General features: G+C 31.3%; 5 protein-coding genes across 7 annotated transcripts; 3 read left to right on the top strand and 2 right to left on the bottom strand.

Moving 5' to 3' along the window:
* Positions 1-1083: 1083 nt before the first annotated feature.
* Positions 1084-11343, top strand: LOC137835721 (protein ENHANCED DISEASE RESISTANCE 2-like). Of its 2 annotated transcripts, none has more exons than XM_068644350.1 (21): positions 1084-1747; positions 1923-1997; positions 2096-2149; positions 2233-2298; positions 2378-2439; positions 2591-2697; positions 2824-2870; positions 2951-3051; positions 3940-4035; positions 4141-4205; positions 4284-4355; positions 4713-4859; positions 5010-5317; positions 8865-8928; positions 9015-9193; positions 9449-9550; positions 9689-9739; positions 9815-9958; positions 10329-10424; positions 10702-10803; positions 10970-11343. In XM_068644350.1, exons 1-21 carry the CDS (start codon positions 1574-1576, stop codon positions 11060-11062), a joined length of 2205 nt encoding a protein of 734 aa, XP_068500451.1. In that variant the 5' UTR covers positions 1084-1573; the 3' UTR covers positions 11063-11343. The 2 variants fall into 2 exon arrangements, with proteins under 2 accessions (XP_068500451.1, XP_068500452.1); XM_068644351.1 differs by having other exon boundaries at positions 9449-9544; positions 9683-9739.
* A 9247-nt stretch (positions 11344-20590) lies between these two features.
* Positions 20591-24795, top strand: LOC137835722 (GATA transcription factor 11-like). Its single transcript, XM_068644352.1, has 3 exons — positions 20591-20846; positions 21242-21496; positions 23974-24795. The coding sequence occupies exons 1-3, from the start codon at positions 20838-20840 to the stop codon at positions 24679-24681; spliced, it is 972 nt and encodes a 323-aa protein (XP_068500453.1). The 5' UTR covers positions 20591-20837; the 3' UTR covers positions 24682-24795.
* Positions 24796-32953: 8158 nt separating this feature from the next.
* Positions 32954-36765, top strand: LOC137835723 (auxin response factor 18-like). The gene is made up of 4 exons (XM_068644353.1): positions 32954-34843; positions 35401-36278; positions 36355-36420; positions 36505-36765. Exons 1-4 carry the CDS (start codon positions 33776-33778, stop codon positions 36587-36589), a joined length of 2097 nt encoding a protein of 698 aa, XP_068500454.1. The 5' UTR covers positions 32954-33775; the 3' UTR covers positions 36590-36765.
* Positions 36766-48719: 11954 nt separating this feature from the next.
* Positions 48720-58566, bottom strand: LOC137835724 (uncharacterized). 2 transcript variants are annotated; one of them, XM_068644354.1, is made up of 19 exons: positions 58310-58566; positions 57328-57431; positions 57042-57128; positions 56881-56956; positions 56717-56791; positions 56570-56623; positions 56146-56205; positions 55939-56055; positions 55480-55574; positions 55147-55355; positions 54664-54761; positions 54205-54308; positions 53761-53926; positions 53486-53608; positions 50983-51065; positions 50486-50627; positions 50361-50390; positions 50156-50226; positions 48720-49786 (listed from the first exon to the last, which is right to left on the bottom strand). In XM_068644354.1, exons 1-19 carry the CDS (start codon positions 58346-58348, stop codon positions 48961-48963), a joined length of 2559 nt encoding a protein of 852 aa, XP_068500455.1. In that variant the 5' UTR covers positions 58349-58566; the 3' UTR covers positions 48720-48960. The 2 variants fall into 2 exon arrangements, with proteins under 2 accessions (XP_068500455.1, XP_068500456.1); XM_068644355.1 differs by having other exon boundaries at positions 48720-49783; positions 58310-58528.
* A 9728-nt stretch (positions 58567-68294) lies between these two features.
* Positions 68295-69090, bottom strand: LOC137834413 (uncharacterized). The gene is made up of 2 exons (XM_068642469.1): positions 68856-69090; positions 68295-68812 (listed from the first exon to the last, which is right to left on the bottom strand). Exons 1-2 carry the CDS (start codon positions 69088-69090, stop codon positions 68295-68297), a joined length of 753 nt encoding a protein of 250 aa, XP_068498570.1.
* Positions 69091-72089: the final 2999 nt, after the last annotated feature.

The following is a 72089-nucleotide window of genomic DNA, read 5'->3' on the forward strand; positions in this document are numbered from 1 at the left end:
TATATATTTTCAAGATACTTTCAACATTGCTAAAGAGGAAGACATGTTGTTTATAGTACTTTACCGTTATTTGTAAAATTTGAACACACGTGACAAATAGGTTATGACAAAGATTAAAAATGAACCATTGAAAATAGATTTTTTTTTATCATGACCCAACGTCAGGGAAGACGAATTGAGGAGATAAGTTGTTTATAAATAGAACCAAAAATCACAAGGTAAAACAATTAAGTTTGAATATTTTAACTAAAGTATACATGTGTAATTTAAAAGCTTTGACTAAAATATACAATCATACTACATCATATACTGTACTAATACTAAATATAAATATTCTATTATATATTGTAGATTAAAATAATGTACTAAATATATCAATATAAATTAAATATCGCTATAAATATAATTAAAAAAATTATAGTAAATATTTTTTATTTAATATATTTAAAATAAATATAAAATATTAAATTCAAAATTATTAAAATAAAATAGTATCATAAAAAAAGTTAACCCTTGCTGGATAGGTATATCGTGTACGTGAGTTATTACTATAACCAATCATACGATACGATACAGGCTACAGCTGTAAAAGAAAGCGTTGAAGGTAATAATAATCCGTCCCATTAACGTTCCCAAATGAAGAAGGAAGAAACTTCCGTATTAACGAAATCAATTACTTATTTAAACATGTCTTGCATTTGATAGTTTAACTTTTCATTTCTTTTATTATTTCTTTTATTAAAGTTATCTAACTTTAAAATAATCTTTCGTCAGTAGATTAACCTTGTTACTATTTTCCTTGGTTTTAAATTAAATATCTTTTTCGTTTAAAGTACAAAAACAGATTATACTCCGTATTAGAGTCAAGAATTGAAGCTTGAAAAGGACTATTTGTAGAGAACATTGCTCAGTTTCCTTTCTCCCCTCTGAAAATAGTAACATTTATCTTGTTCTGAATAAATTAGTAGCATTTGTAAAACATTGTCTAAATCCAATGAAAAGTGATAAAGTACTAAAAGTAGATTAAAAGGGTTGAGAAATATAAAAATGAATTAAAAGAGGTTAGTGTTTGTTTATTATCCCAAGGAAAGCATTGTTGTTGTGGTGGAAAGAAAAGAATAAGTTAAGAGAAGAGTAAGAGAGAAGGAATGAGCAATGAGAGGGAGGAGGGCAGTAGCGTGATTTAAGTGGTTATGAAATTAACTTGACAGGCAATCTTTGTCTCATATGCAACCCAACAGAGTTACACCCAAGGCAAACACAGCACAGCGCACACACACCACACGGCAGAGCCATCCCCAAGAGAGAGAAACACACTCAGACATTTACATTACAATTTCAATTGCATTTAGTGGTTGCAACTACATTCTGCCACTCGCCACACTTCTTCTTCCCTTACACCGTTCTTATTCTCTCTGCTTCTCGGATCGCACTCGCACTCGCACCTTCACTTCAAAACCTCCTCCATCGATTCTCTCATTTTCATACCTCTAACCGCACTTCCGTGTACTGTGGTGCAATCACTACTTAGATGAATGGTGAACGGTGACAACTGAATTGGAGAGGGAAGATAATGGGAAGTAGTGCTGCATCGGCGTCGCAAACCGATGCAACTAGCAGAATGGAAGGCTGGTTGTACCTCATACGCTTCAACCGTATTGGACTTCAGTTCTCACGGAAGCGATACTTCGTTCTTGACGATAACCATCTCCGCAGCTTCAAATCCGTTCCTCTTTCAAATAACCAGGTTCTTCTTTATTTTTTTTTTATTTTTTTTTATTTCGCAGATTCTTTTTTTTTTTTTATGAATTCAAGTTGCGTCGATTCGATTGCGAATGTAGAGAAGCTTCTGGATTAATCGTTTTCGTTTTGCTTGATCGAGTGTGACATGTGAAACTCTTTCTCTGGAATTTTCCTCGCAGGATCCTGTTAGAAGCGCGATTGTAGATTCCTGCATTCGAGTCATGGATAACGGGAGGGAAAGTGTTAACAGAAAAGTATTGCACTCTTTCCGTTTTTTAATGCCTTTGATTGTGTGTTGTAACCGATGCTGCTGCTGCTGGTGCATGATGCTCGTTCTTTGTGCTGATTGCAGGTGTTTTTCATTTTCACTCTCTATAACACTTCAAATCACAATGATCAGTTAAAGGTAAGGTCGCTGTTATGTTTAGGATACCGAGTTTTTCTATTTGAAATTGTGCCGTTGAATTGCTAAGTGCGAGTGTTGTGCAGTTAGGAGCAAGCCGTCCTGAAGAAGCGGCGAGGTGGATTCAGTCTTTTCATGAAGCATCGTTAAAGGTATGCGATCTGAAATGTTTTAAGCGTGAGGTGGAACTGTTTCGAATGAAGGATTAGGTTATTAATGTGAACGTTATAGGGTGCGCCTGATGGAGGAGATGATGCTGTAGGTTGTTCTAAGAGGAGATGGCAATCTTTTAGGTAGAGTGATCTAATTATTTTTATCTGATCTATGAATAACTTATACTGCAATAAAAAATTCAAGTTGTTTAAATTCTCAATTGTTTGAGCTGGTTTGTTGATGTATCTCCTGTGTGATCTTGTGGTTATTTTTACGGTACTATGCTTTCAGACTCAGTGGGTGTTCCAGTAGAAGTCACCCAAATTCTGTCGACTGGACTCTATCTTCTGCTGATGTTATTGCCCCTTCACCGTGGACAATCTTTGGCTGCCAAAACGGTAAATGTTCATTTCTCTTTCTGCTGTTTGAGTTGTCATTGTTTTGTAAAATCTATTTTAAAATTTCACATAAGTACTAGAGCTGGCTAAAAGTGGTATGAATGATTTTATGGTCGCATAATGAAGGTTTACGACTATTCAAGGAAGCGAAAGACAGGGATTCTGGTGGGAAGGTTGGCAGAATTTGATTTCAGTAACTATTTTTATATTTGGAATAGAAATATGATTTTTTTTAATATGGTCCTTTCTCCAGAAATGGGATGATCACCCTGCAATAATGGCTGTCGGTGTGGTTGATGGAACTTCAGAAGCCATTTTCCAAACTCTTATGTCTCTTGGTCCTTCAAGATCAGAGTAAGTTCATTAGTTGCATTGTGATCTTCCAGCAGTGCCATTGTTTTATTAAGCAAGACATTTCTTATTTTTTGTCAGTTGTCTTGGTATGTTTTTTTTTTCTCATTGCCTTTGTTTTAAATAATGTTAAGTAGCATTTCATCATCACAGCATCATTGGCATGTTACTTCTATTAAATTTTACTATATCATCATTGTTATTCTTAAGATTCAGTGATTGGATGAAGAAGGAATTATAATGTTACAAGACTACAAGAGAATGAAAAGTGTATAAGAGCCAAACAAATAAAAACCAGAGCATAAAGAAAAGAGTATAATCCAAATAAAGCTTACTACACTCCCTTGTGCCCCATCTAGGATACACAAGCATTAACCAATCGTCATAACTATATTAAAAGACTACTTTATCCCACATAGGTGAAACAAAAATTCATCAAACTCATGACACCAGTCATAAGTACCAAATAAAATAACAGCAGAGTTGCATATTATCGGATTGCCTTCCCCACTTTACTCTCCCACAAAACCTGTGAATGACGTGAGGAAGGGCTCCAAATTCCATCAAGATCACGTAGAATTTTTAACTGGACATTGAGCACAGATCGTATCATTTTAAGTCTAATGATCATGGCAACAGGCCAAGGTGAAATGGGGTGTTTCCATTGAAAAAAATCTTTTGTTATCTGGGCCATGTATAATCAAGTTTAAAAATTAAATGAACTGCAAATAAAAAGAAGTTTAATAGTAGATGTTAGGTTATAGCAGTGCAGTAGTGAGCAGTTTAATAATGATACAATTTTATAAACCAACCGTGGTTTTGCTTTAGTAATTTATTTAGTATGGAAGTTGTTACTATTCTCATTAAAACACATTAATTGTTGGCATGCAGGTGGGATTTCTGTTTCTACAAGGGGATTGTGGTGGAGCACTTGGATGGTCACACAGACATTATTCACAAACAGCTATTTAGTGATTGGTTGCCTTGGTAAAGACCCAAGCCTTTAGTGCTGATCATTGTATCACTGCTCGTTTTAAGGTCCTTCCAGTCTATTTAGAATAAAAGTTTCAATTTTTCATACATGTTTTACAGGGGAATGCAACGAAGAGATCTCTTGTTGCGGCGGTATTGGAGGAGAGAAGATGATGGAACATATGGTAGTAGTGAATTGTGGAAGAAAATTCACACTCACACATTTTGAATGAAATTAACTTCTTTGGTTTTCTTTGTCACAGTTATTCTTTATCATTCCGTGTTTCACAAAAAGTGCCCTCCCCAGAAAGGCTATGTGCGTGCTTGCCTCAAAAGTAATGTATGCTTAAACTGTAGAAATCTTTCGTTTCCATTATTCTATTGTACTTTACCTCAAAATAAATTATACTGTGAAACTTAAAGATGGTAATTTGGAATCATATTGTTCTTTGCTTTTAATCATCTTTATTCTGATCTGAAATTAAAGTAGTAGTTCAACTGTCACTGATTCTTAAGTCCTCCTCCTTCACTTTATCACCCATTGTCATTGTAATATCCAATTTATGTGTACTAGGAAGATTTCTGATATTGTTTTTTCGGAATTTTAATGCCTATGAAAATTGCTAGGTAGACAGTTTAGTAGATGTGTAGGTTAGAGTAGTTGAAGGGTGACAACTCATATTCTTTTGTAGGTGGAGGGTATGTTATATCACCGGTGAACAAAGGAAAACAATCAGTTGTAAAGCATATGCTTGCTATTGATTGGAAATGCTGGAGATCTTATCTTAAATCTTCATCAGCACATTCCATAACCATTCAAATGCTTGGGAGAGTTGCTGGTAGTCTTATTTTGTTCAGAAGTTTACATTATTGGACATAATTATTTGCCTGCTCGCCCATATTTACTTTACATTGCTAGTTATTAACATGTTTAAAAAGATTTAATATTTAGTTTGTATTTTATTTACTACTTTCTTTTGCATTTGCAGCATTACGGGAGTTATTTAAAGCTAAACTAGGGAATTGTTCTTCTTCTGATTATTCATCTGGGGAGTTGACTACAAAGAGTGAGCTTCATGGAAAGGAAGAGGGCATCACCAATTCTGATACCGAAATTCAGGCAGATGAGAACAATCATGATAATTCAGTTGAAGAAGTAGATCAAACGCAATCAGAGCATGCAAGTCTTGTTACTCTAAATGATGCTGATGATGAGTTCTATGATGTTCCAGAGCCATCAGACTATGACGAGTCAGAAAATGGATGGATGACTGAATGTAGTCACCAAAAGTCTCAGGTAAAAATGACATTTGAAATATTGTTTTCATTGCACAGAAATGAAGTGTACAATTGAAGTTTTAAGGTAGTTTGTGTCTTGAAGTTAATATTTAGGGATTGCTCTTAAGATATTTCTTTCAATATATACTTTTTAACGATCAATCACTGCATGGGCTTTCAAATGTCATTTATTGTTCTCGGTTTACTATATCTGTTTTTCATTAGGGATAAATTACTGTTCCCATTAGTTAATAGACACTGCTTAGTACATATGTCTTTGCTCCAGAATCCATAAGTCTTAAGACACCCGACTATATGTTTAAGAGTCTTTTAAGAATGACATGAATTAAACTCTCCTCCTTCATTAAACTTTTTAAGCAATCAATCATCTGAGTGTCATTGTATATTTGATTTCATTTCTAGCCTTGCCCATCCTTTTAAAAAACTCCTACACGTGCCTTAGCCATCATATTAATTTACTAAGAAGTTATTCACAATAGTTGGTCTTCTAATCAAATATGTACCTTTTAAAGTTGTTCAACTGTGCAATTCTTTCCCTTCCCTTTTATTGTATGCTCCAATTTTGTGTGCTTCTGCCTAGATACTTGAAATTAAATATCCTAAGTTTTTTCTAAATTTTGCAATATAGAGCACAACTTAGGTTGATTCTTATAGGACACATTGATTGTATTCAATCTTTAATATTCTTCCCATACAAATTAAATTGATTCTACAACTTAACTTTTGGAGGCTTAGGGATTGAAAAACGTGAAACAAAAATTGAATCAAATTGAAAACACAAAGATGAAAAACAAGGAGAAAGTTCAATTCACAGATGTAAGAACCAAACAATTCCTCTTATCATAGTTCTCTAAAGAGTCAGATCCAAGTTTGAACAATTAACCGATTCAACTAATCAATTAAACCAGTTTATGAATCAAATCAAAATATCATTCAATCTAATCCATATCTAATTGTCAAGTCAAGATTCAATTGATTCCTAATTTGATTCTTAAAATCAGAAACACTATTTACAATCACAAAATGTAAATCTGAAATTAGGGAGAAGAACAAACTCAAAGCTTTCAACTATAGGTAGAAAACTCAATTTGGATTGTTTGATTTTGATTTCGTGAATTAATCCTCAAGAATTAGTTCTCCATTTAGTTTTCCATTGATGAAGAACAGAAAACACAAATGGAAGGAGAAGAGGAAGAGGCAATTTCGGAAAGTGAGAGAAAAGGAAATGAAGAGACAATTTCTAAAATTGCAAACCAAACAAATTATTTTGTGTCATGTTTAGAGCACATTTAGGTTATTTATTGTAAAATCTGAAGTAAATATGGGCCTAAATGTGGGCTCTAGTTTGGTCCATAGCCCAATTTACAAAAGCTCAAGCAAAAACAAGGAAAAGCAAATTTGTATGGGTTTCTTTACAAAAATTCAACAAATCTACCCCACCTACTACAAATTGTAGAAACTAGCAGAGAACTCCAAATCTAGTAAACCATATGTCCGTTTTGAAACCCTGGAAATGTAGAATCCAATGCAACTGAATCATACATCCAAAGTGTTAAAGAAACAAGACACTCAAAATTCTATTTCAAAACATAAGATTAAACAAGAATTATCCTAAAAGGAAAATGAATCATACATCCAAAGTGTTAAACAAGACATTCAAAATCTATTTCAAAATATGAAAGTAAACAAGAATTACAATCAAATTAAATCATGGATTAAGAATGGTAAAATTCTGACAAGTATGTCTATCACTCTTTCTCTCCAAGTGTTTAAGAATTTGTTTACACTCAAAGGTACATCATGAAAGTAAGCATTACCATAGGTTTGACAAGCCCCTCATTTATACTATTTGAAACACATGTAACTAAAGATCAAAAAGACTTTTATTTAGCTTGTAATGTGGCAAAGGTAAAGGTGCTAAAAGAAGGGATACAAAGATATAAACCAAAGAGAAAAGAGAAGCAATGGGGAATGGGTTAAAATATAAGTAGAAAGCTACCTATCATTGAGCTAAAATCCAACATTAATTCTTTATTTCTCTTCTTTTCTTTTTCATCCAATTTTCTTTGCTATTTCATCAAACCACAAATACTTGTTTTCTTTTCTTTTTTTTCCATGCTTTTGTTTCATACTACTTTCAATCAACTTACAATGCATCAAAACCTAAGTATTCGTCAAATCAACTAAAAGCTCAAGCTAATACCTCCACACTTATTTTTAACCAATTCTCAAAACAATTCTAAAGCTCCTTTAATCCCTAAGGTTGGGCATGCCATGGTTTTTCACTTTCAAGGCTTGTAATGAACTACGAAAATCATGAAGAAAAAATTTAATAAGACTCAAAGGGGTATACAAGTGGAATTAATGCAAGGTATGTCAATTTGGCTAAGTAGCTGAAAATCAAAGAAGTCCTAAATCATATCAATAGTGCATGTGAGCAAGTAGTATAAAAAAGAGTCAAGTTCTAGAATACTTACAGACATGAGTGAATCACACAAGAAAGAAAGTAGGCTCAAAGAGTGAATCACACAAGAAAGAAAGTAGGCTCAAATCTCACCAAAGTATAGTCTACCAAAATTGATCCACAACCTAATTATCAAGCAAAACTTATTACACTAAAATGTAAGAAACAAATTGTTGGTTTTTTTTTCTGCCAAGGTAATTCGGCACCAATAAGACATGAGCATTTCATATAAGAAAGCCAAGACACCACTCCCAACCCAAAACCTCAAGGCAATGGGTATGTGGGTCTTCTTTCTTTTATATTGCTCTTTAGGCACATTCCTTCTCAATGTGGGACAAACGCACAAGTTAGGTTTTTTTTCTATGGGAAAACGCCGGGGTGATTCGGCACCAATAAGCCATGAGTTTTTCATATAAGAAAGTCAAGATACCACTTCCAACCCAAAACCTTAAGACAATGAATATGTGGGTTTTCTTTCGTATATATTGCTCTTGAGGTACATTCCTACTCAATGTGGGACAAACTCACTCTTAGAATCCTAACACAAATCTGTCATGCTTGAAACTTCTAACTAAGAATGATGAAACTAAGATTGCTCACAGAAGTTTTAAAACATAGGTATCCAATGACAAGTATGCAAAACCTAAACTAGCAATGGCATTTACATATAGTCTAGAAAATTTCCCTCTTTATCTTGTTTAAAAAAAATTTGGATGCTCACTGTAAGCATGTTCACCCACTGCTGGTGAAATTCCAACTTCCAAGAGCTTCAATTGAAGGCAAGCTGTACTTAGGTGTATTTTGGCATACTTGAATTTTGTACAGTTTTCATATAGCCCTACAACTTAGCATTTTATCCTGTCAAGTCCATCATTGGGTGCTCAGTGCAGTCACTACCCATGGCATTCCCAGATGGTACATGCAAAGGTGGGGCTGCATCTGGGCGTATTTACTTATCAGCATTTTTATGATGCTGGACTGCTCATCTCATATTATGCTTTTATTATTTTGCACTGGAAATTCGGTCAAACTTCATTACTTGACTTGGGCCTTCCATGTCCTGCTGTGATGGGAATTTCAGGACATTCGTCATCAGAAGTTATCTACTGCTGCTAATTTTGTAAAAAGATTGCATGATCTTGCAGGTGATTTGTATCCTCTTTGATTGCAGATTATGATTAACCATGATTTTTTTTAAGTTGATTTACAATGTCTTGAGATTCTGTTACAGTTCAGAAGAGGGGCTATGTTGACTTGCAAGAGATGGTCAGGGAAGACAGTAGTATCACATGCTCATACGGATCCACCCTTCCACAAGATCCTACTTGTACATTACCTTGCAGCTTGACTGAAGCAGATCCTTCTACTTTCCTGATTCGTGGAGAAAATTATCTCGATGACCGCCTGAAGGTATGATAGCTGCAACACATTACCAATGCTCTTGGTTGTTCCCACCTGTGCGTGCAATTATTTCTCCATTTTACATCAGATATCTTTTAATGTTCAAACACTAAATTAGTATTCTCTTTGTATATTACATAGTTTCTATGCTTTGAGGAAAGATACTAACTGCAGATTAAGTGCGTTAAATGCAGTTATCCTTTTGTTATTTTGTTCAAGCATGCACATCATCACTAATCTCAAATGTCTGGTAATAATTACTAGATTAAAGCGAAGGGAACCTTGATGCAAATGGTTGCTGCAGATTGGGTGAGATCTGACAAAAGAGAAGATGACCTTGGTGGCCGTCCTGGGAGCATTGTGCAGGTTGCTCATTGCCTATGATTATGTTATCTTGACTTCAATTATATTATTCCTGACTTTAATTATATTCAGCCATCGTGGAGCAACTAATGATTTCTATTATAAAGAAAAATCGATTTGCTGAAGTTTTGTTAGTTGCAGAAATATGCAGCACAAGGAGGGCCCGAGTTCTTTTTCATTGTAAACATTCAGGTAATTGATAGTCCTTTTGTGCTTAGATTGTTACATAATTCAGCACAGCGCTAATTATGTGTTTCTATGAACCAGGTTCCAGGTTCTACTACATATAGCCTAGCACTATACTATATGATGAATACTCCCGTGGAAGATGCTCCTTTGCTAGAGAGTTTTATTAAGGGTGATGATACCTTCAGAAATTCAAGATTTAAGCTTATACCATACATATCTAAGGTGAGTAAATGTGCGATAAATTGCAGCCTAATAGCGCACTTATATATGACCCTTTTTCCCAGTTGTAGGAATGCATGAGATTGAATCTCATCAAGTGATCCAGTTAATTACATTTTCCTCTACTTTCCTTGTATTTACCTCTTACCAATTCCTTGAACTCATTTTGATTTCCTACTAAGTTATTTGAGAACATGTTTTTCCTCCTGGATCAGTGATCGACACGATTTCACTTAAATCACTGAATTCTAAGGAACTCTATTCTAGAATTGTGTATCCTCGATAACTATGCATAGTCAATGTTAAGAAGCCAAAATGTCTACTATTTGTCATTTGTGCCTTTGCATTGTAAGTCTTGACATTCCTGTTTCAGGGTTCATGGATAGTAAAGCAGAGTGTCGGAAAGAAGGCGTGCCTAGTTGGGCAAGCATTGGAAATCAATTATTTCCAGGGAAAGAACTATTTGGAGGTAATTTTTGCATGGCAATCAGTAGAATAGCAACTAGTTAGGAAAATTAAGATTACTAGAGTAAATATATTGTGTTTGCCAGTTTGAGTTTATGCGTATGAAGTATGAATATATTTTGGTCTGCGGAAAATATATACACACGCAGGAGAACTGATCATGAGAGTTAAGAATTGGGCTCAATAGATGTGCATGTGCATGATGCATGATGCATAAAATAATTTAGCTGCCAACCATCTTTCATGTAATTCTTATCTGGAAATCCTGGCATTGATTTCAGCTTGGGGTTGGCATTGGATCATCTACTGTTGCAAGAGGTGTTGTGAGTCTTGTTCTTGGGTACCTCAACCATCTGGTTATTGAGATGGCTTTTTTAATACAGGTAAAGTAATGTTTTTCTTTTTTATTTCCTTTTAATTAGTTGTCAGGCTAAAATATTATCAATGACCCCTTGTGGAAGAGTCTCCGATTAAAACAATTCTCATTTTTTCTTATGAACGATTTTACTATTCTATACACAAATAATTTATGCCTATCATCTTGTTTAGGGAAACACGCGTGAAGAGCTCCCTGAATTTCTTCTTGGAACTTGCCGCCTTAACCATCTGGATGCCACTAAAGCGGTTTGTCTGAAACCGTGATTTTCATGAAACTTCCTGACAATGACAAGTACGTTGTGGAGTAGAGAATTCCCAAGTTGCAAATGTAGATAATTGAAATTTTAGATTCTTGACTCCACAAACTCACTTTCAGAAGTAATTTTTGTTCTATCAATTTGAATGTTGCACCACTTTATGGTGCTGTGAGCGTTGTGAGGGTGCATGGTGTTGGGGGAATTTGTATAATGAAAGTTGAATTTTATTTCCATTACACCTGATTTTATATTTTTTTATTCCTTTTATTTAAATACGTCATTCATTCCTTTTGCCTGTGTCCAGTTTTGGTGTCTCGAATTCAGGCTATGAAATATTGGTATTTATTTCCTTGGAAATGGCGTGCGTTTTGAATGAAAAAGATTCATTTACATTTTTCTCTGTACATTTCTTTAAATAACAACGCAATTCAATCGAAAATGACACTATTTTACTCCAAGTTATTATTTCCTTAACAAAAAAATATGAGCTGAAATAGTCTGCTTTCTTTTTTATTCTAATGTTTACCCAAGGCTCCTGTAGTAATCAATAAATTTTATTCTTATAAATTTTCACGCTACCCGATAATATAAAAACCAAGAGAGAGTAGCATAAGGTGAATGAAGTGAGAAAGGAAAATAAAAAAAAAATTATGACATTAAAAAAAATGTCTAAAACAATAATATAGTTCGCTGTGTTTGAGTTTTTTTGCCGTACTTTCTGAATAGTGATGATTTGAACCAGACACCCACTTAAGGGAAGAAGACAGATGGATGGGTGCATATATCTGTGATAATTTTTTTATTGATTAAAATGAAAGTAACAAAATCTTTAATCGAACATAATAGCTATAATAATAGTTTCATTATTTTTTTAGAACATCAACTAAATTCGGTGAAGCAATGATTCTCTAATCATAAAGCTTGGATGCAGGAGCAGTTGGATTGAATTACAAGTCCAACATGACTTCATTCGCAAACCAATTTGAAATTGAATATAAAAAAAGCAAGAGAGCATTTGAGATTTCCAAATCCCTTTTGAAGTGCAGGGTGACCCCGTTTGGCCTTCTCCATGTCTGAAAAATAATAGGAATGAGAGAAGTGCAGGGAGGTGTGGTGAATGCGGATACGAACATTGCAAAAGAGTTGGTTAGCAGTTGGCCCACTCTTCACTTGACATGATTCCTAACTAACTAACTCAGATTGCAATGAATTTTGTATACATGATTTTGCTTCTAAAGGAACAAATCTGAAGACAAACACAGACTTGCTTTTGTTTCCCAATTTCCTCTTGTGTTTGTGACCTGTACTTAACTCTTCTCTGTCACTGTCTTGTATTTTAATAACCTTTACCCTATTCAATTGCATTTCCATTACCCTCTGTCACTTCTCAGACCCTTCTCTTTCTTAACCACTTTTCTCTCTCTCTTTCACTTCTTATTCTAAATACAACCCTTCCATTATTCAAGGTTATATTACATTCATTCAAATCATAATTTGTGGGGTTACTGCTTCATCTCCACATCTTCTTGTCTATTATTTAAGGTTATAGTATATACATTAACAAAATTATTATCTCCACCTCATGTCATTTGTCATTTAAGATCTTAAATCTATGCCTTTTTTAAGAGGATATTATTTACATAAATTATTATGATAACACGCCTTTTAGTGATAAACCAACAAATGAACTTATTTTTAAAACTAATATAATTAAAACTTGTTTTCTAGATGAGCATATATAATATAAAATGGAGGTAGTAATTAAATCATATGTATTATATTTGTTTGTATTTTAAAAATATTATCTATTTTTTATTTTTTTATTTTGATATTTACTATGTTATTGCTTTTTCTCTATATCTATAAATGAAAAAATAATAATAATTTTAAAAAATAGATAAAAAGAAATAGAAAAATCAAAGGCAACTTCCCTCAAGCGTATGGTGGACCTAGCTAGATCTCTCAGCTAATAATTTAAGTAACGTATGCCGACGCTTTACGTGAATATGCTTAAATTTAAGTAAATTTAAATTATATTAATAAATATTTAAATTAAAATAAACATAATAATTTTTTTATGATTTCAGAATATTTATTGAAATAAAATATTTTAGATATTAAAACTACACATAATAAACTTGTAAAATAAAAATTACTTAATACCTGTCAATTTTTTTGTTTTAAAAAAATTGGAATTTTTGTTTTCAAATGAATTTTATGTTTATTTTTTTAAAAGGTGTAAATTTGCTTATCATTTTTATAAATATGTATACTACCAAGATTTTCGTGCATTAGATAGGTTTTTTCTTTAAATTTAGTAAAAAATACTAAAAAACTAAATTAAAGAGATATATAATTAGAATTTATGAAAAAGTATTAAAAAATATAATTTAAATCAATATTTATCATATTTATTTATATCATGTTTCAATAGTTAAATTAATAAGAATAGATTACAATAATTTCAATATTTAGTCTATGCCAAACAGAAAGATATATTTAATTTGATAGTGAATCAAATCAAATTTTAAAATTAAAATTTTAGATACTTTATATAGGATAAATAACGTAATTTAAGGATTTTTTTTTAAAAAAAATCTCGTTTAAAACTGAAATTTCAGACTTATAATATAAAATATGCGTAGGTCTATAGGTAAAATATATACATTCATTTCATTATACAAGAGTTACTTGAGTTACTAATATAAAGATTAAACTATAATTTGCAACCTTTGCTATTATTATTATTATTATTATTATTATTATTATTATTATTTTATTATTATTATTTTATTATTATTATTATTATTATTATTATTATTATTATTATTATTATTATTATTCACTTGGTTTTTCCCTCAAAGTCTTTGGTCACCTTTGTATCAATTTCTTAAATATAACAATCATGTCCTTTGGATCTATTTTCGTATCAAAGTGACTAGATTAATTTAAACACAAAATCTAATAAGAAAAAGCTTAGCATGCTAGTGTGTTTATGTTCATTATTTTATACTTTTTTTTAATGTTCTTCTTCTAATAATAATAATAATTCTTTTTTCATGTTTTGATATGCTTAATAATTTTGCTTTGGTCTACATTATTAATTAAAGGTAGATCTGAGAAGCTTGTTTCTTTATTTTCAGATCTACCAATATTTTTTTTTTATCCTAGTTGTTCAACGTTTTCTTTCCCCTTATAATGATTTCTTTTACTTTCATTAATTACCTTAACTTTTTGGTGCAACATGCAAATTTATATCTTCATCAATAAAAATATTTGTTTGTTAGATTTTTAACATCTTTGCATGTTAATTGTTATTCATGAAAAATTGTATTAATATATATAATTGATTTATTTTAGATCATGTTTTGAAAAGTTTGTATGTAAAAATATAAATTAAAAAGAGTTGATATAAGCAACTAAATTTTAGTTTATTTGTTCAAAGTTGTATCCATTAATAAAAAAATAATTTTTATGTTGGTTATTTTGAATATATAAATTGTGTAACCAATTTAAATATAATCTATAGTAAAGTTTTTATATTGATAGTCAATCTATATAAAAACTTTTACATATAATATTAGTTAGTTTTTAAAATTAGTATTGTATATTTTACGTGGATTCAAATACAATAAAAAATACTTTTTATATTAATAATGGACGTATAAAATATTTTTAATTAAGAATTAAGAATTATGTAATTTATTATTTAAAAAAACTTCTAGATAATAAGATTTTCTTTCAGTTTTAAGTCCCCAAATTCAGTCTACATTTTACATTGGTTTTAAGTCTCCAGTTCTAGGTCTTCCGATAAAAATAAATAAAAAATTCATAATGATATTTAAGAATTTTCTTTTATAAGTTACGATATTTTTCTTCAAGTTTTGATTCAACATCCAATTTTTTGTTTTGTTTTTGTCAAATCAAGTTATTTTAATGTCTATACTTTTTTAATGAAATTAATCTCGTTCAAAACATCTACTTAAAATTATAACTAATGTGATATCTACATATTACATTGATGTAATAGGCTAATGTAATATGTGAGTATTTGCAAAAATATTCTTATGTCACTTTTTGCAACAAAAATTTATATACAAAAATTTATATTTATATTTTTTTAGTTCTATATTATAAATTTAAGTTATCATGTGAATGGGGTTTTTTTTTTTAACTAGCTTCATTGTTTTATTAATTATATCGATTATTTACTTTCTCAAATTTCATATTATTATTATTTCCAATTTTTATGTTAAGGTTTCTTTTTATTTCTCAAATCTTAAGTTTTTCAAAATTAGTTACTTTATTTTTTTACGTTTAAAAAAAATAAAAATAAAAATACAAGAAAGGGTAGAATTTCTTAAGTATTGTCTGAAAGAGTGCAGTTAGACAATGTGTTTGTATTTATCTACTAAAAACAACTATTAAATAAAATTTAATTTTAGAGACAAAACTAATTAGTTATTATATTAATTGAATTGGAAATCATTTTATAAATTAAAAAATCTATTGGTATATAAAGTAGTTTCTATTATTAATAAAAATTTATAAAGTAGTTTTAAAATTAGTATTTAACCATTAGCTATCTACTAGCTACTAATATTTTATATTCTAAATTAGTTTTTATTAGTCTTTTAGAAATAATTTAGAATCTTAAATATTAGTAGCTAAAATCTTGATAGCTAATTTAGATACCAATTTAAAAATTATTTTATAATTTTTTTATTAATAATAGAAATCACTTTAGATACTAATAATTTTTAGTATATAAAATAGTATCTAATTTAGTGACTAATTATTTTTTTTTCTAAATTTGGTTGCTATTTAATAAAAAAAAAATTAGTCAAATGACTTAAGGAGCTATATTGTTATTGTAAGTACTTTTATTGAAATTTAGAATTAGTGAGTTTAATGTTGTTTGTGTTTCTGAATTATACGACTAATAGTATATTTTAATTTATCTCTGTTTTAGAGGTGTTAATACGTGTATATATAATTTAAGAAGACATATATAGTTCAAATGATATATGGGATGAGTCAAATGGCTTCATTCCTTAAATTCCTTCCTTTTTTTTTATAAAAAAACAGTGTAAATATTCTTGCACTTTTTTATTGTAAATATTCTTGCACTTTTTTATTAATGTATATATAGGATAACAAAATAGGTAAAACACATCCCAAAAATCATAACCCTAAAGTTGGGTGAAAAAAATGAAATATTAATAAAACAAAAAAGATAATAAAGTGAAAAAAAAAATCAAAGAAACAAATTTGGGTTTCTTCGCTTCTTCAATGACCTTCTTATCCTTCTTTTCACCCCATTTTCTCACTTTCGTACACCGCCCCGCCTCCTGGAACTATCTGCGCACCCCTACCTTTCTTGAACTGCACACACGTCCTCACTGTTTTCCACCTCTGATAAGTTCATTATCGCTGCTGACGACACGAAGCTTGTGGACGATAGTAGCCTCGTCATGCCGGTGGAAGTGGTTTAACTATGCTGGAAGTACAATCGTCTCCAACAACTATTTAGCAAAGAAGAATGACACTTTAAACCCTAAATACTTTAAAAATTCCAATTTTTTGTTAAATTCCTTCCTTCAAATGAGAAGAACCTCATTCAAAGACATACTTGTTAATTGAGTAGTATGACATTTATAATAAATTAAGTTTTACTTAAAAAATGTTGCTCAAACTATGTGTCCAGCCAAAATGACATTTTATGATTGGTGAAAGAGTTAATTACTTGTTTTACTTGTTTAAGTTAATTTAAAGAGTTTAAATAGTGTATAATTATACTTAATTTTGTATTCTATATTTCTAAAGTTTTATTTCACTTAAATTAGTTACGATTGGTTGTTGAATAAATTTGATAAGTGATGAGCTTATATTTGACATATGAAGTGAAATGATCATTACAATATGATTGGTGCAAGAGTTAGTTACATAAAAAAAAAAAATTCACTTAAGAGTTTAGAGTTTAGAGTTTAGGATTTATGGTTGTGGTTGAAATATACTTTAAGTATTAAGTTATGAAATGAATATTGTAAATGAAATATTTAAATTTTTATTGATCATCCAAACTATATAGACAAATATATTAGTTGTTGAAAAATTAATGGAGATTTCTATCACCAATTATGGGATGAAGAATTATCAAGAAATAGATAAACATATAAGAAACTTCCATGTCATATTCTGTTTAGAAATGAAATTGTGAAATAATTTTGTGTTTATGTGAAATAATTGTGTGTTTATGATGAAAAATATAATTATATTAATATCAAACCTACTAATTTAATATTATTTTTTAAAGCCATTTAATATTGAAATGATGTTGTTTTATTTTTTAGTAACTTTTCTAAGTAATGAATGCGTTTAGTATAATTTATGGTGTTTTATACCTTATCCTTATCGTGTGAAGTAGTTATGTTTGTTATTCTTAATGCAACTTTGGAACATCTCATAGATATTAATAATACAGGAGAGTCTATGTTTTAGTTTTGAGATTGTATTTATATATATATATATATATATATATTTTACGTTATTAAATTTTATTTTACTAAATAATATTGAAATCATTGTACGTTTAACTAAATTCATATTATTTTTACTAATATTTTGTAAAGTGTAAAATTATTACAATCAAACATTACAACATAAACAAAATAAATAAAACAGCTTTGAAATATGTTCATCTTCAAGAATATATCAAAAACCACTCAATCAAACATTCAATAGTTTCTTTTAAGAAAATTCAATAATAATAAACTACAGAAATAGAATAAAATATAAAAAAAATGCATATTAGTTTTGAAGTATGTGGGAACTAGATTCGAAGTTAGGTAAAATCCTATTAAGTATTAGCTTTTGGAGAAACTTTTTTTTTTTTTATTCATTCTAACAAAACAAGTTACTTATTATTATTTTAACAGGTTTTTGTATGGATGATTGGCTCATTTTAATTTTAAGGGGAAAAAAAATAAAGCATACCAAACTTTATTTAAGATTTTTTTCTCTCCCTGAAATTAATATTTTTGCAAAAGAAGGGTTGCATCTCCATTTTGATCTTTCAAAACACGTTGGTCCCACATTGAAAATTAGTACCATCAATTATTTTATCGGATGGTCCATCTCTATTTCTTTTTGCAGGAATCAAAATAAATAAATGTAAAAATAAAAATTAGTATTTTCGAACAATCAAAATAAAAATGTAAATAAATAAAAAAATATTGAATATGAAATAAGATAATTACGTCTTTCATTTTTTTTTTGTGAATTTAGGTTATTTAAACAGTGGGGATTTTTTTATAATCACTAATAAAAATTAACATTTAAAATTATACTAGTTTCAGAATTTATGGTGTTTATACTTTATTTTAATAAAATATTTAATATTAAAATTTAAATTAATGATAAGTGTATTTTTATCTTTAACATTGTTATTTTTAGATTTAATTAACTTTTAATTATCTAATAAATTTGGATGTTTTCTATTAAAAGTTTGGATTAAAAAAAATATTTATTGAGTGTTTAAACATATATATTTTTTAAATATCTAATATAATATTTATTATTAATGGGATGATATGATGGATATTTTTTTTTCTAATTTATTAAAAAACTTCTATTTATTTTCAATTTTTTTCATCCGTAAATTTGGGTCAAACTTGTTCATTCTCTCTTTAAGCGTGACTTCACCAAAAATTAGAGAAGATTAGTGAAAAAATATACACGTTAATCAATAAGTTTGAGAATAATAATTATAAGATTCCGGTGATAGCAAAGTCAAGTATATTACCAATGTACTTGACCTTGACAAAAAAAATAAAAATAGTTTGACAATTTTTTAATAAAAATATCTAAATTTATAAGTTATTTCAAAATTAATTAAATATTGTATTTACTAATAAAATCACTATGACAAACTATTTCTTATTTGTTCACTTTTTTATAATAATAAAAAAATATATGATTAAAAAATTAATTCTTATAATAAAATTTATTAAAAAATATTATTAAAATTTATATTAAATTTTTAAAAATAATACATAAAAATAATCAAAAAATTATTATTATTTATAATATTATAATTATATAATAGGAACATTTGTAATTTTTTATGAAAATAAAAATAAATTATAATGAATTTTATATAAAAAAATAATTATAACATATTTGAATTTGTATTTAAAAAATTATAATTATAATCATATAATAAGCATTTTTTCGACCTTTATATAGATTTTACTATATTGTGTCCACTTTAATATGTTTTTTCTCCATTGTATGCTTTCTTACTTACTTTAGTAAATAATAAAGTATTAGTCTTTTAAGTGTTTTTTAATAATTATACTTGTACTAAATTCTTGTTTTTAAAGTATACTCAAATTTAGATTAATAAATTACAAATTTTTTAATATTTTATATTTATTTATATAGATTAGTCTCAGACCCACCATAAATATTAAAAAATTAGACAGAACAACTTCTCACCTCTATTTAAGTTGTTTCTTTAAACACCTACATGTAAAATGTAAAAATCTTTATCACAAATAGAGTTTAATTTTCATATATTATCAATGTAGTATATTATCAATTAATTAAGAACAATTTTAAATATACCTTTTAAAGTAACTAAAATGATATATAATAATGTATAACTAAATAGTATTACCTTTTAATTAAATTATTATAAAACCCATTTCTTATGAAACGTACAAAAATAAAATAAAATTGTACAAACTATGTTTATTCTTACATCAATATTCGAAAAGTGATATAAAGTTAGACGTGATCTACTCATTTCTTGAAAATAAGATAAAAAATAGTTGTATAATATTCTCTTGGTCTTTGTCGGTGATCTGCATGAATTTTTGTATTTTCTTTTACAAATAAATCACTACATTAAATCTGAAATGATAAAATGATTTAAATAATAATAATAATAATAATTTGTTTGAGATCCACCTATTTTTGCTTTAAACAAATGCTTTTAGATCCATATCTCATGCTCCTCCATCACCCTTACCAACACATTTGACCACCATTTTTTCTTACTTTTCAAGATTTTATTCATTCATTCAGAAAAAAAAAACCAAATGCATAAGTCAAAAATTTCTACCTTCATAATTTATTTAAAAAATAACACAATTAAAAACTTTATAAGGATTATTGAATTGCCCTATTTATCATTTTTAGGAAAGTATTTTCACATGCGTTATGTAATAATTAAAATTTATTCTTAAAAAATATTTTTCTTTTAATGGGGTATTTCAGTTTTTCTCGAGCAATGTTCCTAAAGGTTTAGCATGATAATCACGCGTTTTAACGTTAAGAATGCGAGACAAAAAGCTTAAATCTAACAAATTATCAGAAAATGATAAACGTTAGATCTTGTTTTTTTATAAGTCTAACTTTTGGAAGTGTACAAAACCATAATAATTACTTGTGTAAACAATAAGAAAGGGTTTTGTTTTAATAGAAGAGAATTAAATGAATATAATAAATAAAAATTTGGTATGAAATAGATGGAATACTATTATGGAAAGGGAAATATTTATTGGAGTCACTAGAGGAGGATGAGGGTTTCCGCATGGAAGCAGCGCTAGTGGCGCAGGAAAATAAAACCTAATTTACCAAATTCAGACACAGAGATTCTCATTCCTCAACATCTTCTTATGTGTTCTGTCTAATTAATCCTCAATTTTCTTCTATCTTTCTCTCTCTCCCTCTCCAAATTACTACAATGTGCTCCATTTCCTCACTCCACCCAACCCATGTCTGAGGTTTTTCAAGCTCTCCCCTTTTTTTCCTTTTTTTTTCTCTTCCTTGTTTATCTCTCTCTTTTTCTTTCCTTTTAAAATCAGATATTGCACGCATTTTCCCTTTTTGTTTGTGATTTTGTTTTTCTTTCCAACTTTGAGAAATTGTGAAAGACTGGTGTTTTACTGTTTTTAGCTGGTTTTTTTTTTCTTTGTGAATATTTACAAGGCACATCCTCATTGCCGCTAAGTTAAATGCCTTATTATCTAAATTACACCAGAGAACATGGCATAAATTCTGATTTTTTGATGATGTTTAACTAGTGATGGGGGGTTTGTGTTGTTTATTTTTCAAATGTCTTCTGTTGTGTTCGAGCAGGGAATGACAATGTGTGTTTGCTGTTTCTTATGTACTGTAGTGTTTCGAACCGGATATTGCTAACATGAAGGACTCTTGGTTTTTCGACAATAACTTCAATGGTCTGTCTGATGATATTTTTGATGATGTCGTGGGCTTTTTTGATTTCCCACTGGAAGATGTGGAAGAAGACTGGGATTCTCAATTTAAATGCCTTGAAGACCAACATTCTGAGATTTTTTCAGCGTCATCAAATGGGCTGTGTGGCAAAACTCAAACTGAAAACCCCCAACTTGGGACGGAGTTCTCTGTTTCTGTGAGTATTCTGTCCACAGTTATGGTTTGTAGGAATGTAGATTGTGATATCTTTAACCCACTAAATTCTTCTCTTTCATGTTGACCCCGTGTTTTAAATCGTGGTCGTGATTTTAGTTAGTTTTGTTGCTGATATTACGGGAAAATGTAGCTGAGTCAAACGACCTTGAAAATGATGTGACCTCAATTGTGGTTGAAGACTGTTTTTTTTTAGACCATAATTGTCCATATCCAATTAGTTATGTACATGGAAAGTGATGATGAACCCTGGATGCACTGTACTTATATTTGATGAACTAACTATGTGGATGTTTTTGTTATGTGAAACCGAAATTACATGAATGCATCCAAAGGAGAAATTTTGTTGATCTGGGTCCTTTGGTTCGGATGCTGGAATGACCGGTTTGTTTCATGTTATCTATAATTTCTGAATGAAATGTTCTTGCTGAACTTTCATCACAAACCTTTGACAAGAGATGTTAATTCTGTTATTTAGACAACTAAGAGTTTGTACAGTGGTTATTCCTAAAATGTTGTCTTGGAATTTGTCGGATTGGCAAAACAAAAATATTGGCAATTAAAATACTCCTTGCGTAAGAGAATAGATTTGATGATGAATTTGTTATAATCTAGGAGATCTAAGAGAAGAGGCCAAGCCCGGGTACAATTGGAAAGTTGTGCCTTCACGACAGGTTGGTCATGGACTAAAATCCCCAAACAGTCTCATTGCATGTGCAATGTGCCATCCCCCATACCTTCATGTAGCGAGGAGCCTTCAAGTATTATAAAGGTTAAAGATACGGGGTTAGGTGCATTTACTTAAAGGCAGGATTATTGAGCAACTTTTTAATTGCATAGCACATGCTTTATTGTTTACTAATGATCTGTTTCCACAAGTAAAGAGTAGAAGCAGCAGCAGTCTGAATTCCCTTGAAACTATGTTGCCAATTTCATTTTCTCATTCTCTGCAGTAACAGGATATAATAATAAAACATGTAGTTGTTAACAAATTTAGGCGAAGAATTTCTATATTTTATCTACTACCGAGTCAAAATGTCCTGGAAAAGCTGCTATTATTCTGTTTATAGTGCTCAGTGTTTTTGGACCTGAAGTTGGAACTTCAGGGTTGTGTGACAATGTGAGGAGGAAGGTTGGAAGCATGATGATTATCTCCTTCCTCCACCATTCAAGTTTCAGAAACGCCCTCTCTTGGTATACATTTTGGATGGCATTAGAATGTTTAAAGAAAGACAAAAGAGGAAGAAAGTGAGAAAAAGTTAAGAAGATTGGCCGGAAAATGAGTCATCTGATTAATTTTTAATACAGTTTATCAATCATAACTGTCAGGTTCTAAAATTGAAATTTTACTACTGTTGAAATTATGGGCTTTTAGGTATAGAGTGAGGAATAGAGATAAAAGAGTTTGAAACAGTAAATTGATATTAATAAAGATGTATTCATAAAACCTAGAGCACTAATCCATGTGTAAGGAATTATGATAACTCACGAGATTAGGAGGAAATAGGAAAACTGATCCTATGAGATAATCTAAGATATTAGACATTCGAAGAATTGCAGTTACTTTTTCAGTTATATATATGTGTGAGTGTATTCAGCATCAATTTTATTCAGTTAAATTTGTGTTAAAATGTTTGAAAGAGGTGTAATAACATGAGCTTCCTTATAATTAATTTGCACGATAAGTTGATATTTCGAAATTTATTGGTGAATGAATCTTAAATCTCAACAACACCATAGAACTCTTGCCATATGTTATTTTGGGTGTTTCTCTCATAAAGTGATTAAGTTGTGGTAACAAAGCTTGGATTTTTTAAGTGTTTAGATATTTTGAATGGTGAATGAGTGTGACATGTTTTCGTAGAACGATGTAAAAATTTGCTCTCCTAAGAAGTGGATGATTAAAAGAATGCATCTCTTGTGTGCTTGTATTTGGTAAGTGGTGGGGTACAGTTCTAAATATCAGATCCCTTGACCCAAGCTATTTCTGTCTCCATGGCTTAATTAAAGAAACTCTTTTGACATGGTTGGATGGCTGATACTAATTGGCTGGGGATGAGTATTGAGTTCTCGATTGTGTATGTGTATACTGTTTTATGGCAATGAAATAGAAAATTATTTACATATCTGCAGTCACACTTTCTTAAGAGACAAGACTACCACATGGTATTGCAAATTGAAATTGTAAAAAGATGCAAGTAGTTTGAGTGACTGTGTCTTTTTGTGCTGGACCCTGAAATGAGGATGTAAGTATATGGTAATTGATTACTATGAGTATCAATTTTAGAACAGTAGCAGGGCTTTCACGTGATTAGATTTGTGGAGTATAAATGTAAATTTGAAAGAAATCAAACGGAATCCTCTCACTTGTTTATTCAAATAATCAAATCCACTGATGTTGCATCTGATTCTTGTTCTTTTTTATTTTTTTGTTGGTTTGATGATTGTTTGGCATTGCAGTGCAATGGGATTTCCCCAATAAAACAGCTGGCAAAGGCTCCTGGACCAACATATGGAAAAACCATTCCCCTCAAGAATGTCACTTTCAATGGAAAAGATTTGCATCAATTCCGAACCTACAGCCCAGTTTCAGTTTTTGAAAGCAGCAGTTCTTCCTCCGTTGAGAATTCGAACTTTGATCGGCCTGTCATTCCAGTAAAGCGTGCTCGAAGTAAACGGCAGCGCCGTTCAAGCTTGAGTCCACTATTTTCCATTCCTTACATCCTTAACGCACAGGCTTTGCAAAATCAGCAAAGGACATCTGCCTCTGAATCAGATTTCGAAACAAATGTTGCTGGGAATATGTCAAACAAAGTAAAAAGCCACAGAAAAAAGGACTTGTCCCTGCTATCAGAAGATGTTGAGATGATGAGATCCTCACATCTGGTGTCAGATCCCCCCAGAAAATGCATGCATTGTGAGGTGACAAAGACCCCACAATGGAGAGAGGGACCTATGGGTCCCAAAACACTGTGCAATGCTTGTGGCGTTCGATACAGGTCAGGCCGCCTCTTTCCTGAATACCGGCCAGCAGCTAGCCCAACTTTTGTTTCATCATTGCACTCAAACTGTCACAAGAAGGTCGTGGAGATGAGAAGCAGAGTTGAGGAGGGTGTTAGGGGTTCTATGTTTGCTTCATCAAATCTCCATGGAAATTCTGTAGGATAATTTTTATGTTGGATTGATTATACTGAGGAAGAAACGGTAGTCCTAAACAGGATCCTCCTTGTTTGTTGTTTTCATTATAGTCTAATGTTATATTGCTTAGCTTCATTTGTTTAATTAATGTAAATTGATTGGTGAAAATAAAAGGTAGTAGCAGGTTAGTGCTTTGCGAGGAACCCGGGGAACATGGTATTGAATTGAGAAGGTTATGATGTAGTTTTGATTGTGGTGGTGGATGAAGCAGCCAGCAAAATTCTAACTGGATCGCATGCATGGCTGTGGTGTGGGGCAAAGAGTTATAAAGTAGGTGCAAGAATCTTTGCCATTGCTGATGCATGTGCCACCAGAACATAAAGTCAAGGATTAAATTGAGGCAAGGACAATAATACCACATGCCTCATAACATGCCACAGCATTTTAAAGAAAGCACATGCATCGCTTTTTTTTTATGTTAGAAGACTTGCAAGCTAGATTAATGCTTTTCTATTCAGCTTCAAAATGGCTTTTTCACTTGCCCTTCATAACAGGCTAGTGGAATTTGTTTCTAGCAGAAGTGTTCAAAGGGCTGGCCTAATTTTTTTTAAAGGCTCATTATCGTTCTTTATTGTTTTTATACTTTTGCCTAATTATGATTTTACTGTGCATTTTGAAATTGATATTTGATTATGATCTAAACGTTTATCTTGAATCCATTTACATTTACGTCTCTGCTTTTTATTGAACCCCTTTTCCTAGGCTGATTTTTAATGTTAAACCGTACATTTGAATGAAGCAACCAAGTTCAGACCTATCATCATGCCTTAAAACCTCTTAGGGGAAGGACCTATATTCGGATGAATTGTTAACTTGATAACGCTAAATTATGTCATTTCATACTTAAAAAAAAATTAATGCTGTAATTGTACTGATTTTCGCCAAATCCTCAACTTAATTGGTCTAAAGTTCGTGGTATTATTCTATTACTTTTATACAAAATAGCCAAACTTTTTTATTATTATTTTTTGATAGTATCTATTGTAAAAGATAGCCCTAATTATTTTAGCGGCCCAAGAATGCACTAGTCTTATGGATCACAGGGGCTTTAATATATCAAGGAAAGCCCATATAGTAAAGGCTGTTTCTTCCTGCACCTCCATAACTTCTCCAGCACCCAACAGGTAAGCAAAAGACCATTTTGTCCGTAAATAACACATTCTGATTCTCTAAAAATGTATTTTTTTCTATTTACACCTCCTGTTCCGAAAATATCTTTCAGATTTTCTTTTTCTTTAAAATAATACATTCCAGATTACTTTGGAAGGTATTTCTGAATTTAAAAATACTTTCTGAATTTTATAATATGGAAATATCTTCTGAATTATATAATCTAGTATTTTTTTTAAAAAAATTATTTTGTGTTATATAATGGGAAAGATATTTTCAATTAAGAAATACTTTTTGGATTCTATAATCCGAGATTTTCTCATATCACACAGGAAGAAACAACCTATAGTAAAATTTGTTTTATTATGTCTAGACACCTCAAACCCGAAAGAACAAAAATATCTCTGCACCCAAACTCAAACATAAGATCTTAGTGTTATTTTTTTTTCCGGTTGTTGTGGGGTTTAAATAGATGCACACCTCTTTATTAATAAGCTACTTTTGAATTATTTTTAATAATTTAATGAAGGATTAATCTATCACCCGATGACTATGAAAAGACTTGATGAGGCCAAAAAGGAATAAGTTTGAGAATGACTTTTCTGTTTTTCATAAATTGTTGTAACATCCTCCTTGCTTAAGTGGTTTTAATTTGAGGAGTTGGTATGTTGTTCCTTTTCAATGACAACTAGATACCAAATTTCAATCTAGCTTGCCATCATCACAAAGTGTTGTGCTTAATTTTTAATTCAATAAATATATTTCTCTCTTTAAGATATACTTATATATTTTTTATTTTAAAATTCTCATTCCTTTCTTGTAAATGAATATGTATTGTATTTGAGTATTCTTTAATGTAGATGTTTTTTTTATCACTCGAGACGTGATTAATAATTGGATCTGATCTATTATAAATTTTAGGCCATTGGAAGATGAAATTAAAATTCAGATAAAGTTTCAAACTAATAATAGAGATATTTAAAATGCTAGAATAAACTATATGTGATACTTGAAATTATAGTTGCTAACAAGTGTCATGTACACAAATAAAATTTATAATAAATCATTTTTTATTAGTAAAAAAAAATTAAAATGGAAGTGTTTCAACTTTTATACAAGTGCCAAAATCCTCACTGCCTAGTTTAAAATTTAGAAGCATTACAAAACAATAGAGAGGTGTATACAGCTAGGCTTCATTAGGCTCTTTTCATAGCATATTAAGAAGCAAATTCTACATAATTTCTAGCGTCAAGAACCCTTGCAATTCCTTACACAAGCAATCTGAAGTCCCTTCCCTACATCAAATGATTCTAAGATAGTCCAACAACAACTATGCTGCAGGTTCTTTTATCCTACAAAAGAAGCCATGATTGCTTCCCCTCCCTCTGCATAAACTACAACCCTAAACCCATAAAAATGTCTTTCCATGCTTGCAAAAAATAAGCAGTGTAATAGGCCTACTCTACAATCCCTTAGAACGCCTAGAACCAAAAGGTATCATAGAAAACTCTTGTGATCATGAATGCAATTACAACATATGTTTTTGCCATTGTTCTTCCAACAATTCCTAAAATATAATGAGCATTGTTATGGATTTTGCAAATCAACATATACATGACAACAAAATGACAACACTTGTTGTTTTGTTCAGCAATGTTGCCTCATCTCAGCTACAGGACAACAAGCCAATCCTTCATGTTCCCTGGTTGCATTTATCTTCAAAGATCGTCTTCTACTCCTTTGACATGTAACTTGTACTCCCATACCTTTGCATCCAAGATTAAGATCCTCAAAGCACAACTGACAAACCTAATGATGTTTTTGGTGCTTAACCAACTAGTGCGCATAGAGGAGAGAATACCACCAAGCAACGATTGGCACGATAAAACACCGCCTAACTAACCACTCCCCTAATCAAAAGCCACATATTCAACCCATCTAGCTAAGAGACAACAAACAATTCAAGGGATATACAATCCAATTGAAAAAGGAGAAACAAAAATTGTTCATTTTTCTCTTCATCCATGATCATGCTTTTAACATTGCTAAACTAAAGATTTTTTCTGCATCCACCCTACCCCTTTTAAATATTACCTCATTCTTTTGGTTCTAAATACTCCATAAAACAACTACCCAGACCCCTTTACACACTCTATTTCTTTTTTGGTTAAACTGCATCAAGTAAAATTGTACTAATTACGTGGTGTTTCAAATCATTATGAAAAGCTACCTATATCCTCACCCATCCGGAAACCATCGATCAAACCTGGAACACTATCTTACACTCCATAAAGAGGTGATGAGTTGTTTCCTTAGCTTAATTGTAAAGAGGACACGTCAAGGAGGGGATGATGACACCTCTTCTAGAGAGACTCACTCTCGTCCATACCTTACCTCTATGAATTCTCCAAGCTAAAGAGAGGGGCATTAGGAAGCACTTTGATATTCCTTAAGGTTTTCATCGCAAGACAAGGTGTTGAGGGGGTAATTGATTGTAAAACATCGTATGTCGACTTTACATAGCTAACCAAACAACCTTATCTTGTACTCATATAAGTTGTATTAGATTTTGAAAGGAGGGAAGACTAATTAAAAAAATTATGAGAAAGTGATAAAGTATGATTGAATGAAAAGGGAATAAGAAATAGAATGGTATAGAAAAATGAAGATGTTGATATGAAGAAGGAGAATGATGAATTCAACAAACTTTTTTTATGATAGATTATAAATGATCTAATACTATATTAAGAAGTGAATTTTAAATCTAACTTAATCTTATAAAATTGACTTATAAAATAAAGTATGAACCCACTTATATATTATAAAATGTCCTTAATTTTAATCGATGTGAGATTTTCAACAACTGCATCTGGATTTGTGACGGTGTTGTATTGGTAGATGCTCCAATTTAAATAGTTAATGGTCATGAATACGTAGTCTTAATTAAGGAGTGAGTAAGTTGGTGTGTACGTGTTTTTGGTCATTATCCCATTTCATCCCCACTCCCTAATACCTAATTACCAACCAAGTACCAATCTAACTCTAAAGTTTAATAGACTTAATAATATGTTGTGCCCTAACAACCCAGATTTAACTACAGTTTTTCCAACTGAAATCAAAGCACATCACATGCATTAATAAATCCCATGTATGCCATCGATTTACTCCATACTTTGTACCACAACACTTTCTTTTTAGACACCAACATTCCACCAATTACTTTTCAATGTTCGTGCCATCTTTCTCCTCATACGGGAATAATCAAGAAGCAAGGCATGTCAACATTAAATTTTGGTTATTTGGTGTCTCACTTTTTTCTGCTGCTAATTCCATTCAATTCAAACCAATGAATAGTGTCTAGGTTGTAATGAACTACTATAGTATACATAATTTAGTTGCTCCATTCCATAGGGGCTCATAACATTAATTCTGTATTCATGGTGTCGTTTTCTTGTTTGGTTGAGAACAATTAATAAAATTAAAGTGACCAAGACTAGTACTACTCCTACACTACATCATTCATTCATTCATTCTTCTCTTTCCCAATGCCAAAGACGTAATAACAAAAGTTTCAAAACTAAAAAAACAATGGTTGAGTGGGATGTGGTAGCTACTATTTGAGTGACATGAAAAATAAAGCATGGTTTTGGAGATAGGTTGATGAAATTAAAATGAGGTTAAAGCAAGTGGGAAGTTCCTCCTGATCCGACATTCTAACTCTCTTGAGAACGAAAGGAAAGTGTGTGTGTGTGCATGTGTGGAAGACAGTGAGTGTGTGTCTCTCTCTCGCACGAGACAAAAAGACACGTGCCAACTGGTGGGGCAAAGGGCAGTGTCAGTGAGACTACCACAGACATTGATTAAATTTAACGCTAAGCCACAGTTTGGTGCAGGAATAAGAATAGAGTAGTGGCATTTTTGGGCAAAGAAAGGTGTTGCAATCAATCATGCATATGTAATATTGCTTCTTCTTCCTTCCTTCCTTCTGTTCATACTCCCAAACAACAACTTTTTTTTATCTCAGTAGAAATCTTTAATCTTTTTGAATTCTTCTGTCTAGTTTTGAAAACAATTAACAAATTTATTATTCTGATGTAATTTTGCATACTGTTCATGTTGAAAAATATAAAGGGTAAACGGAGAGCCCGTTATGTTTAAAGTTTGGTTGTCTTGACTTGAGAAAGTGAGAGAGTTGTATTATTATCTTGTTGTGGAATGCGATGATGAATTTGGTTGAAGTGTGAAAAAATGGATCTTTCTTTCTCTCTCTTTCTCTCTTCCCCGTGACACAGAGAACACAACGACAGAGATTCCTGAGAGAGACTGCATCCACATCACCATTCATCACCATGCTCTTGGGTCCCACTCCCTACGTTACGTCCCTTCATCAATGTCGCTGCCAACGAGGAACAGCTATAACCCATCTATGATTCTCACACGTGTCCACCTATTTCCTTCTCCTGTGTCTTCTTGTCTCTTTACTGTTACTTACAATGCTCCAATATAATAGTTTAAGTTTTTCACTGATCATTATTTGTAGAGGTAATTTAGAGAATTGGAATAGTTATTTAGGAGTGAAAGTAGTAACAGTGTAATGGGTTTGTGGTATATTTGAAGTTGTGTGAGTGGGAAAGAAAAGAGTTGGTGTTGAAGGAGTGGTCCATGGTAAATAATGGGGAGTTGACAATGGAGAGAAACGTGGAGATAGATGGGTATTGGCAATAGATAAATGGATGCACTCAAACCCTTTTATCTTCAATTATCGTTGTCAGACTCAGAACACATCAGAGTAGAGGACAGCGACTCCCTTTTTTGGCTCTGCCTTGCTTTACTTTCTTTTATTTTTTTCATCGTGTCATATTCTTTTCGACACTCACAAACAATACTGTGCCCAAATTTATGCTCATTTGTCAATTTCTTGGGACCCTATATGTGCTTCTGCCCCACCTACTGGCTCCACTCTCTCTTGTTTGGATATGCACACACATTCACTATTCACCATTCACCATTCACTGTTTCTGTTACCAACACTGCATTCTTTTACCTGCTCAGTTTAGATCGATGCATGTGAAGTTTGAGTTTTGGTGGAGCATCTCACTTACCCATAACCTAACCTAACACCCCTTTTAATAAAAAGTCACAAGGTAAATAAAAAGGGTTTATTGGATTAGGAAGAGGAGAGATGTTTAAGAAGGGCACTGAGAAAGGTGTTCTTGGATAGATAGTGTAATAGATGTAGATTATAATGGAGTGAGTGTGGGACGGCAAAAATGGGACAATTGTTCAAGTTATGGCCTTTGAGCAGAAGATAAGAAGGAGATATTGATTGAGGGACCAGGGGGGCTAACTATAAAATTGAATTCTTAAAATTATTATCCCAACATTTCTCTATGCATTGATTGTTTCTTCCATGCGTCTATCATTTCATCTTCTTGTCTTAATTGTCTCGACGTTGTGTGTTGGTATCAATGTTGATTCTTAACCAACCAATCCTATTCTTTTCCGAACCACATCTTTTTGGCTGATTTATCAACCTTTTTTATTTACCTTTTTTTCCTCATAATTATCCCCATCCTGTTGTTATTGTTCTTGCTCATTACATAACTACAAAAGAGTATATTAAACTTGTTTAAATCACATTTAAAAACTGACCCTGATTGAGCAGAATAGATTAATGGATTGTTGATGTTACATCGAGTCTGGTACTGGCGACGTTGTCGGTTCACCTAAATCACTTGTTTGTAGTAAGGCCAAGTTAGTCTGATTAATTCCTAAGCTTTTGCCTCAGCAGCATGCAAATTTATTCCTTTTAACTCTTACAGGATACTCTACCTTATTTGACTATCACTATATGCATATGCCCTGACAATGCTTCCTGAAATCGGCTATGTATCGTACATGCTGGTGGTTTTCGCTTGTGGTTGTACCTATTGCTTTTGTCGCCATCTGCCTAGTTATAACTCATTTTTCTCTTTCACACCTTTTCTTTTTCCTTTCATTTTTTCCCTTCACTTCAACCTTTATTGATTTGCTATCTCATCACAATCAAATATTAATGTGAATATTGATGTGTATGTATAATTAATGTACGTATAAGGGACATTTTCTTGCAGTTCAGTATGTATTTTGTATGTGCGTATACCCATAAGGCAGAATTTAATTTGTAGGGCTGTAAGTTATAGGTAGCATTATTAAGATTTGTTTGTTAATTGATTTCTGCATAAAGTCAACAGGGCATAAACAAATGGGGTGTCCTGCAGTCGGCAAGAAAAGAACAAGACCAACTTTCCGTGTCCTCCTTCTTTGTCATAACTCATAGCCAAACGAGGTTTTCGAGAGCCATATATATGTTGGCATGAGAGTGGCGTTTTATTAGCACAATCACTCCTCAGTGGACACAACCTACCCTTCACCATGTGGGCATCTCCATCTTCCTTCCTGTGATCCATGTCCTTTTCAATGCAACTTACATTCTCTCCCTATTCACCATTTCATTAAACATCTCACAGAACGACTTCACCAATATCTTTGTTTGTTGACAATTTCATATTTGTTAATCTAATTAATTCAGAGGTGAAAAAACATGATTAATAAAAGCACCGGAGCATGGAAAAGTTCACAAAAGAAGGGTCGAGTGCAGTGCATGCTTTTAGTAGTAAAAAGAATACGGCACTTAGTGACTGTTACAATTACAACAGACAGGTGAAACAAGCAGCAACCCCATGCGCATTAGGAAGAGGCCCACATATCTCACTTTCTAGTTTCTTCTTTCATTAAGATTTTACCTTTTTTATTGTTTATGTGTGCAGTGCAAAGTGTAGATTAGACACAGAGATCAAACAAATATAATTAATAGACACTTTACTTATTTGACATGAAGCAAAAAAAAGAAATGTAAGCATGGTAAGATACATAGCATGATAAAATAAATAAATAAAATACTAAATGTTAAGAAAGGTGTTTAGAGATAAAAAAAAGTATCTGTGTTCCCATTAACCTGATCCGACAAAAAAATCGCGGGTCTCACTTCCGTGGCAACGTTGCTCACGAGCCTTATGAGGCGTGGCATGTACGCGTGAACAGCATTGGCTGAGTCTTTGAGTTCACTTTTTCTGTTTTTGTTACTTTGCAAGGTGTTGATATTATCTAGTTAGAGGCAGAGGCAGAGGCAGAGAGATGCAGATGCAGAGAGAGTAAAGAAGAGAGAAGTTAAGATAGCATTTACTTTGTGTATTGGTATTATTATTATTAGTATAGAGAAAGTAAATTAGCTTGTCAGGTAATGACTTATTGCAGAGTGCAGAGAGAGGGATAGTGAGAAGTAGGGATGTTGAGTTGAGTTGGCAGTTAACAGTGGCATAATAATATAATGAATGAATGAGTGATTACTTACCACTGTCACAGCTCCAGGTAATTTGAACTTCACCACATATCCTTTTCCTTTAACTCATCATTCTGACACCATACCCTCACATATAATAGTGACAATAATACTAATAATATTAATGCTGTGCTGCTGCTAATTACCTCTATCAACTCTCTTTATTGCATCATGTCATATCATCATTAAACTATTCCATCCCTCTTCTTCAAATTCAATAATACTTTTTTTATTTTATCATTTATTATAATAATCAGATAAATATTTCCTCAGGAATAGGCATAGGCTTCATTGCTTCTATTCAATTCTTCAGTTTATAGGCTCGGGAGAGAGTGTGTGTGTCCCTTTATTTTCCTTCTTTCTTTGAGATCTGAGCCAACCCAGAACATAATAAGAAGGAGAAAGAAATTCAGTGAGGAAAAGAAAAAGTCTTGTATGTGGATATGTGAGGGAAAAAGTTAAACTTTCTGATTTTGCATTCACTGACAGAAAGAGAGAGAGAGAGAAACATAAAACATCAGCAGCACCTACACAGACTGTTTAATTCAATCAGTTTTGGTGTGTGCCGGCGCAATGAAGGAAACCGAGAAGAGTTTGGATCCGCAGCTGTGGCACGCATGCGCCGGCGGCATGGTTCAGATGCCGCCGGTGAACTCCAAGGTCTTTTACTTTCCTCAGGGACACGCAGAACATGCGCAGTCCAACCTTGATTTCGGAGCCTCCAGGATTCCGATTCCGCCGCTCGTTCTATGCCGCGTGGCGGCTGTCAAATTCCTCGCCGACCCCGAAACCGACGAGGTCTTCGCCAGGTTGAGGCTGGTTCCTCTCAGAAACACCGAGCTTGACCACGAAGACGGCGACAACGTTGACGGTAACGGCGCGGAGGGTTCTGAAAAGCCGGCGTCTTTCGCGAAGACATTAACTCAATCGGACGCCAACAATGGTGGGGGATTCTCTGTGCCGAGATACTGCGCGGAGACGATTTTCCCGCGGCTGGATTACTCGGCGGAGCCGCCGGTGCAGACGGTGATCGCGAAGGACGTGCACGGCGAGGTGTGGAAGTTTCGACACATTTACCGAGGGACGCCGCGTCGGCACTTACTTACCACCGGGTGGAGCAGTTTCGTGAACCAGAAGAAACTGGTTGCTGGGGATTCCATAGTGTTTCTGCGGGCTGAAAATGGGGATCTCTGCGTGGGGATTCGTAGGGCGAAGAGAGGGGGTGTTGGTGGGCCCGAGGCGCCGTGTGGGTGGAGTTCTGGTGGTGGTGGTGGCGGTGGGCTTGGGATTGGGCCTTATGGAGCCTTTTCGGCTTTCTTGAGGGAGGAGAGCAAGGTGGTGAGGAATGGGTGTGGGAGGCCGAAAGTGAGTGGTGAGTCTGTGAGGGAGGCTATTGCTTTGGCTGCTAACAACCAACCCTTTGAGATTGTTTATTACCCTCGAGCCAACACTCCTGAGTTTTGTATTAGGACTTCTGCTGTGAGAGGTGCTATGAGGATTCAGTGGTGCTCTGGGATGAGGTTTAAGATGCCCTTTGAGACTGAGGACTCTTCCAGGATAAGCTGGTTCATGGGCACCATAGCTTCTGTTCAGGTTCTTGATCCTATCCGCTGGCCTAATTCACCTTGGAGGCTTCTTCAGGTACACCTTTCTTTTCTTCATATTCACACATCAGGGGCTTCATACCTTATGGGACTTGTTTTGTTCATTCATTCTTCATTCTGATAACATTTTCAAAACAAGATTCTTGTATTAAATTTATCTGTAGCAAGGTTTTCTAATCCGGGAACCTTTTTTTTTTTTCCTTTTGCGATTGGGTGAGGCTAGTTGTAATAAAATTATTCACCTGCACCCGTCAATTCTCGAGTTTTATGGTTACCTTGGCAATTTGTATGCATATACTTCTATTCTGAAGTTTGAAATGCCAATCTTTTGGGGGTTTAAACTTAAACGCAGTTCAATAATTGCTTTTGATACTGTTTTCAATCAGAAAAGCTCAGTTTATTTGGGTAACGAAGCTTTGCTTTAAGGGTTAAAAATAGAGTACTGAGGTAATAGAACAGCACCAGAAATACCTCTAGAACTGTTTTAAAGTTTTGTCTTCTTTTTTTTTTATTGGGGAGATGTTCTTGATTGTATTGAAACAATAGTTCAGACGGGTTTAGTGTTGTGGACTTATCTTGGTGATATTGGTACAGGTTACGTGGGATGAGCCAGATTTGCTACATAATGTGAAGCGCGTAAGTCCATGGTTGGTTGAGTTGGTATCTAACGTGCCAGTCATCCATCTGGCACCATTCTCTCCACCAAGGAAGAAGCTTAGGTTTCCACAACACCCAGAGTTTCCCCTTGATGTTCAATTTCCGATACCAACATTTTCAGGCAACCCTTTTGGGTCTAGCACCAGCAGCCCCTTGTGTTGTCTATCTGATAATGCTCCTGCAGGCATACAGGGAGCCAGGCATGCTCAAATTGGAATAACTTTGTCAGATCTCCACCTTAACAATAATAAGCTGCAGTTGGGGTTGCTTCCAACTAACGTTCGCCAGCTTGATTTGCACACTGGGATTTCTAATGTCAACATCACCAACCATGGTAAGAGTAAAGAAAGTCTATCATGCTTGCTGACCATGGGAAGTTCACGCAAGAGTTTGGAGAAATCTGATCGAGTGAAGAGACACCAATTTTTGCTTTTCGGTCAACCGATACTCACCGAGCAACAAATTTCTAGATCTTCTGGTGATGTGTTTTCTCAAAATTGCACCGCAACAGATGATGAGAACAAGGAGAAAAAGGAGAAGGGTTTTAGTGACTCCCAGTCTTCAGTTTCCCCCGGAAAGTCATCTTCCACCACCGAGTTCTCTTGGCAACTGGGTTCGGATACCAGTCATTGCAAGGTTTTCATGGAGTCCGAAGATGTGGGACGGACCCTTGACTTGTCCTGTCTTGGTTCTTATGACGAGCTGTACATGAGACTGGCCAGCATGTTTGGAATAGAACGGTCTGAGATGTTGAGTCATGTTCTCTACCGCGATGCCACCGGTGCTCTCAAACAAACTGGAGAAGAACCATTCAGGTATCAGTCCATTTCTTGTTCATCTGTAATTTCTTATAGTCTTTTTGTCTTTTATTGAGGGTCTGGTTTTCTGCAGTGAGTTCATGAAGACCGCTAAAAGATTGACAATTCTGAGTGATTCAAGCAGCAAAGACAGTAGAAGGTGGGAGAAAATATAGTTCTTGTATGATGTGAAATATTAAGTGTTAGTTCCTCTTTGTGACTTGAAAGTGTGGTTTACATGCAGGATTTGGATGACAGGAACTCGAAATGCTGAACATGGATTGGATGCTACTTCAAATAAGACAGGTCCTATGAGTATATTTGCTTGAAAAGCTGTTGCGTGGCATCTAAGACATGTTTTTTAGATATCAACACAACATACAATCCTATTGCCGTCTCTGTCTTTGTTTCCTCAGAGTGTAGAGAACAATTATTTTTCTTGTATGATGGACAATTGTTATTCTAATATTAATTAATTAACGTAGATTTTGTTACCATGCTATCATTTGAATGCGTCATTAGCTACTGTACTTACGAGAGTGTTGGGTTATGGCAGAACTAATTTCAGTCATAAATTTTGTTCTAAAATACATCACTCTGCGTGAGATTGATTCAAATAATAACTAAATGAATTTTAAAACATTTCTTTTACTGTGAACCTTTGTGGGGTCTTATGTATGTTATATCTGCATCTGATGATCCATGTTCATTGAATTAGTAACATTAATTATGTGTTTAAATATACTAATCGGTGTAAGAGATAAACATAAGTGTACAAATTAAGAGAAATATATTTCTGTGTGGAAGGGGTGGTCATGACTATAAATAATAGCAGAAAATTAATAATGTTTAAGAAGAATATTCCTTATAGCATAGAGCTTTTCTTTCTCAAAATGTTCAAAGAAAATTAAAATGAATGGACAAAAAATCTCTTTTTGGGATAGACAACGCAAAAGACAAATCAAACCCAATCATAAAATAAATTATATATCTAATTTTAAAAAATCGACCTAATTAACTTTTCCAATTAACTGCCATATAATTTCCCCGTTTTCTTTGAATGAGAGGTTGTGAAAATAACAGCTTAAACGTGTCATCCATTCTTTCACAAGGTTTAAGGATTCTGGTTTTTTATATTGACTTTAAGTTTAGGTTTTGACTTTCATACCTTTGTTTGGAATGGTGATGGAAAAAGGAAAAAGATAATGAAAAGGAAGTTATTTAAATTAGATGAAATAAATGTTTTAAAATAAATTTATTTATTATTTTAATCTTATTTCTGATTGTTTATTATTACTATACTAAAATTAAAGTAAATATTAATAAAATATATATAACATAATTAATAAAGTACATATTAATGACGTAATTAATTATGTAATGTAAATATTAACTATCTAATTATCAGGTTAATTATATAACATTTTCACTTTCTATATATTTTATTATATGCGAAGAGAATGAAATGTTTTTTTTAAATCGTATTTTCTACCATTTTCGTGATAAACAACTCATAGAAGGTGCAATTTTATTCACCTTTCCAGCAGTGGATTAGTCTCTTGGCTTTGTTGCTGTATTGAGTTCAATTTTGGAATAATTAGTACATGGAAATTTAATATAAAATGTTTATACCGTCTCATTTCATACAAAAATTGTAATATAATAAAGATTACTTTTATAACAATTGTTTTAAAAATTATTCTATTAAATTGGTGGTTATCTAGACTTTAGGAAGATAAAGAAAGAAAAATGTCAGTCGACAAACCATTGATAAAAAAAAAACCTATTAATTTGTATAGTAGGTCTTTTTATTAGTATATTAAAATAATTTTATATCATTTAATAATTAAGGTTAAAGATTTATAGATTTAAATCCACTTTTGGTTGCATATATTTATAAATCTACAATTTCGATCCTTATAAAATTTTAATTTCAGATTTGGTTATCAATTTTCAAATTTAAGCAATTTTGATTATAACGTTAATATGTCATCTAATTGCTTATTGGTTTTTAAGGGGTTGAGACAGTAATTACAATCAGTTGAACAAGTAATTTATCTGATCCTGTTAAGTTTTTTCTTTCCTTTGGTCACATTTTTCCTTCCTTTCCTCTACTTCTTTTAAGGTTCGGGTTTCGATTCTCGATAAGGAGTGCATATGTAAAAGGTTATCCGACGTTTAAATGAGTATATTCGAGTGTTATTAATGTTCTAATAATTACGTATCTTTCCATTGTCTATTTTGTCTATTCACTATCATTAAATAGCAACTAAATGTAAAAACAAAAAATAATTAGTTACATTATTGTTTAAATTAGATGTTATCTCATAGATTACAAAATTATTGGTATCTAAAGTTGTTTCTATTATTAATAAAAAAATATAAAATAGTTTCTAAATTGGTATTTAAATTAGCTACTAATATTTTAGATTCTATATTAGTCGCTGAAAGAATAATATAGACTAATTTAGAATATAAAGTAGTTAGTATTTAAAGCATTGGTAACTAATGGTTAGATACCAATTAGAAACTATTTTATAAATATTTTTTTATTAATAATAGAAACAACTTTATAAATTTTTATTAATAATAAAAACTACTTTAGATCCAATACTTTTTTCGTTTATAAAATAATTTCTAATTTAGTTTATATAGTAACTAATTGTTTTTATTTCTAAAATTACTTTATATTTAATGATTTTCTTACAATGGTTCATACACTTGTGATGATTCTCTTACATATGAGCCATAATTAGCATGCATAATTATAATTAAAAGTATATTACCTAATTTAACATGTGTTAATTATTCTTTTTATCTTGATGTATTTTGTACAAGTCGATCGATCGGTATTCGACAGTGGAGGTTCTAAGATTGTCCTCCCCAATCGATACATTTACAAAAATCACTACATGTTTATAAGAGATATAATATCAATGACTATTTTTGTACAAAATAATATTTCACAATTAACTTTAGTTAATATTATTATTTGTAACAAATTGAATACGATGTATCGAAATTCTTTAATTTTGAAAAATAAGAAGAACAAATTTATCATTTGAATTTTACATTAATCAAACTTTCACATTCATGAAATTATAATAACCAACATAATTTATAAATATTTGTTTCTTTAAAGTATCCAAAGAAAATTAAGGGTAAAAATATATATTAATTAAGGTGAAGCATGCCTGAAATGAGTTTATGAAATTGTGTGAAGAAAGTTGAAATCATAAGAAATAGTATATGAAGGTCCATCCATGGAAGTTTAGAGAATGAGATTGATGAATGATAAATAAAGGGAGATAGTAAAAAGGTAAAAGGAATAGTTTGTCTATTTGTGAATTAGAATGACATTAATGGTATTTGAAACATAGCACAAGCCGCAAGCTACTGACACATGATGGAATATATGCACCATTTACCTAAACCCAACCACCAATTCATTCAAACAAACCAAAGTCAACAAACTCGAACCACCCTTTCTGTTTTTAAACTTATTCTTCAATTGTAAACTAAGAACAATTACATGTACCACTCGTGCCAACAGTGTCTTCTCCTATTTTGAAAGTAGAAATAATAAAGGAAAATGTTACTTAATAGAACTTTGATGTGATATAATATAATTTTAATTTTTTTCTATTTTAATAAAAGATTTGTTCTTTCTTCAGCTATTTTTAAAATAAAAATAATAATAAAAATATTATTTTGATAACGGTACAATCACAAGATATGAGTTTATAACTATCATATAACACAATGTAATTTCATAATTATTCTATTTTAATGAAAAAAATTGTTGTAATACGTTGCAAGTTTATCAACTTATCACCACCCAATAATAAACCATCCTCATTTTTGTATTTTATATAATGTGATTTTGTTTAAAAATCCAGATCTTGTTAAAGGTTAGTCCCACTCAGCACTGAATAATTGTCAATTTCATTGATCATCTTCCGAATTTTCAAATTAAAACTTGAAAATGTCATGGCAAAAATTAATGAATCAATTTGAATGATATAGTTGATAGAAAAAACATACGAAGCAACACACAATCACGAATCAAATGCAGAAAATAAATAACACAAGATTTAACGTGGTTCGGTCACCAATCTGCAACCTACATCCACACGGACAACTAATTATATTTTTATTTTGTTTGTTACAATTTTATTACAAACACAAAAATTCTTAAATAAAAATTATAGATGAGACATAATAATTAAGATTTCTCACTAAAACATGATGTCTAGTCATTATAATTTAATCTGGATGCTGTGTCAATGCATATGTTTGGATGAAAACCAGTTGCGAAGAGGGCAAATGTATTATCTGAAAGAATTGAATTTGAGGCAGAGTTTTAAAAGCTAAATGTGAATTAATTAATAGGATTATGTGGTGGCAGTGGTGAACAACTTGAGTAGCAGTTGAATTTGAGGGTGTTTTAGATCAGAATCAGAGATTGGGATTTGAAACCAGAAAACATGATATGTGGCCAGGTTTTGAAACAGTTTTTGTGAAAGATTAACGAGGAAAATAGGATTTGGTCTGAATTGATGTTGTTATATTGAGTGTAGTGCATGAAATGGGGTTCTGAATTGAATTGAAATGAATGAATGGTATTTGTGGGTGAGACATTGAAGAGTGAGGAGAGACAGGTTCATCCCAATCCCGAGAAAACCACCTTAACCTCAGTGTTTTGGTGAGTCCTAAGTCATAGCCACACGCGGGAGTGGAACAGACATATTCATGTGTTAGTGTCACCGTTTTGATGGACGAGCCTTTTGCTTTCCCCATTTTTATGACCTTTCTTCTTTCCTTTTAAATCTTCAAAATCAAAATTCAGCTATAGATGTGAATTGAGTTTAAGTGAATCATTGTAATTCAGATATTAACTAGTTTAGAATTTTAACTACAAGAATTTCAATAAGATAATATAATTACTACAATATTTCTTGTCTTTCCTCCTTCATTCTCTAATAGATTTTAATAATCTTTTCTTTAAAACCTTACAGTTTCTTCTGAGAGATGAAGGTTGGTTCTCTTGAACAGGTAGATTACTCTTAAACAGGTAGATTTTGGTTTTCTTGAACAGGTAGATATTAGTTTTATCACGTAAGTAGGTGTGTACTTTAAAATCAATTTGATTAAGAAATTATTTTTCTAAATAAATACTATACTTTTCTATTTATATTGTTTTTTTATTTAACTTTATCAACCTTATATATTTACATTTTGTATTTTATATTTACTAACTTTATTCTTAATATTTTGGGTTTAGGGGTCTTTGTACGGTATTAAGATAGATCATTATTTTATATTTTTCTATTTTATAATTAAAATATTTTGATTTTTATTAATCATATGGTGTTTGGTTGTAGTACTATATGGTGTTTGGTTGTAGTACTGGTATGGATAGACCGTTCATTATCATGACTCGATCTTTTTAACCGAGCTGATCGAGACCTGCACGGATGGGCAGATCGATCGACACACTTAATCCATTTAACGCTCAATCCAAGGTCAATAAAGCTAACCTACCATTAAGAATTAGGTAATATGCCCTTAAGTGCGGTCCATTCCACTAATCAGACCCAATAAGGTAAGTCCATTAAAATAATATAAATAGCACACATTCCAAGAAGAAAGGTACGTCAGTATTACTATGTCATTATTACTGTACACCTCCGAGTGCCGAATATCCTCTTTACTGACTTGAACATTGGAGTGTCTTCTGCAGATACCTCCCCCATTTGGTACTCACCCAAGACTGAGAGAACGAAAGTCGAAGGAGTAGCACGAAGGCTAGAAAGATTACAACTAAGTGTTAGCAACCTGCACAAAGGAAAGAAGAAGACAAGGCTCTTTAATAGTTACCTAGGTATCATCTCTCTAATAGAAACACAGCTGCGATACTCAACCTCCTGTTATATAACTTAATAGTTTTTATTTAAACATTAATGACTAAATGAGGAATATATATATATATATATATATATATATATATATATTAAATATAAACATAAACAAAGTGTTATGAACATTGAATCTTAAAACGTAGTGCAAGAATAGTCAAATGATGAAAGGGTTGAAAGAGTATGAAAAGAAGAAGAGGATGGGGACATGCAATTCACAAGGTGCAAAAACAAGGAATTCAGGTTCCAAGAAGTTGAATGGCCTTGTTTTCAGTTACAAAACCGTAGTTTGTGGATGTTGTTTTCTTTGCATTGGGATAACACCCATCTTCCCTTCCCTTCCTGCATATCAATTTCTTTTCTTTTCTTTTCCTACTTTCTTCCATGGATCCTAAGAATTTAATATCAACAAAATAGGCTTTCAGACTTTATCAACACTTGCAAACATTATCCACTAACACAATTCCAACAAAACAAAAATAGATATCATTCTTAAATACAAAATGACTTTTTCACATTAATTTTACAATATTTTATACAATAATTTTTATCGCCAAATCAAACAATAAGTGGAAGAAAAATAATAATAATTTTTATATTTTCTTGCGATAACTAATAAGTGTTTCACGCACCACTATGCTGAGATTGAGATGCAACACCCACCACTGTTGGGACGGTGAGCCATTTTTGTAAATTTTCTTTCTCCTTTTTTTCTTTTTGGGTTAACCGATTATTATTATAATGAGTTTGGTTGAATGTTTTAAGGTTATAATATGTTTTGGTTCACGATTTCCTGTTAAATAAACTATATAATAGAACTCGAATAATGATGATGTAAAAGAAAATCTAATGTAATAATGATATATGGTTTGAAGGAGCTGGTATGTGACATTGAAAGCGTAATTAAAACGTAGAAAAGTAATAACTCATATAACTGTGGTGGCGAACATTGCATAATACAAAGACAGAACTTTTTTCTTCTTCTGTAGTGCTTATTGAAAAATGATTTGTTATATGTGTTAGTTTTTGTTTGTGCTTTTGAAATCAATTGATAGATAAAGGCAACATATTCATGATTGTGGTCGTTACTGTGATTATTTTGTTGAACAGAAAAGTGGAATTGACTTGATGATGATGAATCAAATGAAGCAGATAAAAAAAAGATTTAGATATGCATTAAACAAAAAGTAATTCTAAGGAAGAAAGAAGAAAAAAGTTAAAGCATATTGCAATAGAAAATGTGAAACATAGTAGTGTTAGTCAAAGATCATCATAATAACATTACTCACTTTTTCAAAACTCACCATTTTTAATTTACATGGAGTTTCTTCATAGGAAAAAACACTCATCATATAATAATATTTTAAATTAAAAAAATTAAAATATTAAATTATTTGAATGTTAAGGGAATGTTTTTATGCTTGATAATGTCAATGTATCACCACCTATTATTTAAATTAAACAATTTTTATTATAATTAATCACGATAATTATCGTGTATAACAAGTGTTTAAGATAAAAAAATAATTTGAAAATATAATAAAATAAAGACTGTAAATTATAATAAATTTTTTTATCATAAATTTATAATATAAGATTGATTTAAATTTAAATTCATATTTTCTGTTCTGTTTTAGTATTAGAAGGTTTGATATGCCTCATTCTTAGTGTAAGAAGATATGTTTAAGATTTTATATTAAATAGAGATGTGGTTAAAATGAATTTATCAATTTATATTTAAAATCCATCACATGAATCTAAATTGATTAACTATATGAATTTTACATTAAATAAGCTTAAAAGTGGTCTAACACAATGGAATGTAGTTATTTGGAGTTGCAATAAGCATAGAGGTATAGTGGGCCAGGAGCCTCGTGGAGAAATGTTAGCCCAACATTTTATATTTTTCTGGGCTCCACCTAATGAGTTACAGGCTCTTTCTTCCTACACCTCCATACCTTCTTGTGCCACCCCCATACTAAATATGAAAATACCATTTTATCCTCTTTTTTTCACCCTCTTGGATTTGAAATAATAAGCCTATGGATTATGTAATGGATTACATAATTCAGAAATTAATTTCATATTTAGAAAAGACTTCTGGATTATGTAATCCGGAAGCTAATAACACATCTGAAAAAAAGACTTCCGGATTACATAATCCAGAAGCTAATCTTATGTATAGAAAAGACTTCCGGATTATGTAATCCAGAAGCTAATCACAAAAGACTTCCGGATTACATAATCCGAAAGCTAATTTTGAATCTAAAAAAAATTTCTAGATTATGTAATCCAGAATATTGAAAAGGGTATTTTTGGAATAAGAAAAATTTATGGGGTGGCACAAGAAGGTATGGAGGTACCGGAAGAAGCAGCCTCAGTTACAAACTGGGGACAATTTCTTCCTCACCTCCATATTTTCTTCTTCCTGCACATTCATAAATCTCTCAATTCCAAATTACCCTGACAAAACTGTAGGATTTTTTTTTTCTTTTCGAATTTTATAATCCGGATTTTTCAAACTCTAGTATTTGAAACACAATTTTGTGTACTGAATTCTAATGTTTAAAATGTATATTCAAATTAAAAAATATCTTTTAAACTCTAAAATTTAAAATATAAAATTGTATTTCAAATTTTAAAATTTAAAATAAATAAAATATGTCATTGAAAAAATGGAAAAAAAAAAAGATAAGATAAAATTGTCCAAACCTAGTAATGGAATGGTCAGACCTTGATATATGTGTTCTTTTATCATTACACTTTTTCTTTCAAAATTATAAGTAATTTTGTGCACCTATACTTTTACTTGAAAATTTCATTCTTCCTGAACCATTGAACATCACATATTATTATTTTTTTTGTATAAATACTCAAACATTTTTCCCATAGTATTTAGGGACTGGAATGACACTAACATTACTTTAATCTGCTCCAGCAAAAAAAAAAAACAGAGTAATATTAATCACTGTAAAGCATATAAATCAAGATACCTGTGCTGAGTGGTACACTATGAAACAAATTTTATTCATTCATTTGTAGTCCATAATTTATAAAACATTCACTTTCTCTTTACTTTTTTTTTTCATAACATCATTTGTAACATTTATTACTTTCTCTATATTCTTTCCTTTCTCTTCATATTTATGTTTTCTTGCTGTGAACCCTATAGTTTTGATCTGTCAGTTTAAATTACTTCAAGCTATATTTCTCTAATTATTTAATTTAAATTATATTTTTGTGATTTAAATATCATACCATCACTTTTGCTATATTGAAGAATCTATACTCCCAACTCTATACAAAGCAGAATACACAATTCTTATTTAAGATTTAATTTGTAATATTGTATCTTTGTGATTATAATTCCATTACATCACTTCGGGGGTTCGGTATTATTATTTGAGAAAATAAATTATTTAATAATATAAAATAGTTTTAAAATTAAAATGATTTTAAAAGTTACAATAAAAGTCGACTGTAATAACCAGTACTATTATTATATATTGACGATGATAATTTTATTTATTTCGCATGATGCAAATGCTATGTTTGTTAAAATTAGTAAACTAGTTAACAAACTGATTAAAACTTGTAAGATAAATAAAAATATAATTAGTTATTGAACCAAATTTTAATATTAAAAGTAATTATATATTTTCAATCATTAAAAACTGTATTTTTTAAATTTATTTTAATCTTTTAAATTTTTTATATAAATTAGTTTTGAACTAATACTTTGTAGTTTTTTTTCATTATAGCTTAAAATAATTATCAATTCTTAGTAAATAATAAATATTTTATTAGAAATGAAAAATAATAATTGAATAATTAAAACAATAAAATGTAAGTATAGTAGTTAAATTAATAATAGAAGGAAGTGTAATAGTAATAATCAAAACATTATAGTCATTAATAGAGTATAATCATTAAGATTTTTCATTATATTTTAATGAGTAAGATAGTAAAATATAAGTTTTATTTAAGCAAATCATTTTGAAATATTAACATAAGTATTTTATTTGAGTTAAAATTATTAAAAAAATTATCTTTACACAAATAAAATATTTTTATTAAAATTTCATAAATAGAGTTGAGATAAATAATAGATTAATAGAGTTTGTAGTGTGGTCGGAGTCCCATACATGGGTACTATTCTCTTATCGCTCCCTCAGAAACGATAACTTTCTAGAGCATGCTATATACCCTTTTTCTTGGGACTCAATTAAGGATCTACAAAACCACATTGGTAAGACTTATATTGTATTTTAGTTTTCAAATATTTTAGATTGATCCTTATAATACGAGTCTTTTATTAACACAGCATTTGTTGGGAAAAATTGTTTGTGCAAAAAAAATTAACGATTTTTAAATATTAAAAATAATACCTTCATATCAAATAACAAGCATCTTGTATTTAACTAAATTAAACTTGAGGTGGAGTTTGGTTGTTACATAAAAACTAGGTTACTTCGAAACAACATGAAATAAAGAATGTTTTCCACAATTGTATTGTGATAATTTTTGTTGACGTTCTTTATTGTGCATATAACAATGATAAGGAAAATAACAAAACTATATGCAATAATTTATACCTATATATAATGGGAATTCTCCTATAACTGTTTCTTATATACATTTATGCTTCCATAACTATTTTTGATATATATAACTGTTTTTTATATATTATTTTTAGTTATTTTATAATTTTGTAAATATTAAAACAGTTATCCGGATATATTTTTTTAACATAAAACAATTTTAAATTTAATTTTTTGAAATATATCTTTATTTCTTCCGTTTTCACTCACTTTTTTTTTCAATTTGAATTTATATTTGGAATTTTTATTATCATTTTTCTCTCCTTCCTCTTTTTCATTTTATCTCTTCTGTTCCATTAGATAAAAAGATTCATTCTTCAAGATAAGAGTAAGAAGAAGAGCACGCATCCCACGTTAGTATCTGTTTTCTTTTCTTGGTTGGTTGTTTAATTGTTAATGTTACTCATTTTTATTTTCATTTTCGTACACCGAAGGCGGAATACTGCACAGGTACAGAGTTATCCTTGATACCATTGTTGATGTGGGCATCGACAGGGAGGATGAATGCGTTCTGAATATGACATTCTTGCGGAGAGATGAAAGGGGTTAGAAAATAAATATTTTCTTAAGGTTTGTTATAGAATTTCTCATCTTATTCTTCTTCTTTTTTTCTTTTCATTATTATATTTCTCTTTTTTTTAGTTGTATGTTAGTAACAACAAATCAAAATTAGTGATTCACAAGAATGATGACTTAATTTCTTTAAGTTACAAAGTTAACTTGACATCATTGTTGATGTGGACATGGGATGATGAATGAGGAAAGAAATTAGAAAATAAATATTTTTTTAAGGTTTGTTACCGAGTTTCTTATCTTATTATTTTTTTTTTCATTATTATATTTTTCTTTTTTAGTTTTATGTTAGTAACAACAAATTAAAATTGGTTATGTGTATTGTGTTATAAATTTAAATTTGTTTAATATATTTTTTACTACACTTAATTATTAAAATAGTAGGTTAAAACTCAAATGATGAGCGAAAATGTTTTTATCTTCTTTTTACTTAGTAATATTTGATATTTAAAAGATATGAATACACAAAATAACATACAATATAGTAATAATAAAAAAAATTAGATGCATTTAACGCCGGTGTTTCCGCTAGTAAATATAATATCCATTACTTAATGTTTAAACAATAAAATTGTATGAAATCCAGCACGCTCTAACCTAAAAACAAGACTAGTTAACAAAAAATAGTTTCAACTTAATCACTATTTTAATATTTAAATTTTGCATATACAATTACATTTAAGACTCAAGTTTGTACTAAATTTTACCTTAAAAATAGTCCTCTAAAGAAAAAAAAAACAGCATATCTATGCTACGAGTTTTACTGATGAAGAACATTTGTTAATAAAAAAATTAACACCTTGAAATATAATAATAATTTTTTACTTAATTAGCTTTTTCATAAATAAATAAATAAATAATCAAAGTTGGAATCTAATTTGTTCAAAATCATGAGATGAACCAGTAGCTACGAATTGAATTATTTTTTAACCAGATCTCTTAACCAAAAGATAATGACTAATAACGTAAGGCATTGAGATAAATGACCAAATCTTCCCAACAAATATTTTTTCATTCTAATAAACCTGAAGACGACCAAAGTGCGGACCACATGCTTAGAAGAATGTTACCTTGATAAAATGATAAATGAGCAATTCTATGGCTCATTGGTCAGCCGATTCATTAACCAGATGCCGGCGTTACCATGGTGTTTGCAGAGACTTGGCAAAATTCACCATGTCGAAAACATAAAAATACACAATCACATTGGCAAGCAAATTATGAGAGTATATCCTCCATAATGCATTTCACAACACTAATTAAGCATAGCGTCCTCAACGAATTAAAAACAAGTCCTCCAAGGGAACATTTACTGACAGCTACATACCTGATGGCAAATCATCATCAATGTTGAAATGAGCCCAAAATGAAGAGCAGAATAAATTCGATAAATGAGGGAAAGCCCATAAATCACTTACAGGAAGAGGCAAAACTTAGAATAACAAACAAGCTTAATCTCTAATTAGCGTGAACAACAGAAATAGGGCATAATTGAAACAAAAATATACTGTACATTAATTTGCTGCATTCGCTCCTGCGAACCAAGAATAGGGTCCACTGGTGTTGGTCTAACTTTTGATACAAACAAGATTTACCATAATGTCCATGTCACTCCAGAACAGCAACTTCCTGGTCAACCCTCCAGTAATTTGCATCATTGAATTCCTTTATTCCAGGACCACCCTCATCAGAACTTTCTTTTTCTGGCACTTTAGAAACCATGTTTCTTTTCAACGGTCCTGCCTCTCCAACTATCCCCTCTTTCAAAGCCTGTTCCATAGCCTTCTCGGTACCTTCTAATTCTACACCTACAAATTCAACATCTTCTTCAAAGAGTGATGGTACTACCATTGATCTTTGACTAGTGTCAACACACCCATCAATTGAATCTTTAGGGGTTAGTGACCTGTTTGAAGGAACAGAGTCCCCATTTGAAGAAGGACTAGGATTTGGGCTACCTATTTGAGGTTTGGTATAAAGGTTGCTAACAGAAGAATCATCATGGTCCACAAATGGATTCATGCTTGAGCCAGCATCTTGAACATCTGATGGATCACCCCATCCAACCCACTCCGGCAAAGGCCTCTCCCCAAACAACTCTTCATTGTCAGATGCCTCAAACCTGAAGAATCCCATATCATTTGAAGCACTTGCCTTTTTGCTTTCAAAGTTCAAGGCGTCTCCATTCATGGAATCACTACCAGTTCCACCATTTAAGTTTGTGATTGAGTTAGATGTACCATTGAGATTATTTGTGCTTTCAGTCAATTCTTCATCCTCTCCAACCACTACCTCATCATCACTACTGTTACCACCATTTGCAGCACCATTCAAGTTTATCTCGTCCATCATCTCAGACGATGTTGTGCCCCCAGTTGCATCACCAATTCTGTCATCTTGGAATGCAAACCAGTTGGAGTTTGTGAACAGACTACTGCGAAACAAAATTAAAATAATTTCTTAATTTTCTATATTCTGCGTGAAAGCAAAAACGTAGAGGGGGAATTAACCACATAGGTCATTGTGCTATCTACTTCTTTCACAATAATTTTGCATATGATGGGGAGAAGAGCATAAGTACAGTCAAGGAGCCATGTCATGGGGAAGAAAACCAAAATATGTTCAGATAAAGAAATGGAAGCATATTCTATTTCTATCACAGGGTGTGAACATTTTTAATCAATAACAGTCCAAAAAAAGGATGAAGATGAGTAAAAGTGAAGAAATTCCTAACTGGAGAAAGATCTATAAGCAATTGAAATTGAAAGCACGCTCTATTTCTAGTGATGATAAATTGACTCACCTCCCTTGATCATCACTGAGTCTGAGGGATGATATGACTACCTGAGCAGAGTCATCATCAAAGTAGACATCCTGCACAGATCATAATCGATGAAGTTATCAAATTAGTTAACATATCACTCAGCAACAAAGAGCCAGACTGATTCTCAAGATCCACACAATCAAATTAAATTATAACCGTAACCAAGAGTAAACAGCACCACTACCTCATCATCTCGATCAAGGTTGCCACGTTCCTGCAACCAAGCCAACAAAAACATTAGTCCAGAATTCAAGTTGGCAGGGTCTAAGCCAAAAGAGGCACAGGGGGGAGAGATGCCCTACTACAAACCTCCTCATTATCCTCATTCCCATAAATTTTATATCTAAAAGCCTGGCTCAAATTATTTGCTAAAGCTGCAACATCATAGTCCCTGTCATGAAGGTCATCATCATCACTGTCCCTCATCCTATCTTGTAAAGCAGTGGGACGTCTGTACAAAGGAAAAAAGAGAAATAAAACGACAAGTTAAAATAGGAAAGACCCAGAACATAACAAAGTAAAGATATAACACAAACAAAAGACATTGATAGTTAATAATAATTTACAACAAAACAATTACATCCACTGCTCTATATATTTAACAGCATCCCTGAAATCAAGCCCTCCAAACCTTATTAACCAAAATAACCTCACTTTTGGTCACAAGACTGAATGTAAGGGCATGGTTTAGTCCCCTGTAAATTATATTGCAACAACCAAATCAAACCCACCAAGCTTTACAATGGGAGCTGTTGAACCTCCCAATTCAACCCTTGCTAAGCATTTAGCTTTAGATAAAAGCTTACCCACAAGCCCAACGGTGAACATTCTCAACTACATTACGCTCCTGAAGAACTGATGTTTGCCATTCATTCCACTCACTATTTTCCTGCAGACATTAAACATATCAGGTTGAAATATTTAAAGTTTATCAAAGCATAATAACTTCAACATGTGAGTTCAGCTTCAAGATCATAGATGCAAGAATAATCTTTCTAAGTACATGTTAGCTTGTTCATGATTTCACATAAAACAAAATAGACAGAAAAAATAACAGCAAATATACAAAAAAAATGTCATGACCTGAACTACATAAGGAAATAAAGAATTATTTTATTGGTAACCATCACACATTACATTCTCACCAACTCTATTTGTCACAATCAAACTCTCTAAAATAAGAAAATAAAAATATGTTGAATTGAATACCAAATTTCTAAATATTTTTTCTCCTAATAAATGAGATATTATCGATATTTTCATCCTAATAATCCGCTTTAACAACATTCCAAGTTGGTAAATGACATCGATGATTCCCAACCTTCCAATAAAATCTTGGACTCTGCCCTAAGGAAGATCCTCTATGGGTTGTAACCACAAGACCTCTATCAAGACTATCTTTGATGACATGTCATGAACAATGTTCATAGCTGACTTGTTACGTTATCACAATACAAGATGTCAACAATTATTTTAAGTTCATCTAGTATGCTTTTTATCAAGAGTCTTTCGCACATACCTTGAGCAAGGGCTCAAACCACAGCTTCTACACTAGAACAAGATATTTTCTTTTTTATTTTTTGCTTCTCCAAGTTACCATAATTACTCCAAAAAAACATACAGTACCTATAGGTAGATTTTCTGTCAATGAAAGAACCATCATAGTTTGCATCCTTGTATATTTCCAGTGAGTGTCTTCTTTCCTTAATAGTAAGCCCTTTCCTGGGCTTGACTTTGAGTAGTAAAGAATTCTATCAATGCATGTGTCATTTCTTGAATCATGCATAATTGGCTCACAACACTAACTGCATGCACAATGGCTGGTCTTGTAAGTGATAGATAAATAAGGGGTTTTCTATCGATGTCTAACATTGGGTGGGTCATTTCTACAGAAGAACCCTCTTCATTTACAATTCTATGATTATGTTCAATAGGAACGACTGAAGTTTTACATCCCAACTTATTTGTTTCTTTGAGGATATCAAGTAAATCATTTCTTTGGGAGATAAAAATTGCACATTTGGAATAAGCAACCTCTATTCCAAGGAAATACTTGAGTTTTTTCATATCCTTCATTTCAAATTAGGTTGTCAAATTTTCCTATTGAGCCAATTTCTCTTTTTCTTCATCTGCTGCTATAATCATATTGTCGACATAGACCAACAGTATGGTGAGTTTACTTGTAAGAGGATGCTTTATAAATAAAGTATGATTTCCTTGGCTTTGCTTGCATGCATACAAAGGAAACCATTGCTTTTGTAAATCTCTCAAACCAATGTCTTGGAGATTGTTTAAGACCATATAAGGCCTTCTTTAGGAGGCATACCTTGTTCCTTCCACTATAAGTTTCAAATCCAAGAACAATCTCCATGTACACTTTTTTCAAGGCTCCACAAAGACATTCTCCACATTCAACTAGTGTAAGTTCCAACAAAATAAGTTGCAAAAGCAAGAACTCAAACTAAATTCATATTTTCCACTAGAGTAAATGCTCCTAATGGTCAATTCCATAAGTTTGAGTGTATCCCTTTGTCACAAATATGGCTTAGTTATTTGTCTATTGTCTCATCTACCTTATATTTCACTGTAAATATCCATTTCACCCTATAGTCCTTTTGTCTCTTGGTTTGTTAACAATCTCCCATATTGAGTTTCTTTCTAATGCATTAATATCCTCTCATGGCCTCAGTCCAATGTTCACTTTCATGGCTTCTTGGATAGAGATAGGAATTTTTGGGCCATCAATGGTAGCAATAAAGCTTTGATGTTTATTGGAGACAGTTATGCATACAAAATAATGGCTTTAGAAAATAGGCATGTATAAAAAACTGTAGGATTATGTGTAGAAAATAATTGTTGGTAGTTAGCTCTATATAGAGAGCGGCACAGGTGGCATTTATGTGTGGAAAATAACTGCTGGCACTTATGTATTAGGTAAATATATCCGGTTGAAGATTTGTAATTAGGAAAAATGAAGTTAATTCGAGAACAAAGAATACTCTCTGTCGGAGACTTTTGTCTCTGGAACAGCATGTGCATTGCTGTATCTACATGATTGGAGACTATTGTGACTAGGATAGCAAGTAGATTGCTGTGATTTCAGTTTTCATATTATATTTTATTAATTTCCCTAATTGGTGTTTTATCAGACTCCAAAAGCTTCTTTCAGATAAGTCTTGGAGAAAAGTTATAAACTCTAAGCAGATTTGTCAACAAAAGCAATTTAAAGTATAATTCACAGAGCTTCATAGATTACTACAGAAACTACAAGGCTTTCCTGATGCTATAAATATCATATCTGCAGCTAACCTGAAGACATGTTAGTATGAGGCTTCGATTATGTGCCAGGTGAACAAGTTTGTTAATAATTCGAGTAATATGCCCAATGTTCCCTGCCCGTGGCGCCTGTTTTCCAGCAGCAAGCACTGTTGGCTGCAAAATAAAACAATTTAGTAAGGCAGTTCTAATGGACTTGGCATCAACGTAGAGATGATTGACTATGCACTTCATATAGGTTCTATCAAACATTGAAGAAAATGAAAACATCCAATATATCGATTCAAAGCATTTAAGCATCCACTTACCATAGTTTTGTCAGCAGATAGAATAGCATGTTTGTCTGCTTGGAGAAATCTTCCAATTAAGTCACACTCCCGAAGAAGATGATCAACAATGGCATCAGATTTACTCTCCAAACATGATAATATGATACTTTCTACATGATGGTGTAATGAGTTATTATATGGATACCTGTATTAGCAAGGCATGCTCAAATTAGTTCAAAAAAGGTTGGCAGTAAAGATAGGCAATAATTCTATATCTACAAATTTTTAAAAAAAATGAAAGGTTTCTCTAAACATCTTCGTGTATATTTGGTTTGGCATTTGGAGCACAGGATCCACGTTTCAGATGTGAAAAATGGGATCCATTCAAAGTACCTTCAGCTTGGATGTGGATCATGGATCCACATTGACTGATCTGACACAACTAAACATGCACTACATAAAACAAAAGTAGTAGTTGCTTACTCAAAAAAAAGGTCAATGACTCGTTGAATGGTTCCTGAATTGACCATGTCTTTTTCTGCCACTTCATTTCCAGTTTTCAGAAGGACAGCAATGAACTCAACAATCTAAAATAAATTGCAGAAAGGTCAGAAAATTAAATATATTCAAAATTCATATTAGAAATACCTTGCATAAGAATAGAACAATTGCATAAACAGTTTTGAAATAGACAGCAAAGATAATTTTTGGAACAAGAAATCAACATTGACTGGCCAGACCACTAACCTAGTTAAGGGATTACTAAAGTATCCATATTTTCATCAAGGTACCTTATCAAACATTCATTACCTCCTTGTTATATTAAACAAATTCGCAAACATTTATGATCAAATCAGCAGCCAACAAATGTTGGACAATTCACCCTAGGTATGGGTAATAGCAACTACCCTATAATTGGTTGAGAGAGCAATAAAAACTAACCTTCAATCGATGCTTCCCAAGTGGAGGTCTTAATTCTCCATATGTAGTAGGCAACACTTTTTCATCCGATGATACATTCAAAAGCGTAAGCAATTCACCTGCAGACAAACAAAAAACAATCTTACACATGATTTGATATGAATACTTTATCATAATTTGACCAATTTGTTTGTACCAAACAAAACATAGTGACAACATCTTTTAAAGCTTCAATAATGAAAACAGTTATAAAACTAACTTCAAAATTAAAAAACCTCTAACCTTTTTTTAAAAAAATTGCAGCATCTTATTATGTTACAAAACATTCAGAATAACAATACAACTGAATTAAATCCACAATGAAACTTCAAAATTTAAAAACCTTAACCTTTTTTAAGAATAGTTGCAGCATCTTATTTTGTTACACAACATTCAGAATAACAATACAACTAAACCAAATCCATGATGATGAACACGGGTAAAAACACAACAAATTGGACTTACCGAGTTTAGGTAGCATTGCACCGATAGTGTCTGGGTTTACAGGAATTGGTGGCTCATACATGTGTTGACTTCGAAAAGAATGAAAAAGGGGAGATGATATAGCAGATCTTTTGGGATCCAACAACGAAACACACACTGAAAGTGAATTCACAAGGCTAGACTTTGACTGTGAATCTTCCAGTGCATGATCCAATATTTTGGCAACATGACTGCAAGTATAAAATGTATATAATAATTATATCAGAATCACATATTAGAGGGGAGGATATACATATATATAATCATTTAATTCAATTATTAGAGGAAAATATCATAAAATCATGCAATACAAACCTTGGGCTTGAAAGTTTAATTGCTAGAGTAGACGAGGGATTTCTAGTTATTGTGCACAATGTTTCAGCAGCATTGGCATGAACTTCAGGAGGACTCTGGTTTAAATAGGAGAGCAAAATTTGTGAGATAATTTGCAACAAAATATAAGGTGATTAAAATCCTACAAATTCAAACATCAAAACAAAAATTGAATACTAAATTGAGCTTTTCATTAATTACATCTTCTATGTACCAGAAAACAAACTTTGGGAGCAAACACAACACCACTACTAGCAATCATAGAGTGATCAGTGTCAGGCTTGTGGATTAGAAAATCCCCAAAAATCAAAGAATGTATGTAGCTACATTCAATCTCATTTAACGGTCTGAAAAGGCATAGAGCTAAGTGCATAAGCATCACACAGCAAACAAGTAAAAGCTGGCTAAGGGAACATAAACCTGGATAAATGCTTTACTTACAGATGGACTCAATTTATCAATAATCATCTCAAGCAAGTTGCTCTCAGCTAACCATTGCATCACATCTATAAAATTGTGATACACATGGTCATCAGCACCTACTAATCGAACCAAAACCTGTCAAAAGAACTTATCTCAGAATCCATTCTAGCACATCAGCAAGATCTCAGAATTGTCATAAATACAACCAAAGTGGTAAAAGTTTACCTCCATAATGGATGTAATTCCTATCAAATCAACCAGTTGACGGAAAACATTCTGATGGGCCTGTAGAAATTATGTTGAACCATGAATGAATAATTTCACAAGGAAACCATAGCGTGCAACATGCACAACAAACTAATAGACTAGAAACTGTTTAATATAAAGGTTATGTAATTCCTATCAAATCAACCAGCTGACGGAAAACGTTCTGATGGGCCTGTAGAAATTATGTTGAACCATGAACTAAAGATTTCACAAAGAGACTATACCATCCAACATGCACACCAAACTATTGAACAGACTAGAAACTGTTTAATTCCAGATATAATAGGGATTAGATTTAAAAATCAATCAAGCTTTTTTTTTCCTCCCTAAAATTGAATAAGCTATCTACCACTGTACTTCAAAAGCACAATGTTTTACTTACTTGAACATAATTCATCAGTGGAACTGTCTTTCGAATCATTAGGCAAACAACAACCTGTAAAATGGCATAGAAATGAGTATCATGCAAGTCAGATAGGCCACATTGACAAAAATGTCATGCAAACAAAAATAGAATCTTTATATATACCTTACTAAAGTAGCCTGCTAACAAGGCACTATGTGAGCGAGTAGGCTCCAAAAAGGAGAATAATAAGTTCATCAGCTGAAATTACAAGAATGCGAAGGGAAAATCAATAAAGGGAAATGACTTGAAGCTAAAAAATAAGTTCACAAAGAAGATGAAGTGTAGACCTCTTTGTCATCAACCAAGGTCTTCAAAATGACATCAATTTCACATGTAAAAATCTCGCAGGCAATGAATGGAAACCTAAATTACAAACAGAGATGGTTTCAATGAAGTTGAAACATTAAAAGAGTTCTTTTGTAGCAAATTTTCAGTAACAGCTGCATACTTGAAGGCTCGTTTATTTTCAGCATCTTCTGGTGGTTCTTCAATAATGTACCGTAACAGTTGCTCAACTTGAGTTTGATCTCTCAAACTAAAATGGAAAAAGTAGCGAATTATCAATTATATTTGGTTGAAACAACATGTAATCGCCTGTCCAGCCTGTGCTTTATGTATTTGCATCAAAAATAGAAATTGGACAATTCAAATATATATGTGTGTGTGCATGAAATTCAGATTCTTTGTCTGGAGAATGAAAAAACTGAATCGACTCAAATTAAACAGACACATACAAGTTGATAAGGCGACTGTTTAAGGCCTTGCATTCCTGGATCACTTCCTCTTCATCCAGAAGCTCTTCCAAAGTGAAATTTTCCTTGTCTAATATTGCCTCCACCTGCGTAACACCATCACATAAAAATGAACTTCAACAGTAACAAAGAAGCACACATAGAGAACACGAGAAACTAAGTATGCATGTTTTAAGCTACTTAGGGACTTTAATTGTCAATTCAGTTGCCCTCTTAAAATTTTCAGCCATCAAGCATGGCATTCAATCTACAATTCCACTGTAAGCATGCAACATATACGGAATTGTAAAAAGAAACACTGTAGTCTCAACAGTAAACCAACTTGTCATGAACTGATAGACACTTTGAATTCAAATCTATCGAAAAGCTAAGAGAAAAAATTTCTAGAAGAATCGTGTGGCCTCTTTTTCACAAATTCACACTAATTTGTGTTTGCTTTGACTAAAGCTCGAGTGTTTTCCATTGGTTAACATGCACATAATAACATCCTACAGCAGACAGCCTGCAAATTCAAAATACCCGCAGCTGAAAAAAAACCAAGACGTAATTCCAGAGAAAAAAAATGTTAATTAATTAGCATGCTAAAACACATCAACTGCCTCTGATTGAGATCCTCCTAATAAAGTGAACCACTGGAGTAGATTCAATAAAAACAAACAGCAGATTGAAAAAATAAAGTTAAAAACAAGCAACGAGCATGCTACAAGTTGCTGTATATAATAAATTTAAAAGAGCGGAAACTGAGAACAGCGAAAATCGATCCGGAAAATGGAACTAATCAGTAACGCAGTGAAATAAGAACTAGTTAATTGGTAATTAGAAAGAGAAAGTGATGGTTAAAAGATAACATTGGAATGGTTGAATGAAACTAAGTGACGCTTAAATTATGGAGGGAGAGAGAGAGAGAAGAATTGAAACTCAGTTTAAATGCAGGAGAATTGGCGCGATTAAAGTGGAAACTCACGGGAGAGGAAGCAGAGAGAGAAGCAAGCTTCCAAAACATGAAGGTGGCCGGATCTAGGTCTAAACCCTAATTTTGTGGGAGAGAGATCGAAAAGCAACCACGCCGTGAAGATCGATAGAAGAGAGAAAAGAGAGAAAGGAGAGACAGAGAGAGAAAGAATGCCCCCAAAATAATCGCTAGCGCTAAAGTACAAACCATGGAACTACGGAATTGCCACACACACACACACCACCTATCGCACGCTTCATAATGCTTACTCCATTTTTTTTATTCTTTTATTATTTTAAACCAATCCCATGCATGGCCATCGCATGCATCAGCCTCATGCTACATACATGTCATGGCCATTTATATAATATATATCATCACGGCCACGCGGTCCACACTCCGTCAACTCAATTTGAATTTCAACTGAAAACATAGGATCAACGTTACGTCGCCGTTTATTCTGCCATTCAAATTAAAGCACACTCTTCTTGGAATTAAATGTTAAATTATTGTGGAAATTGAACACCTATCTACCCTTTCATTTCAAGGGGCAAACACTATGCTGAATATCTGAAACTTTTATGTTTAATTGTTTTAATTAATTAAGTCAGTGTGCATAGCATTGTTAGTTGAGAATTCATTACAACATTTAAGCAAATGATTAATGTATTTTGACTGTAAAATAATATAAAAACCAATTTAAACTTATATTTATCTAATATTTCATTTAATTCAACATTAAAAAAGCTACCTCTCGCATGCACCAACTATTTATTTCTTCAATTCTCAAATTCAATTTCAACTTAGGCTTAATATAGTTAAATTGAAGAAAAGTAATACTCATGTGCACATTAAGACAACCCTATAGAAAAGTTTGAGGAACACCAAAATTTCAAAGACGTAGAACAACATCAATAAAGGCAACAAAACTTTAAATCAATAATAACTATAATTGAAAGAATATTTTTCTCAACTATCGAAACCAACATTAATGTCTAACCTAAGCATAAAGAAGAATAACAAGATTTTCTGAAGAAGAAGAAACACTTACTGATATAACTTATGTTTGATTAGGAACAATCCTAAATCCAAAAGCTACTAAAGAGTAGAATCAGATCTTGAAAATGATAAGAAAAGAAAAAAGTAAGAAACATTAAAGAGAGAAAAAAACAATTACATGCAAAAAAAATCCAAAGTTGAAAAGAGGAAAAATAATTAAATTTTTATGTGCATTCTTACTTTTATTATTCATAGTGTATGAAAATTAAGACAGTAAATATGTTAATGATGAGAAAAATAATAATTAAAACAAATAAAAATAAATAAATTAATAAAAGTGTTTAAAAATAAAATAGAAAAGTACGTTGAGTTAGCGTTAAGAATAATTGGAAAGTTATAGATTTATGAAGAAAAAAAAATCTCGTTAATTAAATTAACTACTTTTGATTTAACTTTAAATAATTATTTAATCGTGTCTTATAAAAGAAAGAAAGTATGTAATAATAAAAATAACGATCCTAAGATTTGTGTATATACAGACATAGGCAAACGGAGTCTCTTTTTTATTAAGAAAATAAACATAGAAATTTTATTATCAAAAATATTATTAAGACATCTTAAGTGTGATTTTCAATGTATTTTTAACATGAATCTTAATCAAAAAAATTCTGGTTCTATATTTTTTTTACAATATTCAGATAATAGTATTACTTATATAAAAAAATTATTTTAACTCATTATAAAAAAAAAATCTCCTGTTATCAATCCAATACAGTGTCACAGACATATGAAAAAACTATTCAAACTTAAACATTTTCGCTTATCTAAATAAATTGAAATTCAAGGTTGAACCAATTTTTTTATTTTATTATAACTTAATTATTTTCTAGCATTTCCCTTTAATTATTTTTGTTAACTTATAATTCAATATTTCGTCAATAACCCCATATCAAAACTATAGTATAATTTTTACATTCATAATCTATTGTACAAAAAATAATACCCTTATGCCACTGAAAAAAAAAATAAAAACACGTTTTATTGCATAAAAATAAAATAATAGGCATGTTCACCAGTTAAAGCATCAGTCAGTCAAATAGTGACACGTGTAGAATGATGCTAAGTGTGATGATAAATAGGAAGGAGAAAGCTCAATTATACCTCATCTGATACATGGTCATGTATGGGATGCATCATGCTTGTTTCAGGTATAATAAAAAAAAATTGTTACCAGTATTGTCCTAAAAAATCAATGCTAAAAAAATTAATATTTTTTAAAATGGCATCACTTTCAATATTTTTTTTAATTATAGGAATTGGGTTAATAGAGGTTATTTAGTGGAGGTTAATATAACCTTAGGAATTGATTTAATTAATGGAGGTTTTTTCTAAAACCTCAACAAAATAACAGAGATTTTTTAACCTTAGTTAAATTCCAAATATTTATTCTAAAACTTTAGTAAAATAACATAGGTTTTTTTAACCTTTATTAATTTCCAAAGGTTTATTTTAAAACCTCCGCAAAATAACGAAGGTTTTTTTAACCTTTGTTAATTTTCAAAGGTTTATTTTAAAACCTCCACAAAATAATGAAGGTTTTTTTAACCTTCGTTAATTTTCAAAGGTTTATTTTAAAACCTTCGTTAAATTCTAAATATTTATTCTAAAATCTCATCAAAATAATAGAGTTTTTTAATTTTTTTTAAGTGTCAAAAGTTTATTGTAAAACATCAATAAAATATTTTATATTTTCTCAATTCTTAATAAATAGATATAATTAATTTTTTAGTGAGTTTAGCCTAAACTGGTATACATATTTAAATATGCTTTGAACTTAGGTCTTAGAGGTTGATTCATTAATTGAAGTTAGAAGGCACTTCATTAATTGAAATTATTATTCAATTCTTAAAGATTGTTTTTATGAATTTCAATAAGTAAAAATAAGTTGTATGTGAAGTGACATTAACTTATTACATATATACATCATCATAATTTATTTTTTGGTTACATTTGCAGTATCAAATTTTGAAGAATCAGACACTAGAAACTATTCATTATAATAATATTTATAATAATAATAATATTTATAATAATAATAATATTTATAATAATATTAATAATAATATTAATAATAATATTTATAATAATATTTATAATAATATTAATAAATATTAATAATATGAATAATATTATTAATATTAATAATATTATAAATATGAATATAATATTAATTATAATAATAATATTAATAATAATGTTAATATAATATTAATATGTATAAATTATGTTAATAATAATAAGTAAAATAAAAATGATGATATGACAAAAAAATTTCTCTGGTCTAGTGGTTAACCCTTTCTTAACTATTGGAAGGAGTGGGTTCTTGATTGATGTGCTTTAGAAATAAACCCTGTTAAAACCATTTTTTCTTGTAGTGTATGTTACTATTTTAATTTTTGCAATATACAAAAATAAATATTTATTTCAAACAATAAATAAATATTTTAAATTTAGAATAAATCATTTATGTCCCGGTATAAACTTTTTTTGACTATATTAATAATTTCAAAAAATGGTAAAATTTAATTTAGAAACGATGATAAAAAGTAAGTTTTTAAGAAATAAGATATTAGTAAAAACATTTAAAAGTGTTCTCAATAAGAAAAAATTACTAAAAAAAACTTATAGATGCTCTAACTCAATATAGTTATTCGTATATATACTTTTTATTTTCCGTTTATCTGAATGTATCATTCTTTGTTTCTAAATCAAATATAATTGTTTTCTTAAAAATGTAAATTGAAATTATAACTTATATTTTTAAAGACGTGTTATAAAATTTAATTATAAACCTTTTTACATGTAAATGAAGATATTTAGTGGTGAGCTTTTTTAGGAGCTAGTATTCAATAAGATTTTTTTTTTCAATGAAAAATATTTTTAGATTTTGTTTTCTTAACCTCTTATTATTTTCAATCTATCATTAAATTTCAATGTTTTCCTGAAATAAATTATCAATGTTTTTTTATCATAGTGCCAAAATATAATTTATGTGTTGAAAAAAATTATTTATTCTAATATAATTTATACATTCAAAAAATATTTATTTATTGTAAATTTTTAGAGACATAAAATAAAAAGTTAGTTCCTACATTATAGTACTAAAATACTAATATAGATTATACACTAAAAATAATTATTATGAATTTTAATTTTATAAAAAGTATTTATATTTTATAATATAATACTAAAATACTTGCTGCTAAATAAAATAAGTGTCGGATAATGAGCAGAAAAGGATTTGTCTTAACACCTATTTCACTTGATTTTTGTTTTATATATTCATTTTCTTTTGTACACACGAGTTTCCCTCTTTATACCTCTTTAATTAATTTTTTTTTAATATATATTAAAACTTTTCCTCTATCTTTAATTTTTTTTTTCTTTATGTAAAATATGGCATAGAGAAAAGTACATTTGCTTAGCTGGGCCAGTAATTCGGATTGAAAAAGCACTAACAAAAGCTTATGGGTAATTATGATTTTAATTTGATTTAACGAAACAAAGTGCCAAAGTTTAGGTCAGTTATCATTAGTTCTGCTTAATTTCGTGATGACATGTGATTTAAGTCTTTAAATTGTAGTTATTTAAAAATAGTAATTAAATTTAATCAATGTTAAGAAATTATTAGTTTCTAGACTTGCTTTTGGGCTTTAACTTGTTTGAGACTAAGAATGAATATTATATATAGATAGTGGGAGCTCAAAGGGTAATTTTTAAGTATGTCATCGTTACAAAAAAATTAAAAAATCAAATGATAATTTATTAGTATTTTTTTTTTGGTCATAATTTCTATAATTTTTTATACTTTATGGTCCATCGTGACATAATTAAAGACTTACTTAAATGGACACGACTAAATTTCTATTTATCTTGTGTGGGAATGAGTTAATATGAGCAAAGAATATATAGAACTTTGGTCATGTTATTAAAATAATTAAATCTTTTTTAAAATTTATTTAATTGGTTAATTGTATCAAATTTGAGATGTCTTATTATACACTATCTCATTATTATTTTATCAAATCATTTTTCTAACTCAAAAAGTGAATGACGAAATATACATGCAAAGTGAGTCCTTTGATGTGATTTCAATATTTGACATTATTTGCATACCATCGTACTGATTTTCTAATTTTATAATTTTAATTGTCACTTTTGGTATAAAAATGTTGGAATTCTAATTTCATTCCACTGTTTTTTATCACATAACTTGACAGAATGTTCGTAAAAATCATAACATTACTTAGTTATTGTCCAAAACTTTGAACATGAAGTACACTATTAATTGGAAATAAACCAAAGAAAAATACGACTATTAGAAGTAAATGGAAGGAGTTTTGTTCTCACCTGGCTTCTAGAAATGTGAGAAGATTGTGTGAGAAGCTACCAAACAATAGTGTAAAAGTTTACAAGGAATAGGAACTTTTGGTGCAAAGTGTTTGATGTTTATAACTATGATTTTAATTTAATTTGATTAAAGTGGAAGAATATTTTTTTGGGCAAATTTATGTTAATATTGTTATGTTTGGAAAATATATTGGCATATGTTTATGGTAAATGTATTTATTTATGTACCGATCAGCATGTCGATCTCTCTCTCGATTTGAATCTTATTCGACCGCTTGATCAATCAATTTGTAACTCTCGATTTTTTGGCTTTTTTATTATGAAAAAATGTGAACAAATATTGAGAAACACTTATTGTGGATAAGATCACATGTGAATTCATTTTACAAATTAAATCATCAAATAATACAACAATATGGACCAATGAAAATATTCAAGTCCAAATGAAAGTCCAACATTTTTCATGATCCACTACGAAGCCCAACATGAATATGTATAAATAGATGTCTAAGGGATAAGTAAAATGTATGTGAAATAATATTAGTGACTAACTTGAATATATAAAACTTACTTTAACGTTAAAATATTTTTATAGGTACACTCCTCCATTGACAAATACGCATTGATCGAAAGATCGATAACACTCTGAGTCGAATATAATATGTAGAATTGAAATTAGAATAAAAAAACGATTACAACAATAAAAAGTGTGAAGTAAAATATATATTGATTAGTTATTTAACTTCTCTAATCTTATAACTCATCCTATTTTTAGATAATCAATATTGTTAGGCATGTAGTTTTACATATATACATATATGTATATATGAAAAAAAATATATTTATATATCATAGTACATAGCAAGCAACATAAAACAATAACTATTAAATATTAAAATTTATTAGATTTGCAGTATCATAGTATAAATGTTGTATTTAAATTTCAAGTTATAATACACCAATTCAATTTATTTTTCTAACACAATGGTTTGAACTACAACACTGCACCTAAAAATATATTTAAATTTATGATTATAGAGATCTTTACATTATTATATGCTGAAATTAAAATAAAAAATTGAAATTTAAAATATATAATATTATATGAAGTGATCCTGACATTAATTATTATATTTAACTTGAATGTAAATTTGCTATTTATATACCATACACTACAAAAGAAATTTGCCATTTATATACGAATGTAATAGAAAAGCTGAAATTTCTCTATTTAAATATTAGAATTTGCTTAGTAATAGTCATAATTAGTAGGAAAGTTACAAAAGTTATCTTCGTCATCATATTTCTTATTTTCAATATAAGTGACTAAGAAATATAGTTTTATACAGGTGATTGGTTTATTATTTTTAAACGATAATGTTTGATTAATTAACTGAGATAATTTATTAAAGCTAGGAAGCTATGTATTTATACACAGAATGAACAAAGATTGTTCTAAAAAATAGGAAAGAAATTTGGTAACAAACCAGTAGTTAAAACAGAACTAATTAATTTCCTAATAATATGGAGACTTATTCAATAACAGAAAAAGCTAACTTGCAGGATTAAACACATGATTCTAACACCCCTCTTTGTTTAAATGTTGCAAACTTCCAGTTTAGTTGTGAAATCTTCGAACTTGCTGACTGGCAGAGGCTTGGTAAAGACATCTGCAATTTGATTCTCAGATTTGCAATAACAAAGAATTATGTCACCATTTTCTGGACTTCTCGAACAAAGAAAAGCTTGATGTGGAAATGCTTTGTCTTTCCATGAAAGACTAGATTATTTGAGATTGAGATTGCAGCTGTTGCAACAATAAATTATGCTTCAGCAGTGGATTGAGCAACAATTTCTTGCTTCTTTGAGCTCCAAGAGAACATGCCCGATCCAAGGGAGAAACAGTAACCATATGTGCTCTTCTGTCATCAATTGATCCACCCCAGTCACTGTCAAAGAAACCAATTAGCTTCATTTCTTTTTGCTTCAGAAACTTCACACCAAAATTCCAAGTTCCTTTAATGTATCTGATAATTATTTTTACAGCTTTCATATGTGTTTCGTTTGGACAATGCATGAACCTTGAAAGAATACTCACAACATTTAGGATGTCAGGTCTGGTTGCTGTTAAGTACATCAGACAACCTATCAAACTTCTAAACTCAGATTCATTAACCTTGTCAGAACCATCATCTTTGATTAGCTTCTCCTTTTGATTAATGGAAGTGTTCACAGCTTTGCAATTTTCCATCAGAATTTTCTTGAGTATCTCCTTTGCATATTTTCTTTGACTTAAGAAAACTTCATCTTGATTCTGTTTGATCTCAATGCCAAGAAAATATGACATCAGACCAAGATCTGTCATTTCGAATACCTTTTTCATTTCCAGTTTGAACCAGTTGATTTCTGTAACTAACATGTCATCCTCATAAAGAGAAATGACCAAAATATTTGTACCTTGATGTTTGACATATAATGTGAGTTCAGATTGGCTTTTTTGAAAGCCAAGGTGTACCAAATGTTCATCAACCTTGTTGTACCAGGCTCGTGGAGCCTGCTTTAATCCATATAAAGCCTTTTTCAGAAAGTAGACTTTATTTTCATTGCCCTCATTCACAAAGCCTTCAGGTTGTTCAACAAAAATTTCTACTTGCAAATCTCCATTTAAGAATGCAGATTTAACATCCAAATGGTATACTTTTCAGCTCCTTTGCGCAACAAGAGCAAGCAACAATCTTACAGTGTCAAGCCTGGCAACAGGTGCAAATATCTCTGAATAATCAACACCAAAAACTTGTGCATATCCTTTCACAACAAGTCTTGCTTTGAATTTGTTGATAGAACCATCAGGACTTAGCTTGGTTCTGAAAACCCATCTTACTCCAATTATTTTTCTGTTTGGAGGTCAATCAACCAATTCTCAAGTTTTATTTTTCTCAATCATAAAAAGCTCCTCCTGCATTGCAGCCATCCAGTGTTGACTATTTTTTGCATCGTGAAATCCTGCAGGCTCACAAACAACTACATTGCACCTTTGATAGATGTCAGACAACAGTTTTGTTCCTCTGATAGGTGCATCATCAACTGCAGCATCTTGTCCATCATCTTCAGATTCTTCTGTCATGCTCCCAAGGGTTGAACTGTTTGTAGCATTTGGACTTTGATTCACCTTAGTTGAACTTTCCCAATCTCATTGCTCATTTTCAACAAAATGAACATCTCTGCTTACAATCACACGACTAGTTTGTGGCTGGAAAATTTTGTAAGCTTTGGATACAGTGCTATATCCAACAAAGATGCCTGCTTCTGCCTTTTTTATCAAGCTTATCACGCTTGACTTGTGGAATATAAGTGAAGCAAAGACAGCCAAATATTCTGAGAAATTTTAAAAAAGGTTTGTAGCCATACCAAGCTTCATATGGTGTCAGATCTTTCAAGACTTTTGTAGAAATTCGATTTTGTAGGAATACAACAGTGTTTGTTGCCTCCCCCCAAAACCTTTTTAGAAGATTATTTTCATGGAGCATACACCTTGTCATCTCCATAATGAATTTGCTCTTCCTTTCACTGACACCATTTTGTTGAGGAGTATATGGTGTTGTTAATTGATGTTGAATTCCAGCTTCTTCACAAAATTTGTTGAAATCATCAGAGGTGTATTCCTTGCCATTGTCAGACCTTATAATCTGAATTGAGCATCCACTTTCATTTTCAACTCTGGTTTTGAATTTCCAGAATATACTGGGAACCTCTGACTTTTGTTTCAACATGAAAATCCAGCACATTCTTGTTAGATCATCAATAAAAATAATGTAGTATAGGTTACCATTTAATGAAGGTGTTCTCTGAGGACCACACAGATTAGTGTGCACCAGCTGTAGCTTTTTCGAGGCTCTCCAAGCTTGTTTAGGGAAAGGTTGCCTGTGTTGCTTCCCAAAATTGCAGGCATGACAAGGAGGAATATTATCATCAATGTTTGCGAGTCCTTCAACCAACTTCTTTGATTGCATCTGAAACAATCCTTAATGATGAAAGTGCCCAAGTCTTTTGTGCCTATTTCAGTGGCACTAGCTTTGGACTTTAAAGCCATTTGTTCTTTCTCCATTGGATTTAAAGTAAAGCTTTTTCCTTTCATTTTGACATTGAACAAGTCTTTGCCACTAGCATCTCTAATCAAGCACTGTTTATTCTCAAACAACACTTTATAGCCTTTATCGAGTAGCTGACCAACACTTAAGAGATTTTGATCAATTTTAGGTACAAATAAAACATCTGAAATAAATTTTGTACATTTATAGCTTGCTATAGCTACTGCGTCTTTTCCCTTGACTTCCAAGAGTTCACCATTTCCAATTCTCACTCTCTTAACTTCAGTGTTTTTTAATTCTTCGAAAAGCTCCTTGTCATATGTCATATGATTTGTACACCCACTGTCAATCAACTAGCTCTCACTTGATTCTCTACTTGAGAAACAAGTGACCACGAACAATTGATCTTCTTCTTGACCAACAACCTGTGCATCTACTTCTTGCACCTGACCTTTGACTTTGCAGATCACAACTTCATGTTCAAGTTGATTGCATTTGGATCATTTGGCATCGGGTCTTCTCCAACACTTGTATGGTGGATGACCTTTCTTCTCACAATGGCAGCAAGGTGGGTAGGATTTTTTGGAACCTCCTTCCTTTTTGAAGTTTTTCTTCTTTTTGTACCTGTTGTTGTCTTGATGCTTGACAGGTAAAGCTCCTTCAATCACCCCTTCCTGCCTCATAAACCTTCTTTGCTCTTGTGCTTGTAAAGCATTCAAGAGTTTTGTAAGATAAATTTTTGACTGGTCTTTGGTGTTCTTCAGAGTAGTAATGGTGGCTTCAAACTTCTCGGGAACAGTGACCAGCAACTTTTCAACAATCCTAGAGTCATTAAACACAAAACCAAGTAATCTCACCTTATTAGCAATGTTGAGAAGTCTGTCAGAGTACTCCTTCACTGACTCAGACTCCTTCATCTTCTGCAACTCGAAATCCCGAATCAAATTCAAGACTTTTATTCCACGAATCCTCTCATCTTCTACAAATTCACCCTTGAGGTAATCCCAAATTTCCTTTGCTGTTCTGAGGGACATTATTCGTGTGAAGATCATTTGAGATACAACTGCAAATAGGCAAGCTTTTGCCTTTGATTTTCTGTTTTTTTTTCTCCTTCTGTGCTTTGATTTGTGCAACAGTAGGATTTGCTGGAAGTGGAGGGACTTCGTAATCCTCTTCTACTGCTTCCCAAAGATCCAAAGCCTCCAGATAAGTCTCCATACGAACTGCCCACATTTGATAATTGTCTCCATCGAAGACTGGTGGTGCAACAACTGAAAAACTTGATTCTCCTTCCATTTTGACCTCACAGATCACTTAAGAAGAGAGTTCTGATACCAATTTGTTAGTTTCATAAAAAATAATGTTTGATTGATCAACTGAGATAATTTATTAAAGCTGGAAAGCTATGTATTTATACACAGAATAAACAAAGATTGTTCTAAAAAACAGGAAAGAAATCTGGTAACAAACCAGTAGTTAAAATAGAACTAATTAATTTCCTAATAATCTGGAGACTTATTCAATAACAAAAAGCTAACATGCAGGATGTTAAACACATGATCCTAACAATGTTCCATTTATAAAGAACCATCATTTCTCTATAAAAAAAATGCCTTCCTCTGCCTTCTGTCTAACTTTTTGAACATCTTTGTCATCATAATGACGATCGGAGTCCGTCATTGGATTCCTAGCAGCAAATACTACAAGACTATCCAATCAGAATTTTAGACAGAGTAAATTCATTTTTGTTCCTTTTTTCTTTGAGTTAGATTTATAATTGTTAAGTTTATCTTGGTAAATGTTGTTGCATGTGAGCTTTCTAGCTTCAACATGGATTAGTTCCTGTTAGCTCAGGGTTCTAGTGATGTAGTTAGATTTTTTATTAGAACTCTATGATGCAGGTTAAGCTACCCTAGAGTAAAGTAGTGTATTGAGTGAAATCAAATGTGAAATGATTGATTTTGATAGTTTTGTATAGTATATGTTGAATTTGATTAGCATAAGTTATTGAATATGTTTTTTTTTAGATTGGAAGTGTTTGAATGAGTTGAATTGTATTATGATATAATTTAAATTTAAGAATTTGTAAGTATTGGTTGTTTGATTCTGAATGACTTTTTAGAGGTGTTGAATATATATATATATATGTATATATGGTATTACAAATTGACATATTAACTTTATTACAATTACTATCTAACTGTGAGCAGACAATTTTCATTGTTTTTTGTTTAATATGTTTGAGTATGAAAATAATTTGTTGAAAAACTTAAATTTTAATAGTTTTATGCAGTTTTAATGTGGGTGAAATATTCTTGCTAAAGCTAGCCTAAGACAGTGAGTTTCAAACCTATTTTCGCTCAAGTGAGAGCGAATCTCGCTCAAGCAAAAATGGGATGAATTTTGGGGTATTCTAGGGTTGATATTCGCTCAAGCAAGGAGATTTTCGCTCAAGCGGAACCATTTTTTCTTAAGCTAGATGCTTAAGCGGACCCATATATATAAACTTATTAAAAAAAAATTATGAACTAAATATTTCAACTTTTAAATACAAACTCAATTAATACTTAGCATAATAAATATAATAAATATAATTCATATTAATCATTATGGTAAGCATAAAGTACCAAGGCACTGGATAATTATTAAGAAACCTCTAATTATTCATAAAGAAACACAAGGAAAGTAATTGTGTTTTCAAATTTAATTGCTAAATACTTTTATAATAAATATCTTCCATTTTTTCTTCTTTTAATCAGTACCTTAAGGCCAATGATTGGTTTTCCTAAATAAAAGCAGTCATTTAGCTATAAAATAAAGGATATACCTTAAAAGCATACCTTCAGAACTTTGTATGTTTGCAATTCTTTTCATATCAACAAGTGTTGGATCATCAAGCATGTGCTTTTTGGAGTAAACACAAACGAGATTCCTATTAAAACAAGAGCATAAGTAAAAAGTTTCAGAACTCAACTTCGTTTATAGAAGGAAATATAACATCACAAATCTTTAGTTTGATAAACATAGATTAATTGTCCGAGAAGGGATATGGAGCAAATGTTGCTAGTTGTCCTGCAAGATTGCATACGCCACCTGATAGGCTTCAAAACATAAAATTTGATGTACTGGGTGAGATTTTAGCAAGCTATGTACGTGTCTTACATTGGAAGAAGATGAAATTAAGAAATGTTATGGACATGTGAATCGTTTATTCGAGTACAGGGCACACTGAATTTAGACGAATATAAGGATGAGGCAAGTGTAAATATCACTTGTCTTTGTCTGTTGATTCTTAACATCCAATTGTCAGATCAGCTGGTTAAGTATAATGTGCACATCATGTAACATGTTTATAAATTCAATTTATTTGTATTATCACAGTTTTTAGGATGAACTTTAGTCAAATTTTAACTTAAATGGTCTTTCTCTATTACTCACAAAAAAACAAAAGGTACAATCCGTGCTTCAACTGACAGAGAGCACCATATTATTTTACAACAACAATATGATTACAATTTTTCATCAAATTAACATGCATTTTATCTATTTATGAAGAACCAATACCAATCCATGGTCCAAGTCATTCACATCTAACAGACACAATCATGCAATAACATAAATGCCATAAAAAAACACTTTTTTTTTGTTCTTTTTCACCCAAAATCCCTAATTAAACAAAAGAGGACATTTCTAAAAACAAGTATATAAATTTTCACACATAAAAAAAGGAGTTGAAAGTTCCTAACAATTAACTCATTTCCAAAATCCTATAACAAAATATCAAAATTTGAAAAAGTTAGGTTACTCAGGATCATTCTAATACAAATCAAACAACATGATCAGGCTAGTTTCAATTTAACATTAACTTAATCAAATCATAAGTAATAGAAAATAAATTAAAATAAATCATGACCTAAAGGAGGTCTCAATATGTAAGAAGTGTATTCCACCATGACGAAGAACGAAGAATTAGAGATAAATCAACGTGGAAACGTTAAAGCAGTGTATAAGTATATTTATCAATCATGATGAACCATGAGCACGAGCAGGAGCCACAAATCTTGAACGGGTGAGAAGAAGGTATAAATAGAGCATGAACCACAATGACAACTACAAATGGTGTAGCACGAGTAAGAAGAGTGACAAGAATTCTAAACTAGGGTTTGAAATTAGAGAACAAAGAAGGGTTTAGGATTAGCTTATAAAGTTTAAAGATTTACATAGAAAATATTTACTCTCTTAGTTTAACTAAATTACTAATTTTACACTAACATAATAAATCTTATCTTTATTAC

The sequence above is a fragment of the Phaseolus vulgaris genome, chromosome 5 (assembly GCF_000499845.2).
Source record: "Phaseolus vulgaris cultivar G19833 chromosome 5, P. vulgaris v2.0, whole genome shotgun sequence".
Taxonomy (NCBI): Eukaryota; Viridiplantae; Streptophyta; class Magnoliopsida; order Fabales; family Fabaceae; genus Phaseolus; species Phaseolus vulgaris.

Excerpts from the sequence above, each read along its gene's own strand:
- LOC137835721 (XM_068644350.1), top strand. The coding sequence starts at position 1,574 with ATGGGAAGTAGTGCTGCATCGGCGTCGCAAACCGATGCAACTAGCAGA. Across the intron at positions 4,860-5,009 it reads AATGCTTGGGAGAGTTGCTG|CATTACGGGAGTTATTTAAA; the intron begins GTAGTCTTATTT and ends TTGCATTTGCAG. Across the intron at positions 10,804-10,969 it reads AGATGGCTTTTTTAATACAG|GGAAACACGCGTGAAGAGCT; the intron begins GTAAAGTAATGT and ends CATCTTGTTTAG.
- LOC137835722 (XM_068644352.1), top strand. Across the intron at positions 21,497-23,973 it reads GGACGGAGTTCTCTGTTTCT|TGCAATGGGATTTCCCCAAT; the intron begins GTGAGTATTCTG and ends TTGGCATTGCAG.
- LOC137835723 (XM_068644353.1), top strand. The coding sequence starts at position 33,776 with ATGAAGGAAACCGAGAAGAGTTTGGATCCGCAGCTGTGGCACGCATGC. Across the intron at positions 36,279-36,354 it reads ACTGGAGAAGAACCATTCAG|TGAGTTCATGAAGACCGCTA; the intron begins GTATCAGTCCAT and ends GGTTTTCTGCAG. Across the intron at positions 36,421-36,504 it reads AGCAGCAAAGACAGTAGAAG|GATTTGGATGACAGGAACTC; the intron begins GTGGGAGAAAAT and ends GTTTACATGCAG.
- LOC137835724 (XM_068644354.1), bottom strand. The coding sequence starts at position 58,348 with ATGTTTTGGAAGCTTGCTTCTCTCTCTGCTTCCTCTCCC. Across the intron at positions 57,432-58,309 it reads CTCTCTCTGCTTCCTCTCCC|GTGGAGGCAATATTAGACAA; the intron begins GTGAGTTTCCAC and ends GGTGTTACGCAG. Across the intron at positions 55,356-55,479 it reads ATTAAACTTTCAAGCCCAAG|TCATGTTGCCAAAATATTGG; the intron begins GTTTGTATTGCA and ends TTATACTTGCAG.
- LOC137834413 (XM_068642469.1), bottom strand. The coding sequence starts at position 69,090 with ATGGAAGGAGAATCAAGTTTTTCAGTTGTTGCACCACCAGTCTTCGAT. Across the intron at positions 68,813-68,855 it reads AAGCTTGCCTATTTGCAGTT|CAAAGGAAATTTGGGATTAC; the intron begins GTATCTCAAATG and ends CCCTCAGAACAG.